At 41.1% G+C, this 72,089-nt stretch overlaps 1 pseudogene; it reads left to right on the top strand.

The window, feature by feature from the left end:
* The first annotated feature begins 21,574 nt into the window (after window positions 1–21,574).
* On the top strand, window positions 21,575–22,076 carry LOC147463515 (chlorophyll a-b binding protein CP24 10A, chloroplastic-like; annotated as a pseudogene).
* Window positions 22,077–72,089: the final 50,013 nt, after the last annotated feature.

The raw sequence follows: 72,089 nt of genomic DNA on the forward strand, positions 1-72,089 counted from the left end.
CATTGTGCAGGGCATTGATGTACGTCTTGGTTCTGAGGATGTAGGCGATGTTGAGGATGTTGCAAGTCTTGCTGCAAGGATTGCTGCTGTTAGAGTTGTTTTGCCTACGACAGAACAAGCTCGTTGGGATGTTAAGGATGCACAGGCTCATGCATTGATTGCGTTGTCTGTGAAGCGCACCATTGTTCCTCACATCCGTTCAACAAAATCTGCAAAACAAGCTTGGGATATTCTAGCAAGTCTTATGCAAGCCGCAATGAGGCTAAAATTGCTTTGCTGCGTAAAGAGCTGGAGTCGAAGATTATGCATGAGGAAGATGATATGGACACTTTCCTTGCTAGTGTCAAGGATATCAATGAGCAACTTATTTCTGTAGGTGAAGTCATTTTAGACAGTTCCCTTGTGCAGACTGTTCTTGATGCCTTACCAGATTCCTACCAGACTTTTGCTAGTACTTAGAGACTGATGACCCAAGGAAATCCTGAAGTTGTCAAGTTTGATGCATTATGCACATTGCTGTCACAAAAGTCACTTTCTAGAAAAAACAGGACTAGGCAGCGTGCATTTGAACAGGCTTTTATTGCTTCTCAAAGAAAGGGTGGTAACAGTAATGCAGCCACTTCTTATGGTTCTGCTGCGGCGAGTGGCAAAAATTATGTTCCTAATGCTTCTGCTGACAGCACTTCGTCTGGCAATTCTGGTGATAAGGGCAAAGAAGATGCGTTGCCATTATTGTAAAGCTAATGATCACTTGATCAAGTCGTGAAGTTGAAGGCCAAAGAGGCTAAGAAGAAAGAGGGTGGTTCCACTGCAAATGCTGGTCCCACTACAAATGCAGCCATTGTTGAGTCTTCTGTGAAAGGAGACTGTGATGCTGATGTTGATGCAGAATGGGCTTTTAGCGCAGACTGCACTTACAATCCTGCTGTCCATGATGCATGCTTGTCAGTTGCTGTAGATTCACATGTGTGGTATTTCGACAGTGGTGCTACAAAGCACATTACCTCACAACGTGGATTGTTTACCTCTCTCGAGTCCGTCCCTCATGGGAATTCAGTCACTTGTGCCAACAATGCCTCTTATCCAGTTCAGGGAGTTGGAAAGATTGTGCTTAGTGCTGCTAATGGCAGTTCTTTCACACTTGTTGATGCACTTTATGTACCTGGGATCAAGAAGAATCTCTTGTCTGTATCCGCACTTGCTAGACTTGGACTTGTAGTCAAATTTGTGGATGATAGATGTACAGTTCATGATCTCAATTTTGGTGATGAAATTGTTGCATTTGGGCTTTTGTGCCGTGGGCTGTATAAGCTCACTTTGTATGACAAGTGTGGACAAAATTTTCAAATGCTGTTGCAGATTCAAGGGCTATTTCAGATGCAAAACTTTGGCATGCACGTTTTGGTCATCTGAATTTTGCCAGTTTGCTACGTTTGCAAAAATCTGATATGGTTGCTTCTTTGCCACCTCTTGAAGCACCTGTCAAACATGTTTGTGAAGGCTGTATTTTGGGTAAGATGCAGCGTTCTAAGTTTCCAAAGGATGGTTCAGTTCATGCCACATGCAGGTTGCAGCTTGTGCATAGTGATGTTTGTGGGCCCATGCAAACTCCGTCCTTGGGCAATTACTTGTACTTCGTGACTTTCATTGATGATTACTCCAGGCATGCATGGGTATTTCCGTTTAAAGCGAAGTCCGAAGTTTTTATGTGCTTTAAACAATTTCTGGCTATGGCTGAAAATGTCTCGAAATGTACTATGGGCACCCTCCGTTCCGATCAAGGGGGGGAGTATATGTCTCATGAATTTAATGCATTTCTGGCTAGTTGTGGGATAAAACACCAATGTACAGTGCCTTATACACCTCAACAAAATGGTGTTGCTGAGAGGAAAAACAGGTCACTGACGGAAATGGCACGATGTATGGTCAAAAGTCAAGCTTTGCCGCATTCTTTTTGGATTGAGGCCATCATGTGTGCCACTTATGTACTTAACAGGTGTCCTACGAAAGCCTTGCAAACTATTACTCCATATGAAGCATGGCATGATAGAAAGCTTTCTATTGAGCACATGCGTGTTTTTGGCTGTTTGGCATATGCTTTGGTGCCACAAGTGCAGTGCAAACAATTGGATGATAAGGCTGTCAAATGTATTTTTGTTGGTTATAGTGCTGAAAGCAAAGGTTACAGGTTGTATCATTCGCAAACAAAACGTATTCTGGTTTCACGGGATGTAGTGTTTGTGGAAAATTTTGTTCAGACCTTGCTGTCATGTACTAGAGACCGTAATATAAGCTCACAAGACATTTATGACACTTTGTTGCCTCTTTTCAGTGGTGGAAATACGAATGTAAGCTCCAATGCGGAAAATGTACAGCCTATGGGGGTTTCTGAAAATGTTTTAGATCAGCCTATTACTGATGTAGATGTACATGATGTACTTGATGAGGAAAGGGCTGAAAATGAGCAGGCTAGAGGTATGCCAAAATGGCTGGTGCACACTTTGCGTGACAGTAAATTGGATGCACCTTTGTCTAGTCGTACTCGTTCAGGCTCTCGCCATGCATCTTATGCATCAGATTGTTATGCTTTGGTTGTGTCTAACTTACATGATGTTGAGGAGCCTCTGCCTTTTGATGAAGCACAGAATTCAGAAAATTGGATGGCTGCCATGCAATCAGAATATGATGCACTCATAGAAAATGACACATGGACTTTATGTGATTTGCCTCCTGCAAAAAGGCCATTGGTACGAAGTGGGTTTACAAGTTGAAATGCAAGCCGTATGGTGAGATTGATCGCCATAAGGCTCGACTTGTTGCAAAGGGTTATGCACAACAAAAAGGCATAGATTATGAAGAGACTTTTGCTCCCACTTGTCGTATGACTACTGTGCGTTTTCTATGTGCATTGGCAGCTCATTTTGGTTGGGATGTACATCAATCAGACATTGTTACTGCTTTCTTGAATGGTGACATATTTGAGGAAGTTTATGTAACGCAGCCTCGTGGTTTTGTCATAAAAGGACAAGAGGACAAAGTGTGCAAATGTAACAAGGCTTTGTATGGGTTGAAGCAATCTCCTCGTGCTTGGTATGAGAAAGCTGACACTCATTTGGTCAAACAAGGCTTTCGTAACAGTCCAACAGAAAGCACATTGTATGTAAAGCGTGAGGGTGATGTACTTCTCATTGTGGTTCTTTATGTTGATGATTTGCTGATCATTGGACCAAATGAGAGACATATTGCTTAATTTAAGGCTGATTTGAGTGCTACTTTCAAGATGAAAGATTTGGGGCTGTTGCATCATTATTTGGGTATACAGTTTAAGCAGTGTGATGGTGGTATTGCCTTGTGTCAGAAAAGTTACATAGAGACATTGCTATGTAAGTTTGGACTTGAGGATTGCAAACCTATTGCCACTCCCATGGAAACAGGTTTGAAGTTGAGTCTACATGATTCTGGTGATCCTGCTGATGTCACTCTTTACCAAACTGCTGTTGGCTACCTCATTTATGTATGCAACACGAGGCCAGATATTCAGTTTGCAGTCTCACAGGTCAGCAGATTCATGCATAGCCCAGGGTCTAAGCATTGGCAGGCTGTCAAGAGGATTTTCCGCTACCTTAGTGGCACTTTACACCTTGGCTTGTTTTATCCCAAGGGGGGATCATTGCCGCCAGACTTACATGCTTTTTCGAACTCAGATTGGGCTGGTTGTTTTGACACACGAGTGTCCACAAGTGGTTTTTGTTTCATGCTTGGCAGTTCATGTATATCATGGTTGAGCGAGAAGCAACCTACTGTGGCCACTTCGAGTTGTGAGGATGAGTACAGGGCAGTCTTCACAGCTACGGTTGAGTGTGTATGGCTCAGACGCCTTATGGCTGATTTGGGTGTTGGACAGGACACCGCCAACACTTTCTACATTGACAGTCAGAGCACATTGGCAGTTGCGAGGAACCCAGTTTTTCATGCTCGCACAAAGCACATTGAGGTGCATTACCACTATATCAGGGAGAGGCTCTCAACAGGAGAGATCAGCTTGGCTTATGTGCCAACATAGGACAACCTTGCAGATCTTTTCACAAAGGCATTGTCTCGTGAGAAGCTTGAAGCTTTTTGCAAAGCTTTGGGCTTACTCCCCTTTGTGGACTGATTATGTCCTCAGGGCATGGCACTTCCCTTTAATCATGTGCCAGCTCTCGTTCACCGCATCACTCCAGGGGGGATTTGTTACCATATACATGTGGTAGTGATGTGTGTGAACACACTAGGACCGCCGGGGCATTTTTTCCCTCTTTAGGAGGTTTTCCCCCCCGAGCAAAGTATATACGCCCATCACTCTAGGGCTATCTATCTTTCCATTACACACTAAGTAACACACTCTCTATTGTGTGCCTTGAGCTTCCTTCGTCTTCTCCAAGCTGTGTGTGTTTCTCTGCAACCCTAATTCCAACAATAAAGCCTACCTGCACCTTCCTGCATGTAGCGATCATAGCAGCTTTATGTGCAACAAGACCCAGTGACCAGCTGAACAGTATGTCCAGCTTCAACTACCTTACTCAGCTCATTTTTGTAGGTGCAACTAGTTATGGCCAGCATTATGGCACTCGCAAGTGTAGCTCATGCAGATTCAACAACTCTGTGCCCTTGGCCATCCTTCAATGTTCATGGAAATGATATTCAGGAGGTCCCCATGCCTAATTCTCAAGATTCACACCAATTCTTTTCCATGGAATTTACCCGTGCAGTAGCAAGTTGGGTAGAACCGGAAAGGAGTACTAGAGACCTTTCAAACCTTGGTTACATTTCGTAGATAATCAAGCTGGAGGGTACTTTGGATGCTTGCCGACGTGATGAGCACTCTCAAAGATGAGATATTTCGTGTAGTCAACCCATGGCAGAGGTCTGTTCTAGTGCTACTGAAACAGAAGATATCAAATTTCAATCGATGATCAACTAGCCTAATTTGGAGTCGGATCACCAAAACTCATTGCCTTCGTAAGCCTATTCAACACATTTTTCTGCTGATGCTACGAGGCTGTTGGTGATGCAGACGGCAGAGGGCGAAGAAATGGAAAGAGTAAATGTTGAAGTGGACATGAGGGCAGAAAAGGTTAGCAAGATCGATCACACCAAAGCTTATGATGGTTGTCCTCAAGTAATTAAGCTAGCGGCTTCAGTGCTAGTTGCTTGTGCTTTTAGCAGAGTGTGTGAGGAGATTGATAGCTCAATGTTGAGGGAAAGGCATTGGGGAATATTGCCACTTGTGCAAGTCATGGTCTGATGAGCCGTTGGGTTCAGTTGCACTCCTCGTCCAGCTCTGTTAGCCTATTTGAAAATTTGATGAGGCAAGCATTTCGGAACGATTTGTAGACAAACAGAAACATCTCTCATGAACAATTCACCGCAAAATATGGTGTCCGCGGAAGTTGGTTAATGTGCATAGCTCCAAGGAGATACAACAACATTGCAGCAGAAGTCAGTCAATCATGCAGGTGCCTAAGCTGCCAACCAGGATCAAAAGAATAGTCAAAGAGCAGAAGTGAAAACTAATTCTTTTTTTCACACAAAGAGATTTGATGTTGGAGAATCCGAAGAACACGGACTACGGAGTAATGGCATTTCTGGAGGCATACCAATATGTCAGCACCTATTAGCCTTCACTAGCAGTTTGCTGCTGGCCATTCAACAACTGGGTGGGATAGCAAAAACTTTACAGACAATATGATCAATATTGCGGCCTATAAAGAGATTCTCTTGCTAAACTGTGTGCAGGCGGCAACGAATACGGGTACAGTTGAGATTAGCAACAACACTATACTGCAGTGTTGCTCTTCAGTAGTTGCATACGAAGCAGGCAATGCTGGTGGTGTGGATTTGAATGCACATCAGTTACTGCTTCGGAGCTCCCTTCTTGCCAAAAACCACGATTTGGTGGCGGATCCTATGAGCAAGGTCCATGTACGCAGGAGCTATCGGATCAAGTTCAAATGGCTACAGATGGCAGACAATAGTTTGGTATTGTAGCCAACATAAACCCTCATTTTCCCTTGGAGGAAAGCTACTCCATGGCGGGCAGTGAAAGTCTTTTCACATCTTCTCAAAGGTCTTTTTTGCAGCACGCGATCGTGGAGGTAGAATTTCCATACAGCAGTTGTTGTATGCCAAACAGGCTAAGTGCAATTATTGCCAACATCGACTTAACATTCCATAGCATAGGGTACGCTGTTGTTAATATATTGTTTGAGTGCGAAACCAATTTCAACATCAAGAGGGACAAAATTTTTCTACTGTTGAATGCATTTTGTAACCTCAAGATTCAAAAATTAGTTATACACTCAATATATCATATATGCTGGGTGCCAAGCGCCCTCTTATGTAAATACATTCCTCATGATACTGCATCTTATCTCGATTTCTTGTAGATATGAGTCATCTTTCTTTGCATCTCTTATTGGCTTAGCATATAAGATCCATTACATCGACAAAAGTTCGAGGAGGGTTGTCTGGATAGAGGGGTTGGCTAGGGTGCTGCGGATTGGAGGCCGCCAGGGCTTGAGAAGGAGAATTGGCCGCATGGGGTGGTGGCGGTGACGTCGATTGGATTGAACATATGGAATCTATTTGTATGTTAAAAAGGGCTAGATTTCTTGTAGGCTTCATATCACCACCTCAATTGCATCATTAATAGAACTACGAGTACCTCTATTGTAAGCACTGGATTCTGCATCTTTTGGGGGGATCACACCTTGACAGCCTTCGAGTTGCATCTTTTGACTAGAGATATTAGTTTCTAATGGATGACCGTTGCGCCCTTTGCACGCGGAAAGTGGTTATTGGAGGTCCAAAATTGATGGATCTAAAGTTGTTTTGTGCTCATATACTGCTCAAAGCACGGGACTCACGCGCGTTCAGAAGTAGACGCTCAATGCAGAAAGAAAATCTATTGCTCTTGAAAGTGAGATCGTTGTCAAAGGCATCAATATATCTTTTAGAATTGTTGGTGAGGAGCTTGAGTATACCGTCTCTATGGCCACAAAAACACACTCATTACACCCTCACCTTTGGGCGGTGCTGAAAAGAATTTCTACTTGATTGAGACCCTGATTAAAACCCCTTGAAAATAACATACGTCAAATGGACTGAAAAATTCGACATCGTGTTTCCTTGAACTGCAGGTTAATGTGTTGAGAAGTATAACGTGGGGCATTTACAAGTTCTAGTTGTTCATAGCTTGCCACAATGCCTAGTAGGTAGCTGAATGCAAGGTAGTATGGACTTCATAACCGCTACATATGACAATATCCCCGCCACTTTTTGGCTCTAGTTTGAGGGTGAATGGTATCGAGCGGAACACCACCCGTACTAATGTCCATGAGCATCACGTAATAGTAGTTTGCCAGATGTGCGCTTAGGTTATTGATGAACAGACTGAATATAGTGCCTTCCGCTATGGGGACACCAACCTCAAGAAGCCCATTATCATGTGTAGTTAGGAAGCACAATACATAATGCGGATAATTCAACAAGGAGGCAAGAAGACATAATTGCTGACCAAAGCTGCTTACGAGAGAGAGAGAGAGAGAGAGAGAGAGAGAGAGAGAGAGTAATATTGATAAGAGGACATAGAACATAAAGTTACATCTTCGTGTTTTTTGTATGGCAGGGAGGACATATATTCACAACACTTCATGTTCAAATTGCATAAGCGCGACTCCAGCTTGACAACACTGCAAGGTCCATAATCTGCATCCATATTTTCATGCGCATGCGTTTGCTTGGTGCAACACATAAACGCTACAGGGTAGGGCACGGCTTCTGTTTCTTATAATTTTTTGGAGAGACCACAGTGCCATCTCTCCACCATACTTTTGTATGGCACCTCTGTATGACGTGCAATATATACTTTACACTTTCAGTCTGTGATGTTTCATTGCAGGATGAAATGTTTAACTATTTACATTGTTTTTTTGTAGCTTGGCTCAAATATCAGCCTGTAGATTGGACAATCAAAAAGTAACAGTACAACATTGTAGGTCAATAAAGCACCTCATTTATTGTTGCAGTTCATTCATGCTTTAAATCTATTTGCTTGTTTTATAAATTTTCACATTACTTCCTTTGCTTCAGTTTATTTGGATCTCGTCTTTAGAACTATACACTCGATGTCGATCAACATCTGCATATGTTAGTTACACACAAAACTCTTTGCATACGGTTGCTAGCCAATGCATATGATGTATTACAATAGTGAATACACAAGTAGTGAATGCAAGTGGTTTATCGTAGTAGTGAGTTTTCCTTGTGCATCTTTACTTTAGCTCTAAATAATTGATACCATGCTAGGTGTCCAAATAATTGATGCCATACTATATATGTCCTCGTTTCTCTCGTACTAGGTGTCACTATGAAGTTCTCAAGACCTAAAAGATTATAGTCCAAGCGTCAATAAGCTAGGGAGCAAACTGCAGCCAACTTGAAACTAGCTTATCATCCATATGTTAGGTCGTGGTTTGAAATTACTGCATTGTATAAAGATTGGAGCATGCCATGTGACATCTTTGCTCACAATCTAGAAATACGGTCCTACTACATAGTGGCATACCTCACATATATAGCAAAAAATGAGGTCGATAGACAAATGAAATAGACACTTCTGCTGCCCTCACTTTTGTATTATTGTTGGGCGCTTTGGCATCGGAGTGGCAGCAACAAGACATAGCAGCATTAATGCATTCTACAGCCCAATACCACTTCAAGATACCAATCATGACTCAACAATATCCCCTCTCTGTTTATGAGACCGATGAGCGATATTTGGATATAAAAGTGTTGGGGTATAAAGCCCAATGTGGTCGCCCAGGTAAGTGGGCGGGCCGCCAGGTATGTACACATATTCTTTTGTAAAAACCTAATAAGAACTCACTATGCTCTACACATTACAGTAGAGCGAGTTCACCATATCGTCGTGCTCTTCTTCTCGCACACTCTCTCTCGCGTCGCACTTCCGCTCGTACTCCTTCAACTGTTATCAGAGCTCAGATCGAGGCTCGGGGCAGCACTGCAGGAGGCTAGAGTCACCAGCTCAGATTGGAGTGAAATTTGACAGGCAAAGACACGGCCCCAAATCTAGTGGGCAAGCCCGTAGGGCTTGGTGTGCTCAGAATTTCATTCTGAGGTCATCTCGGTTACCGTTCGGCTTCGACAAATTTCTGTGCAGGCCATTTTCGACTACGTGGTCTCGACGGGTGCAGATCCGACTCTGCAAATTTGGGGTTTTCGGCCTACGACTGCAGGTGCTGAGGATATCGACACTCCCAGAGTGTTGATTTGTGGCTGTCTACACATCGAAGGACGGCTCACAGTTCTTGGAGGCGTGTCACATACGACACGGGCGCATCTACACACAGTCAGTAGGCGACATCCACTAGTTCATCAGGTAGCTTGTGTTTGCTTTTTGATATTCTAGATTTCATCCTGACATTGCAGGTACTTCCACATGGGATGTATTGTCAGAGATGATGTATGTCTGTTGAGGGTTTGCTGGCTGTGAGTCACGCAGCAAACAACCGCCGCAGCGGTTACAGCATACAGTGCGAAATTTGTGGATGTATGACTTTGTGGGAAGTCTATGTACTGTCAGATTTACTGCAGCCTTTGTTGAGGGTCGAGTGAGGTTTTATTGAGCTGGGGGATTCTCGAATGTTGAGATGCTTTCGGTGATACAGGTCTTGGAGCGATCCCTCGAGCACCCTTAGATAGGCAGCTAGGATGTATTGACTGTGAGTTAGACAGTTGGGATTGCATCTTTGCTTTACTGCCGTTGAGGCATTGTCGCAGTCTACGCTTACAGGACAGTGACAGGACAGTCAGAGACAGGACAGGTGCAGGACAGGTTTACCCACAGCTTACAGTGTCAGAGAGTCAGTGTTTTTGAGCCGTTTTTTGGTCTGTTTTTGAGTACACCAGAGCCATTTTACAAAGGAGACTCTGCCGAAATTTATGCAGAATCTGAAGCTTTCTTGGTTCATTTGACAAGTTGATATTGGTTCAGAGGTCAGTTTACAGGGGAAACTCTGCCGAATTTTTCCCAGGAAAGTAAACTACTGTGAAGCGTAGCTATGGCTGGATCACAGGACATTGCTCTTTACAATATCAAGAAGTTGGATGGAACCAATTTCCCATTGTGGAAGCAGCAGATTTGGCACGTGTTGGTACAAAAGAAGCAGATAAAACCTATAAAGCTCAAGGGGATAAAACCAGAAGATATGGACGAAGATGAATGGAGCGAAATGGATGAATTGGCACTTTCTACCATTATGCTGACTTTGCCAGAAAGCGTTTACTTCAATGTAGCAGACGAGATGTCGGCTTATCAAGCATGGTTAAAGCTGAGTGATCTTTATGAGAAGCAGAGTGTAGCTTCACAGGTATACTGGCTTAAGAAGCTTGTTGACTTGAAGATGAAAGAAGGGACACCTATGTCCAATCATCTGAATGAATTCAACACAATCTATAGTCAGTTGTCAGCTCAAGGTGTCAAGTTTGATGAACCTGTTAGAGCTATGTTCCTGTTGATCACATTGCCGGAAAGTTGGGACACTTTTCGCACAGCTTTGAGTAATTCTGCACCTCCAGATGGTTTGAACATAGCAAGTGTAGAAGGAAGTCTACTTACTGAAGAAACCAATAGAAAGACAAAGGACAAAGGCAAAGGAACAGCCTTAGTTGTTAGGGGAAGGACCAAAGAAAAGTACAAAGGTGGAAAGAGGAATCAGTCTCGTAGCAAGTCCCGCAGTGCTAAAGGCAAGAGTGACATAGAATGCTACCATTGTGGCAAGAAGGGTCACATGAAAAGAGACTGCAGAGAATGGAAAGCAGAAAAAGGCAAAGAGAAAGCTGAAGACCATGGTGAGAAGAACAAGTCCTCGGTGAAGATTCAAGAAATAAATGTGACAAACACTGTTGCAGAGGATGACAGTCTAGTGTCAGGAGACATCTACTTCTTGAAGAATACAATGGATTGAGCTCTTCTTACAACATCTGATGGAAATGCACTGAGTGACTGGATTATAGACTCAGGGGCATCACTTCATGTGTCTCCAAACAAGGAGTGGTTTACTTCTTATGTGACCACTAAAGATCATGTTCGGCTAGGCAATGGGCAGACATGTGAGATCTTAGGTGTTGGAGATGTTCAATTGAAGTTTCAGAATGGCTCTTCTTTCACGCTGAAGAATGTGAGACATGTTCCCGCAATTACAAAGAGCTTGATCAGCACAGGTTTACTTGATGATGCTGGCTACGTCACCACTTTTGGACAGAACATGTGGAAGATATCCAAGGGTTCTATGACAGTAGCACATGGAGTAAAGTCTGGAGGACTTTACATGATTTATGTATCAAATGTCTCTAAAACAGTAATCAATGTAACCAAGCAGCCGAACGTTTCTTTGTGGCATAGCCGGTTAGGACATATGTCCAAGAAGGGAATGGAAATCTTGTCTCGTTCTGGTTATTTGCCTAGCTTTTCATTTAATGATTTTGAATTCTATGAACATTGTCTGTATGGTAAGCAAACACAGCAGCCACATAAGCATAGAAGCAGTAGAAGAGATACACAGTTGGCACTTGTTCATAGTGATTTGTGTGGACCTATGCCTAACCTATCTCTAGGGGGAGCTTCTTACTTTATGACATTTATAGATGATTACTCGAGGAAAGTATGGGTTTACTTTCTCAAGCACAAGGATGAAGCGTTTAGTGTTTTCAAAACGTTTGTGAAACTTGTGGAGAATCAGAGTGGCAAGAAGCTTAAATGCTTACGCACTGACAATGGTGGAGAGTATGTTTCAAAGGCCTTTCAGGACTTTTGTGAGTCAAAAGGTATAAAACGTGAACTTACTGCTCCTTACAATCCTTCTCAAAATGGTGTTGCTGAGAGGATGAATAGGATCATACAAGGGAAGGTCAGAAGTATGTTGTCTAATGCACAGCTGCCAAATGGGTTTTGGGCTGAAGCTGTATCAATAGCTGTTCATCTTGTAAATAGATCTCCTAGCAAGGTTTTGCAGAAGGATTCAGTGCTAGAGATGGTATGGTCAGGCAAAATGCCCTCATACAAGCATCTCAGAGTCTTTGGCTGTGAGGCATATACTCACGTTCCAAAGGAATTTAGGAACAAACTTGAGCCAAAGAGTAGAAAGTGCATCTTTCTAGGCTATGGTAATTCTGGTGAGATGGGGTACAGACTTTGGGATCCCGAATCCAGAAAGGTTGTCCGCAGCAATGATGTTCACTTTAATGAATCCAAATATCATTCTAAACCAGAGAGGGTTGAGGAGATTAGAAGAGTTGTCTTCCAAGAAGATGGACCTGCACGTGCAAGACAAAATGTCAGGGCTCAAGAGGATCAAGGACAGGATAGAGCGGAACCACAGGTTGTGGCTGAGCCTGAGCCACCTATTGTGCGTAGATCTGGACGTGTCACGCGACCTCCTTATAGGTTTGTTCCATCTATGAACTATGTCATGTTGACTGATTGCAATGAGCCTTCATGTTACAAGGAAGCAGTGCAAATGAAGGACTCCGGGAATTGGCAATTGGCCATGCAGTCAGAGATGACAGCTCTGCATAAAAACCAGACATGGAAGCTAGTTAAATTACCACGGGGCAAAAAGGCTCTAGCCTGTAAATAGGTTTACAGGTATAAGATCACCGCTCATGATAGTCAGCCAAAGTACAAAGCAAGGCTTGTTGCCAAGGGCTTTAATCAAGAACAAGGCATTGACTTTGATGAAGTCTTCTCTCCGGTGGTCAAAATGACTACATTGAGATGCTTTCTTGCATTGGTTGCCATATTAGATTTGGTGTTGCACCAAATGGATGTCAAGACAGCGTTCTTGCATGGTGATTTAGATGTGGAAATTTACATGCAGCAGCCAGAAGGGTTTGTTGAGAAAGGCAAGGAAGATTGGGTATGCCAGTTGTTAAAGAGTCTTTATGGCTTAAAACAATCACCGAGGGCATGGTACCATAAATTCCACAAGTTTATGCTTTCTCAAGGCTACAAACGTAGTGAGTTCGATCACTGTCTATATACAAAGAAGGCTAAGGATGGTAGTTGGCTGATCCTTATTTTGTATGTGGATGACATGTTGATTGCTGGCAAGCACTTGGAAGAAATTTCAGCTTTGAAGTCAAAGATGGAGATGGAAAAATCATTTGACATGAAAGACATGGGTGAGGCAAGTCATATACTTGGTATGCGCATTGAGAGAGACAGATCAAAGAAGTTGATTTGGTTATCTCAAACAGAGTATATTGACAAGGTCTTGCAACGTTTCAATATCGAGAAGGGAAAGGAACTGAGTGTTCCATTGCCACCATATGTGAAACTTAGCAAACAAGATTGTCCTGTGTCTGAGGAAGAACAGGCTGAAATGGATCAGATTCCATATGCATCTGCAGTGGGTAATTTGATGTATGCAATGATTGCTACTCGCCCAGACATTGCATTTGCAGTGGGAGTAGTAAGTCGATACATGTCAAACCCAGGCAAGAAACATTGGGAGGCAGTGAAAGGAATATTGAGATACCTGAAAGCTACAAAGAGTATGCGTATATGCTATGGGAGTCAGGAGCTAAGTGTAAAGGGTTTTACAGACTCAGATTATGCAGGTGACTTAGACAGCCGAAGGTCTACGTCAGGGTATGTCTTTACATTGGCTGGTGGAGCAGTATCATGGCGTTCTAGATTACAAGATTGTGTTACTCAGTCTACTACAGAGGTTGAATATGTTGTAGCATCAGAGGTATGCAAAGAATCAATTTGGCTTAATCGACTAGTAACAGATTTGGGAATCAAAGAAGAGATGCCTGTGTTATATTGTTATAGTCAAAGTGCTATACAATTGGCTCGCAATCCAGTTTATCACTCAAAGACAAAGCATGTGGATGTGAAGTATCATTTCATCAGGGAAATGCTCGAGGATAAGCAACTTCAGCTTGTCAAAGTTCACACCACAGAAAATCCTGCTGATCTACTTACAAAAGGACTTCCCTCAGAGAGCTTTGCGCATTTTTGCAGGCAGTTAGGTGTAGGGTAGTACATCACTTCTCTACATCTATTGTATATTAGCTTGTATAGTAGCTTCTCTCACACTTAAAGTACCACATTGGACTATAAGTGGGAGGTTGTTGGGGTATAAAGCCCAATGTGGTCGCCCAGGTAAGTGGGCGGGCCGCCAGGTATGTACACATATTCTTTTGTAAAAACCTAATAAGAACTCACTATGCTCTACACATTACAATAGAGCGAGTTCACCATATCGTCGTGCTCTTCTTCTCGCACACTCTCTCTCGCGTCGCACTTCCGCTCATACTCCTTCAAAAAGAGGTAGATATTATAATTATAGAGACGAGCTATCCATGTTAACCCAAAAGACTTTTGACCTTATGTCAACGTAACAAGCCGTACATTGGTAGATCCCTTCAACATTAAATGTGTTCTCTTGCTCGGTGATCTTGCCCAACTACCCTCAGTTTGTAATTACACACGGGAGCTTTGTAACACATGCCATATCACAAGCTTGGTCCACTGGCTACATGTAAATTTGTACAAGATGTCATGCTTTGTAAGACACGCAACGAACCTTGAATTTCTTCAGTTCTTGATCATTATTCTTGAAAAAAACTAGTCCTAGATGAGATCAATTGTATCTTGGGTGCATGTATTATAGATGAAGCGCATGTACATGACTCCATCAACAACTCTACTACGATAATCTGTACTCACAAATAAGACGTCCAATACTATAACAACCTTGCCTTGAATAAGTTGTACAATCAAGCTGACACTACGAAAGTTGAAATGAAGACAAACATGGGTAACATAAATGTCCTTCAACAATGGATCCTAGATGCTAAGTTCAATGAGCTGGATTTGATCGCAATTGACATGCACTGCATGATCACTGAAAACATCGACTTGACAAGCGGTGCAGCAAATGGTGCAATATGCATTGTCGATGCCATAACATAGAACACAGAAGGTGAAGTTACATGTAGCACTGTTCTCATTTATTGAACGGGAATGACTACAAAAGAAGAAAGGTAAAATACAAATAACTACAAAAGAAGAAAGACAAAACACACTCGATATTCACCTTCAAAAACGCGAACCGACATTCTGCGCCACCAACCATTCAATAATAAATTTCTTTTTGAAATGCTTTCCATTTGCAAGAATCTACATGTAGCATGTATACTAGAAAAAACATTCATCCGTAGAAATAGTAGTACAACCTTATAATCTCAATTGTAATCATCCCTATAATATTAATAATTGATTCCAAATTAGTCATGCTCTTGTTCCCTTCAATGCTAGATGTTAAATGTCAATTTGCATATGTCCTGCTATATTCTATAGATTTCATATAGCAAGGCCCACCAAGCAAGACTAGTTTGCTTAAGTTTTCCAAAACGCCAGTAAATTCTATTAGATTTTTCAAAATACCATGCATTAAACTTGCAAGATACTATTTTTGGCAACTCCTTAAATTTCTATAGACCAAAGTGTGACTATACCGCGTACTTGATTTTTTTCGACCTTGTCGTTTTGTTTCAAAAAACCATTCCTTTCATCATGTTCTTGTTCTGTTGTGACAATGCCACCAAGGGCCTTCTTCCCATGGTGTTTTGTATATGTATTCCATCTTTATGCATTTACAGACAGCGTTTGGGAAAAGTGTGCCTCAGCTTAGCCTTGAACCGGTTAAAAAATCAAAACATCTTTAGCTTAGCCTCAACTTAGCCTTGAGCCTGTTTGTATATGTATTCCATCTTTATGCATTTACAGACAGTGTTCGAGAAAAGTGTACCTCACCTTAGCCTTGAGCCGGCTGAAAAATCAAAACAATCGGTTGAAGGGAGAGGGAGAAGGAGAAAATCCGCTTGGAAAATTTAAGAAAATAGAGTTAAATTGCAAAAAATGCTACATATTTCAAAAAATTTCTTTGAATCTACCCTAGAGGGAATTTTCTATGTTTGTTTACAAAGCAAAGTCTCCCCTAAGGCAAGCTAGGCTAAGGCTTTCCAATCAACAATAAAATAAAACGAGCGAAGCCAAGTTTCGAGCAAATATGAGCAGCACCCTTGACAAATTGATACGAGTGCAACGTATATTGAAGAAAATAATCACGGCATGCTGGATTCAACCAGCACCTCAACACAAAAGGGTCGTACGTCTAAAATTACATGTTGAGGCCCTAACAAAATCCCAAGTCACACAAGTACATATAAAGTACTTAATTATAAATGAGTCAAAAACACCAAAAAAGGTTAGATTTAACTTCCAACAAGTTATAAGGCCACTCAGGAACCTACCAAGTGAATGAATATCTTGCTAAGCATATTCCAAAACTCGATTTGAGCATGTCTATTCTCCATTGTAAACTTAAATATAGCCAAAGTTAAAAGCTCTCAAATGTAAGGATCATAAACATGGGCTGACATAATTGGCCATCCTTTCACTCGATGCACATGCTCAAAATGCACCCACATAGCTCGCATGTTTCCTCCAAGACGCATATAATTAACCAAGTCCACCCCACATCCAGGGCCCATTGTAGACATCTTGAAAACATGAGGCTATTGGCCAACACCCAGTTGACCATGGAAAAGAACACTATGCAGGTAGGAATATCAACTCTTACACTTGAATTCTAATATTGACTCAAGATCGATAGATTTAATACCGTTTGCTTTTTTGACGAGTTTCTAGGCTATGTTGCACTCGATGCCAGCTAGACTCGTGGAGTAACAGTATCAAGAAAATCAAGAAAATCCTTTTCTCCCAAGGGAGTGTTTGCAGAACAGCTAAGACCCATCAAATTGTTGTTCCATACTATACATGCTTGAGTTATCACATTGTGATGGTATCTCAAAAGCAATGCTCCTTCATCTCTCAATGTTTATCTCCCATCTCGCTTTGTGTCTACCCATTGCTCCGTCTCTCATCGGGTCTCTTCATTCTTCTTAGCTTTAAATTTTCTAGCCCGTCAACCTTAGATCACCTTCCCATAAACCTGTGAAAAACCTAGCCCATGACAAGGTCCACTCAGAAATAAAGGGCTGCCCAACCAAGTGGACGTACTCTCATAGGCACCGATGCCATTTGTCTCTATCGGCGGTGACTGGCTATGATAGAGCAAACGATGTGGACATGAATTCAATTGGAAAAAAACCTTGGGTTTGCTGCTTGCATTCAAATGCCAGCTCCACTCAGTTGAGGCAAGCAAGAGCACCTTCCCATAGGATTTCCAAAAGGCCTCTGAGCGAAACTTCACTGCAAATTGCAATTCCCATAGGGTAGTCGTGCACTTGCAAGCAGCCATTGTTCTGGTGGGTGGTTGAACCACCCCCCACATTGGCTGCCACACCTCTTGATCGGGTGCAGAAAGTGGCCTTCACCCCTAAATTAATGGTGGCCTTCACAAGTGTGAGCAAACAAGAGCTGGCGCCACCTATTTTGTCTCAACTGCTGGAATAAATAAATTAATCTAGCCTCATGCCTCGTGATATCAAAAGACATGAGCACTCCTTCAGATCAAACGTTCATGCATTTGATTTAAAGCACCCCTATGTAACTGAAATCAATCAATCATAACCTTCTACACCCTATCTCTGTGCATCTCTCTCTCTCTCTCTCTCTCTCTCTCTCTCTCTCTCTCTCTTTCTCTCTCTCCTTCTCCGTGTATCTCTCTCTCTCACACACACAATATAATAATAACAATGTCTCCGTTTTGGGATAGAGGACACCCTTCTGGGTATTCATATGGTATCAAAGCATGTTTATTGAGGCCACAAAGATAAAGTTGAATGGTATTTGCGTACTAAATTCGGGGCCTAATGTAGCAGACCAAAGAGTTGTTTAGGTTAGTGAGGGTTGTGCACATGGTATAGAGGTGGCAAGAGAGGGTGGAGAACGAAACGGTGGGCAGTTGTCATGCGGGATAATTGTCTTCACCTACTTTCCCAGTACTTGACATTTATTTGCATGCCCAAATCATCTCAGCCCCGCTAAGACCGTAGCAACTCAGCTTAGCTCAAATGAATCTTTGCTCGTCCCCTCTCTACGTTGTGAAGCTCACTTGTAGACTAGGATGTCGACTTTGAGCCATGCTTTACATATTGGTGATTGGAGAAATGAGCATCAAATGGCAGGTGGTCAAATGGGGCAAAACAAAAGTTTTTTTTTGGAATTTTTTAGAGAATTTTGTGGAGGCCTTGGAGGTCCAAGGCTTGCAGGGATGCCACGTGGCATAGGGGTAAGACCCATATGCAAGGTTCGGTAGCAGAGGAAAATGGTATTTAGGGCGGAGTGTGAGCGCATTTGGAGTGTAATTTGGAGAGTGGGATCTTGACGAGCTCCCTCTCTATGGCAATATGAGTAAGCGCTGCTCTCATGGTGCTGTTCAACGACGTTGGGTGGTGGATGTGGCCGATTTTAGGTGGTGCTGTTCAACGACGTTGGGTGGTGCGTTCCCACTCGAAGATCGATGGAGGATATGTGATGTAGTGATGATGTGGCCTGTTGTGGGGGATTGTTCCCACGCTCACAAAGGGCCAACACTTTTTAGTTGGAGAGAGGGGGTTCCCCTAGGCCTTGTCACGGCGCCGTGACAACACCAAGGCAGGCCTAAGAGGTATTTCACATGCAGAGTGAGAGAGAAAGAGGAATGTGCTTGGTTGGCGGGTCTAAGGGTGGTTCACATGCAAGAAAGCTTGCCGAGGGGTTGACAACATGCAAAATATACCAAATATAGGGCATGTCGGTGAAATGCAATTCGAGTGCTAAAATGGGTTGAAGTGGACTGCACCAGCAGAGAAAGGAAAATTTTTCTTTTTTTGTGCTGACATCTCCTATAAGAAGGATTTCCTTGATTTGTGAAGGGCTTTTTTTCCGCAGTTGTGCGGGGAGGCCATTGGAGGCTGCTGAGCCATGGAGTTTATGGGGAGCCAGGAGGGCTACCAGGGTTTGTGATGTTGAGCTCGTCGACGTGTGTGTCGGCTTGGAGCAACGTGGTATATGGTGTTGTTTTGAGCATATTGAAGCCATGATTGGCATGTATTTGTGTTGATTCCTCTTTCCCCCTTCTCTTCTTTTCTTGTGTGCGTGCGTTTTTGGGCGTGTGTTGGCAGGTGTGCCCACCCGAGATCGAGTTGTGCAAAGAGGGATAGAGAGAGGTGTTGTGCGTTGGAAGGCTATGATTTAAGTAGTGCAGAATGATTGGGCTTGTTTGCAATGTTGAAATGAGTGTGTGTGTGTGTGAGCGTGTGTGCGCGCACCTATGTGTCAAGTTGTGTGCAAAGGGTTGTTTTCTTGGAAATTGGGTTGTGTTTGAAGGTGAAATCTAGTGGATTGGGGTGCTGTGTATATCCTGGGTTATAGAGAGGTAATAGTTTTTCTCCATGTGTGTATCCCTTTCCCCCTTTCCATTGTGATCCAAGAACATTGCTTGTACAAAAAAGGCAAGTGTTCTACAAGGAGGGTCCACTTGGTTTTAGTGGACTACCAACCATTGCAGATAGGGATCTAGAACCGCTAGTAGTGTTGAAGCATTCCTCAGAGAGAGTTATGGGGGTGAGAATTAAGTGGGAAGAATTTACTCTCTCACTATGCTTAACATATACAACCCCTACAATGCTAAGGGACAAGACAATGTAGGTTGATATCAGACATATGTCTATGGAAGGAGATTGGTGCATCATAGGATAGAAATGACAAGATGGGCTTGTCCAACCTATTGGTAGGATCTAAGAAAACTAAATGGAGAGGTCTGTGTGACAAATGGACAATAACTAAGTTATGCATCATTTCTCATGAGGTAAATCTCCTAGTTTAACATACACTAGCCTCCAGTATGTCAACATAGCCTCTTGTTTGGATAGGTGCTACCTCTCTCACCGAGCAAAGTGGCTTTCACCTTTTTTGGAGCGGAGTGTATATATACCACCTAGAGTATGTTGGACCATTTCCTCATTAAGCTAAGAATTACAAGGGCTAAGGAGGAAGAGTGTTATTGAGAAGGGAAAAAGAAAAAACTTGGCGTGAGGGAGAATCTTTTCAAGAACCTGCTCTTTAGGTTCCTGTCTAAGTTAGCAGCACTATACTGTGTAGCTTGAAAATTAAATACACAATGCCTAAGGTAAATAAAGAAAGCCATAAACCCATAAATGCAAGAGTAAGTAGGAGAGCTCTCAAAAGAAAATAAAAAAAAATTAGCAATGCTTTAGAGGAGGACCATAGGAGGTGGCTTGAAGTAAATGTTGTGCTTGTTGATAAGAAATTCAAAGAGATTTAAAAGACCAGATTGGTGGCTAGAGCCCTTGCCCTTCAAACCTAAGACTACCAAACTAATCTCACTTTTACAGAGATCTAAAGGTCAAAAGAAGAAGGGACATAATTGAAAAAATCACAAAAGATATGGGGGATGTTGTCCGAGACAAGAATGATATGGTCAAGCTTATGCTCAACCACCCTATCCAAATTACAAGCCAACTAGAAGTCTACTTTCAATGGTGAAGTGGGCGAGAACAATGTTGCTTAGCAATTTAAAGAGAATCATGTTTCCAAGAGAAGTTCAAGCCTTGGAAAGGCTCCTATCAACTGATGAATGTTGGGTTGACTTGAAAAAAATGGGGAAGGAAAAGTACCCTCAAGGTGGGATAGACTGACAGTAGAATTTTTCAAAGCGTTAGGATCTTTGTCTGGGTGACCATATCGGAACCAAGACTAAAATGTCAATTATGGGAAAAAGCAAGTGACTTGCCTAGGGCATGGAGGCACGCCAAGAGGTTAATCTCTCATCTAAACATGGTACACTCCACTTTGATGCTCAAAGTGCATTCTATCTACCGGAATCTTGGATTTTATCAACTAATCCTCTCACACAACCACATGCAAATCTATAAGCAAATCAACTCCAATTGACTCCAAACTCAATAGACAACTTCCTGAGACTCGTAATCAAACCCAAGAGAAAAACACAAATTTCTCAAGCACACTAGATGGAGGTCATCTTTTCAGATTTGAGACTTGCCTACTAGGGTTTGATAAGTTTCAAATCTTATATAATTGATAGAATCTTAGTACAACACTCAGATAGTGAGATATGTCACTTGGAAGATAGGAATCTCAAACTCCAAGCGAGTTTTCTCGAGCAATCCCTAAACCGAGCAAAACACGACAAAAAAATATACATCAAAAATCACATAGCAGTGAGGGTGTTTTCATTACTTTTAAGCATCATAATGAGAGGGTCACACACACACACACACACACACACACACACACACACACACACACACACACACACACACACACACACACACACACAAATGTTTGTGTGAGTTCAAGTGCAGAGAGAGAGAGAGAGAGAGAGAGAGAGAGAGAGAGAGAGAGAGAGAGAGAGAGAGAGAGAGAGAGAGAGAGAGAGAGAGAGAGGAGTTTTCTCGCATGTGAAAGAGTGAGGAAAGGTAGTTGGCAAGCTTGTTTTTGTGTAGAGCTATGGTGGCCATTGCAGCAAGCTCTTCATCCCCATCTCTTCTTTGCAATGGTTACCCTACAATCGTCCTCTTCATCAGCATCCTTGTCCTTGAAGTCCTGCCCCTCACTCTCCTTCACCCCTTCCAATGGCTTTTGCCTTATTTGCATGATCTCCAAGAAGGTCTCTCTGCCTGGTCCTCCGAAAAGATGTCATGGCTTTTTGGGATGAGGGGAGGTGGCAACCTTGTCAATCTTGAATGGCTTGATGGATTGCTTTTCAATGACTATGGCTTTAATCCCCTTCAACTTGTAAAGGATACAACTACCACCGAAGGTGGAAATCTTTGTGGGACAAGTATGGAGCATAGTCCCCTAGTTCCAAGTTGGAGCTCAACCTAGAGCAGTTGCTCCATTCTCTTTTGGAAAGTTTTTGGGTACTCAACTATTGTTGATGCGATGGTTTGAGAGCCCGAGATGGGTTGACTTCTTTGACACTAGTACCCAATCTTTGCTCGGGTTTTAGTTTGCGCGAAAAATCTAGCTCGGGCTATGGTAAGACTCCTTGAAAGGTCATAGAAGTCATTTCTTGATTCTTGTAAAGTGCTTGCAATGTAGGTATCCACACGTAGAGCTTGATGAGACAAACACAATGGTGCCCTCAAAATATTGATGCGACAACCGTGCAGTGTAGTGCAAAGAAATGAATTCACATTAGAGAGAAGATAACACATGACGTACAGAAGAACCTTATCTGCTCATTCATTTCATAATAACACTGATGTCAAAAAATTTACAAAAGTGCCTTTTATACCCTGGCTCCTGGTTTTATGATCTATGATACAAAGGCTGGATTTTTTTGCATCATAGTAGAACTTATATCTCAGGCTTCAAAATTATGTCATGATAGCAAATACGGGTTTTGGAAACAATATTACAATAAATTGGGATTACAAAAGTGATGAGATTGCTTGTGGTATGCCTTGGGGGGGGGGGGGGGGGGGGGGGAGGGGATTGGGGTAGGTGCGTGGGGGTCATTTGATATTTATGTGACTATCATGTGAGTGCAGCAGAAGGGGTTATTAAATTTTATTTTTTCTCACAATTTTACATACAGAAGGGCACCATAAAATGGAATTGAATTTTTTTTAAACAGATTGAATAGGAAAAGGGTGTATCTATTTGTCAAAAATTCACAGATAAGGATTTTTAGAAATAACCTTTAAATGCACATGATATATGCAATTTATACATAGTGAACCCCCCCCGGGCCGAGTGGTATGCACTTGGTCTTCATTGTCATTGGAATCTTCCAACACTCCCCCTCCCCCCCCTTATTTTATGTCGTCCTCGACATGAGTCAAAATCAAGGCTGTTGGTGAATGAAGGATCGCCTTTAAGAGTATCACTTTGCTTGCTCTTGTAATCCTTCTTGATACTCTCTTGCTAGCTCTCTGTCTTGCGGGGCAAAGGGTTTCATTATGTCTGTTTGGTGAAGTTCCATTGCCTGATAACTTACAAACCTTGCCGGATGTAGTTGACTTCTGGACCAAAGAGAGGGGTGTTCAACGTGAAAAATCTTGTATAAGAAGCTTCTTCAAAATTGGTCATGAAGTAGGATGGCATGAACAGGAGATGTGCAAAGAAGCTATGTATTATTTTCTCATCTGGCTGCTTACTGAGATCGTAGACTAAACCCTTGTTTCCTTCCAAAAATAATAACCATGGAGTTTTTAAAATCCAAGGTTTATGATACATTGTGATGCACGCAAACATCATTTTGCGGATTTTCCTTAGCATCTAACAAGACGAATCAAGAATTCATTCATAAAACCATCATTTTGCAGATTTGCCTTAGCATCTGACAAGGCAAATCAGGAAGTCTTTCATACTACTTGACTGTTGTTGTAAAAGTGTTGAGCATGTATTTCTCATCTAATCTTTCTTTATCTTTGGGCCCTAGAAGTGTCGGGTAATTCAACCAGTTGTGCTGTCGTTTTGGTAGTGCTTCATGCTTGCTAAATCCATGTCCGCACACAGGGCACTGGGCAAAAAGTTAACATATTTTTCAAGGGAAGTGGACACCCTCATCATATGAATCCTCCACCCCCGATGCTTCTCAAGCCATGCCATTCTCCACTTTGGTTGTTGCTCATTTGGTTGAGCTTCTAGCATTTCTTGTTCAAACATTCAGATATCTTATTAGAGAAAGAGGGAGTGAACCAGTGTACCAATCCTCATTGATTGTTGCTGGTTTGAGGAAAAATTGCAGATTGACAAAATGGAGGATTCTGATCTCCCATTATTCCAGTGACTTATTCCAATTCTCTTCCTTTGTACTTGTAATATTTTCTTTCATTTCATCTATGACCTATTTTGTTAAGCGGTGTACTTTTTTTTCTGGGGTTTCAAGCTCATTGCTAGCCTCTTCTCTCGTCTCTTGAGTTGTACTTTCTTCAAGAAGGGTAGCCTGTTGTTTCCCTTTATCTTGACCTTTATAAGATGAAATATTTATCACTTTCGAATATGAATTTGTTTAATGTGTTCATTGTTGTCCCTGTTGAGCATTAGGCTCTCTCTGTGTATCTCCTTGCTTGCCTTGGTCATCGTCATCATGATTGTCCGTGTAGTACACTCCGACTACCGACTATCGATCTTGGCTTGTAATGCAGCTACCAATGCTTTCAATGCTTACCGGTGTGCTTTGTTGGTAGGCCCATGTATAATCTGTAGCTATCGCGTGGTTTAGTGTGGTGTAGCGACCTGGTCTTTTGTCATTGATGTGGAAAATTGCATGAACATGCTGGTGGGACAACTCTACTTCTTGACATTTCATGTTGGCAAATGTTGCAGTTGCACCCTTTTTTGTGAAGACTTTTAATCCCATTTCTTTCTTCTCTTTCATTGTGGCACCTCTGTTATAACTATAATGCTTCGAAGAGCAATCAAGGTAAATGTGACCTTCACTTGGAGATTGTCATTGTTTAGTGTTGAAATATCACTTATACCCTCCTCCATAACGCTATTTTAGAGCTCATGAGCTCTCTAAATGTCAATCTCGCATGGAGGTAGCTGGAAGCAGTTCAGAAGATCCATCTTTTCTAGTGCTTCTTCTCTAGGCAGTTTCATTGCCAGATTATAAGCCTCTCAAGGTATCGTAGGCAATATAGCTATGTTGCTCTCAGCATCTCTATAGACTGCTTTGTAAACCATGGCTCCTTTAAGCTCGAGTCTTTCTTTTCCAATATATGTGGATGCTTCCTTCAGAGAGTCCTTGAGGATGGTGAAATCTGGAATTGTTCCAGCCTCTTTTTGCTACTCCATTTCTTCTTGTTGCCCTTGGCATTAGACTTCATAGCTCTTGTGAACAATTGTGGCATTTCAAAGATCGGTTAGAGCCAAAAGTGAGGGATTTTCCCTTTCCAGGCATCTAATAAGCTTGTTAGTGGATAACCTTGTGCAAAATACATGTATAAACCACGCAGGATCTCAACACTTGACAAATTTATATTTTCATGCAAAACAAAGAAAAAATCGTGTTTTTTTCTCAGAATTATGATCAAGAGAGTTTTCTGGAATTATGAAAGCATGGGCTTGATGAATACAATAATTTTAGGCTCTGGAATTGGTATGATAAGATTTGGGTGGGGGGTTTTGTTGTGGTCAAGATTTTTGGCATCTATTTGAGGCTCTTAGCATCCTATGTGATGTAGATGTGACTTTTTCCTACTTTGGCCACATAGGGATGATTTATGGGATCATACCAACATTTTTTTAAGGTCAAATCCTTTTTGGGTTGCTGGGTACATTCTGTGGAGAAAAATTACGATTTTATTTCCTTTTGCCACATTTGGCCTCTGAACTCTGTCAAACTTGGTAGGCTCATTTCTCTTGGTGTTTAGAGGTTACCTATCCATGAAATTGATCTATTGGGAAAGGTATAAGTCAGTTTCAATCCTTTGACCAAGTAGAAAATTGATGGGGATGAGGTGTATAGCTCCAAAGGGTGTCAAACCTTTTGGGTAGGGTTTGATGGCTTAGTGTATCACTTGGGTAGCTTCAAAACCAACTTTTGATGTATACTAGCTCTACAGGTGGAAAAATCATGATATTCCCCTCGACTTTCACATTTGACTTCTAAATGAAGTGATACTTGGTTAGCCTCTTGTACTTACACTTTAATTTGGACTACTTAAACTAGCGTGGGACTAGTTTTAGGCTCTGATTTCGTGGAAATTCCATCATGTGGAATGCATGGACTCCCTTTTCTCGGGGTTTCTTTGTAGAGCTAGTTTTTACCCTAGATTGGATGTAGATGACACTTACATAGCTTTACTTACTCAGTAATGCAGAGATATGAGAAAAAAATTGTGATATTTTCCCTATTTAGCATTAAAACAAACATTTTAAACATGCATTGATTCAAACATAGTTATACATCCTTTTGAAACATTTCTAAGGTGCCACTTCATTAATCATGTAGTCACATTGAGCATAGGGCCATTGTGTCTACTGAAAGAACCCTTTGACTCTGATAACCAATCACCACCCTTGTGTGGCACAATGTGCCATTGTCGTCTTGGTTGGAGTGGTCTTTAGAAGCTCTATGTAAGATCTTTCCTCATTCTGACCCCCTTTTACTGGTTTACATAGAAATGACCGTTTCTTGAGCTATGAGAGTTTTTTTAATGTTGTACCCTCTTGAACACTGCCACTACTAAAGCTCCTTCACACAAATTCATTCTTTGGTGTTTTGAAGCCACTGGTCAAAATTGGCATCATTCTAACATCCTGGGAAAAATTTAATTATTTTCTTGCACCGGATTTCCATTGTTCCCAAACAAAAGTTAGAGGTTAGGGGCATGTTAGTAGGCTCAAGGGTGACCCACCCCTAGAATTTTGTCATCAGTAGGTGCTCTGACCCGATGCAAGAATCATTTTTGTCTGTGAGCTTGCCTAGCCCTTCTCGGGTATTCTATCTATTGGTTTTGACATGCATTGGCGTCAAATGACAGTGTATCAGGTAGGGAACATACCTCTCATGTCTGATGTCGAAGCTCGAAGCGTGGGAAATGTGGGACTCGTGAGAAAATCCACTCCAAAGTAGCTCTCTCTCTCTCTCTCTCTCTCTCTCTCTTATCCACACACACATACACACATAAAAACTCACAAGCAGAAAATGAGACTTTTATTGGGGCTAGACTATACATACCCTGGTCTCTCAAGTTAGTTTTTGTCTAAACCTCGTAGTTAGTCCCCTCATGTGTTCGATGACCACCGTTAAAATCAGACATTGTATGAATCCGTCCATTTAGCCAAATTAAGCCTTTTTGGCTTAAAAGCAATTTTTGCAACTTATCCAAATTTGGCCATATCTTGGTCATTCTTGCTCGAATTGTCTTTTGAAAATCTTTGTCTCTTCATGGAGTTCATGTGCCTGTATTTGATTTTTTCAATAACTTTCTTGCTTTTTTTGGCATTTATTGCTTAGAAAATCAAGAAAAATAACAAAAAATAGGAAAAAATATCAACATTGACTTAAAAATTCTAAAAAATAGCTAGATAATAGAGAAAGTTGACTCTAAAAAAAAGTCCTTTTTTGAAATTGCTCGACGAATTGTACCAATTTTTATTATTAATTTTATAAAAAAGTGTTATTATATACATATTTACACACACCTAAGGGCTCAGTTTTGGCATTTGTCCCTTACTCTTAAATCTCTTCATCTTCTAGGGAAAAAAAATCAAAAATTGTGTCAAAAACAAGAAATCAAACGCAAATTATTACACAAAAGTCAATAAAACAATGCCCTTCTCTCTTTGATTTCTAGGTTTGCATTCATAATGCCTCCCCCCCTCCTAGTCGGAGTACTCTTGGATGAAAGTGTGTCATCAGTAGGGTTATGTTATGTATGGCCATTAAAACAGTTCATTATGCAAGGTAGTGTAAGAGGCCCTACCTATGCATACTCAATCAATGTAAGGGGCCCTATATATGCATACTCAATTTTAAGAAATTTGCTTAAGGGAATTCGATGGCAAGGTTCACTTGTTCGGTTGTTAATGAACATATACCATGTAGTAAGCGTTGTATCTCACTAGCTCCTTGATGAATGGTCAAAAAGTTGCATCTTGTTGCTGTCTAGATTTGTTGTTGAGGTTTAGGTTGCCATACCTTTGTAGTGGGTGTTGACTTAGAAGAGTATTGTGGTGGTTGCAAAACATCTTGGTGGTTTGTGGCTTTCATCAATTCTTGCTGCTTTGGAATTCACTACTATTTTGTTGATTGCGGCCTGGCCTTGGGCTTCTATATCCACAGTCTTGTGTATCTAAGTGTTTGTGGGTTTGGAATTTGTGTAGGCCGCCTGACATTCTGAGTTGCAGAAGTTATGGAGAAAGTCTTGTGTATCTATGTGTTTGTGGGCTTGGAAATTGTGTAGGCAACCTTATAGTCGACCTTTGGGAATCCACGTGAAGTTTCCTAAATTTGGGGGTTCCTTTAGGTATCCAAATGTAATGTGTAGAGGGGGGTTTGGATTTCTTTGGCTTAATCTAAGCACTTGTTTGTTTTGGTATCCACATTTGCTTTGTTTTTTTGTTTTGAATTGTTTGGGTGGTTTTCGAGACTCGCTTGGTGTTAGGTTTTTGTGTTTCCAAAACAGGTGATGGGTCAGTCATGACTTGTAGTAAAGGGAGCTTGGACCATTGTATATATGATTTGTATCTGTGTTGCCATGGTGTACCAAGTATTAGCTGATTATCAGGGGTAGTTGGTGGTAGTACAAAGAAATTATGGGGACATGCGTATCCATTGACATGTATCATGAGTTCCACATAACGTGTAGCAATATTGATAGTCCCATTGAATCCTGGAAATGTTCTTTTCAATAGTTCTAGTACCAAATCTGGAATGTTTTGGTACATATCTCAATTAATTGTATTCAAATGTGCACTGTAGTCGACCAATGCATGAATAGGTAACATGTTGGCTCCTAGTTTTGCAAAAATATATGGGTCCACATTTTTCTCATCTTCCTCAATGCTTATAATCTGATGAATGCGCACAATTTTATGTGTCTCAAATTGCTCTTTTCTTTGTTTTCTCTTTGCTGCCTGCTCTCAAGCTTCTTCTTGTGCCTGTTGAATCTCAAGATTTTGCTTCTCTTTTCTGTTTCAAGCGGCATGTGCCCTTTCTATCATGTCCTCAGTGAGTGGAAAGTGATATCTTTTTAGCATGCACCCACTAATCCAATTTGGCATTTCTTGTCCATCCAATGTATCAATCTTAATGGCCCCACTCGGTGATATAGAATGAATCACAAATGGTTACTCGCTTTTCTAATTTCTTTGTTTATTGCTTGAGAGTGTAGACAAGCACATAATCTCCTGGTACAAAGTCCTTGGACTTTACATTCTTGTTATGAAACTCTTTCATGCGTTGTTTTTGGGTGTATATTGTGGCTACTTCCTTCAATCTAATTTTATCCAACTTCTCTATGTCATCCAGATGGTCGAACCATTCATGTCCAGCCCAATCAAGTTTATTTCCTATGAATAAGGTTGGAATCAAAAAGTCAATGGATAAAATTGCATTAAGTACAAACACCATGTTGTAAGGTATAGTCCCTACAATATTCCTGTATGCAACTCTATTGGCCTAAATAGAAGAGTGCAACTTTTGATCCCAATCCAATCTATTGCTGTTCACAATTTTGGTTAGAACTGTGCACATGAATTTGTTGGTACTCTCAGCTTGACCATTAGCTTTTGTGGGTGATACGGAGCTAATTTTCTATGTATGACCAGGAACTCATCAAGTAAATACTGAATGACTTTGTTAGAAAAATGTATCCCTCGATCGTTGATAATCTTGATGGGAAAACTAAACTGTGTGAAAACATTTCTATACAAGAATTGTATTGTAATGCATGCATTATTCTTTTGAGTGGCTTTGGCCTTGACCCACTAGATAAAATAGTATGTAGCAAGTATAATATAATCTACATGAGTTCTATAAGTGGCGGTGCTATGGGACCCACAAAATCTAGACCCACTTGGCATATGCTCGTGCTCCTATCATTGGTCTCATAGGCATTTTATTCTTCTTGAGTGGAATTTTTGTTCTTTGGCATTCATCACATGGCTTCACTAATGCTTCAGCATCCAAGAAGAGTATAGGCCACAAAATTTTGGTAAACATTATAGCCTTCGCCATTTTTAAAGCAAAAAATGACATCCCACTTTCCCTGAATGTGCTTCTTGCAAGATTGGCAAGTATCTACTTTTTGATACACAAAGTCTGAGTTGATTATATTTGTAAAGCTTGCATGGCTGGTTGACAATCAATTTATATGACTATGCTTCACTTTGATAGCTCTTATCCTAGTTTTGGGAAGAGAACCTTGTTCAAACAATCCACAATATACTTACTCCAATGTGGTGCTATGTTTACCTGAAATAGTATAGCATAGTCCTTAGGGATTGTGCTTGTGCATGATTTGTAATTCTTAACGTGCATGTGTGCATCAAATATCATGCTAGGCTAGAAAACTCCCATTCTCTTCAAATTTTGGTAGGTTTTAATTTTTCCATGATAAATAAAGTCCATTGTCACATGTGCTTCTCTCAGGTACAAATGAATATCAAACGCTTTGATACACAATTGCAAGATGCCATCCTAACCCCTATGGTTTATGAGTCCATTGAGTAGTTGAAAAGGACTGCATTACTCGATCAATTGTTTGTCAGCTATTCCCTTTTGTTCTATCAACAACCAATAGTCAAAATTGGAATTATAATCTCGATCTATCTAGGTATCATTTCTAGGTTAAAGAGATATGCATCTGGAAATTCATCTTCAAATCCTTCTGGATGCTCTATGTTTAGTAGCCTAGAAAGGCAATCAACCCATTGATAGGTTGTCCCCTTCTTTATCACAACTCTGAAAGAAAACTCAAGCAAGATGATGAACCAGATCACTAGTCGACCCGTGTTGCATGGCTTGTTGACCAAATACCATAGTGATTGATGATCCACAAAGAAAATAAATTGATTGGCTACTAGGAGATAATCCTACATTTCTTTACAGCATAAACCATTCCCAATCCTTCCCTTTTCGTAGTTGTGTAATTCCATTTAGCATTGTTCAGGTGATGGCTAGCATAGCATATGGAAAATTCCATAGTCCCTTTGCCAGGTTGTGCTAGGATGCATCCAATGGCAAAAGTAGAGGCATCCACATGGACATGAAAGATCTTGCTCCAATCTGGTGCTTTAAGGATTAGTGTTTGGATACCACTGCTTGCTTCAATATCTAAAATGATTTCTCACACTCTTTTGTCCAATCAAAGGTCACAATCAAACCATAAAGAGGCTTGGCAATGAGTGCATACATGTAGATAAACTTTCTATAGTAACCACAATGTCCCATGAATAAATGAATCTCTCTTACTATCTTTGGACGTGGCATGCCCACAATTGCCTTGATTTTATCCATACCTTTTGGATATTCTAGTGGCGGATACAATATGACCCAAATTTTGCCATGTCTAACCATGAAAACACGTTTTTTTTGGATCAATCTGATAGGTGCGACATTTTTCAAACACTTTTTGTAGATGCTCTATATGGTCTTGCTTAACATTCAGTGCACACATAGATCATCTATATAGATTTCCAAAAATATAAGCAAGTGTTCTCTAAAAGCATGAGTCATGAGTCTTTGGAAGGTGGTTGGTGCATTCGTCAACCCAAAAGGCATCACTCGATATGAGAAAATACCACACTCAGTAGCAAAGGTTGTTTTGTGTTGATCTTTCGGTTTCATAGACAATTGATTATAACCTAAAAATCCATCAAAAAATCTATAAGCGTGCTTCCGTGGCTACTCTTTCCAAGACATGGTCTGCATTCAGTTTTTTTAGATTGATGCACACTCTTAACTTTCCGTTCTTCTTAGGCACCACTACAATTGGGTACACCCAATCTGTGTGTTCAATTTTGTAAATAAATTCAACTTCTTTAGCTTATCGATCTACTCTTTGATTTTCTTTGTGAAAGCTTCATTGTCAGTGTAAGGGCATTGTCTGCTTGGCTTAGCATTAGGCTTTAAAGGAATTGTAGGTTGTGAGAGATATGACAAAATCAACACCCTTCAAGGCCTTATAAGACTAGGCGACACATCCTTATACTCCTTGAGCGTCTAAATCAATAGGTCTTCCTCATCTGAAAATAGATATGTAGCAATATAACCAGGTTTGGGTTCTTCTTTTAGCTCTGCTAGATCTATTTTTTTAGCATCCTTAGGTCTATCATAAGATTTTCCTGGTTCAACCTTCTCCCAAATTGGCTGTTCAATAATGTTTTTGTGATTCTAAATAGTGTACCTCTTGTAATGAAAAGGTACACTTATTCCGTCCTTTTTTTCTCTTTCCCCTTTTTGTTTTCACTCTCCATTTTCGTCAACCACACCTCTTTTAGTGTCCATTTCAGTTAATTATATGTCTTTTTGTGTTCAACCTTTGTCCATCTAGGCTCACTAGCAGCGTCCACTTTCTTTGATGCGTCCTTATGAGATTTTGTCGTTTGTCCTTTTTTATCTCAATCTATTGGGCTAAGAAGATGTTGAGGGTTTTCCAGGTACTTTGTCTTTTATGCAATCAAGGCACCTACTAATCTCAAGTAAGATTGTTTCCTGTCAAGGCTTCTCACCCACCTTTTTGTGCGGTTGTTCTTGTAACGTGTTGTCTCCTAGGTTTTTGATTTGGGAAATCAAATAACTTTTTAAATTTCATTTCAGGATCACTTTGATGACCTTTTTTTTCATAATCTGCACTAAGTTCTAAGTATTCCTAAGTATCAAGGGTGTTATAGTAACATGATTCATTACCTAGCTCCCTATGTGGCTCGAATAATTTTCCATGGTAAGATCTCGAATAGAAATCTCTTCCTAGATACGCAATCATTGCATTTCATTCTCTAATTCTTGCATCACTTCATTATTCCAGGTTGTCTCTTGATTCCCTCTTTCTAGATTCATCTTGATCATATAAAAAGGAACCAAGTCTAGGCCACTTTCATCGTAAAACTTGGTAGGTGTGATCTCATTGACACACACATCTAAGGTGGCCAAAATTTGAGCATTCCAAGGATTCTATTCTTGCTTCAGAAAAAGGCTCGGAGTATATAGTTGGAATATTCAAATTATCTCTCTCGCTTGCGCTCGTCTTTGACATAATTGTCACAGTTTGAAGCTCCACACATCCACAAGTACCTCAGACTCTGTAGCAATCATTGAATCAAAGTCTTCTATGGTTTTCTTCGTACATCTCTGTAGTTGTGGTGGGCACTAATTGATACGGGTAGTGATGTCCATGTGGCACAAGTAGATATAATCATAACCCTAGTCTTGAACCATCTTTAACTAGTGCATGAACTGATTTCCTAGAATAATATCATGGTTATTCTCAGTACCAAAAGCTACTATCACAAATCTATGTTCATATTCAATTCCACAAGAAGTCATTACCACTTGTTCCACGATACCAATAAGATTTGCAATATAGCCATCAACTAGTTGCAAATTCATACTTGTTCTTCTAAGGTAGGTTTTCTCCATTTCTCTCAAATCATTTTAGTAGAAATGGCAACCACCACTCCATTGTCTAGGATTGCAATGGTTTCTACTCCTTGGTACTCTAAGGGAAATGTGGTGTTCCCTTCTTCGCCTTCGTAGTAATCACCAACTTTGTTTATGTACCTAGTCCTGAGTTAGCCAACCCTTGTGTCCAACCACCTTTTTGGGATAACGACCCAGGTGGCACCCAAAATTACAATCATATCTTCGAGCAATCCCTATTATGGTAAATAATACCTTTTCTATAACAATGGATAAAGCTAGTGCTTGTATGTATGCTTTAGGCCATAAAATTAAACACTGAAGTTAAATCTTTAACCTCAAGGATAGTTATTGTATGGTATCAATGTTAAAAATTGGGGCTAGGTTAATCCACATTGCATGTAGAGTATAACATCTCCACTCATTATGCTGAGTATGGCTTTAAAAAATTAATAATCTCTACTACTTATAATGGAGGGAGCGATTTCGGCTCCCCCTCTCTGCCACGCGTCAAAATATCCTTTAAACTCAAATGCCATTATGTAACTTCAAATTTCCAAGATGTTTCGATAACATATCTTGGCTAACTGTAGCATCTTCATTAATTGGAAATTCACCTCCAGCATTTCCCCCTATTTTCATGTATGCCTCCATTTCTCTATCATCGATCTCCTCGTCGGAGTTGTCAACATTAGCTACAAAACCAGACGATGCTCCTTCCTACACTGCTTTTCCTTTTACTGGTTTTTAAGATTTTTTGAATGTCGCAATAGTCAGAATGGCATAGCATTAACTAGTCTGCTCTTGGATAGAGACGCACTAACATATGGAGACATTTCTTGTGATTCTTTCCTTGTTGTATTGGTAACTCGCTAATAAACAAACAATACAGTAGTGATCATTCAACAAATAAACTTACAGTATACATTTAACAATTTATACTCAAAGAGAAGCCAAGTCAAAGCCTTTATCAAGATGAATCCAAAAATACCAGATCGCTTTTAGGCCATGCAATAAGACTTTTTTTTGCCTTCTTCAAGGTAGTCAATTCTTTGTTCATGGAAGGAACATGAGGGAGAGGAGCATCCTTGCCATCACATACTTCTAAAACTGCAATGGAGAAGCAACCAGATGGAAATCTTCTCCCATGAAGCTTAGCCAAGTTCGAAGTCTTGTCTATTGTACAAATACTCTGACCGTGCGCCCTTGGTGGAAGCCTTTGGATTTGGTGAGCCTCTGAATAATCATAGAAGCAGAAGGAATCTCCCTACAGGAGTTCATCCCCCCTCAATATCACCCCCATTGGTGTCTACTTCTTCGACCAGAACAAAGCTCTCCTTTGTGTCTAGCGAACTCCCTTCACAAAGCTTCCTCAAGACGCGATACAACAAAAACAATGTTGATTTCAAGCTTTATGAATTACCTGATCATGATATCTATCTGCTGGATTTCCATCTCCCCTCACTACCTCCTCCCTCCCTCCTCGGCCTTACTCACACCCTCTGCCCCCATCTACCCCCTATCCCCTCGACCCTACCCTCCCCCTCACACTCACTCGCCCCCTACCCACCCCTCGCCCCCCCTTACCTACCCCCTACCTACCCCTGGTCCCCCCCTTACCCACCCTTGTCCCCCCCTAGCCTAGGCCTCGCCCCCCTACCCACCCCTCGTCCCCCGCCTACCCACCCGTACCTAGACCTCACTCCCCTACCCACCCCTCGTCCCCCCCTTCCCACCCTTCGCCCCTATCTAGCCTAACCTCCCCCCTCCCCAACCCTCCCAGCCTCAGCCCTGATCACCCCCCATCCGCTGATCCACCCCTTAGCAAGCTGCATAATGGTCCCTCCTATTGCTCAATCTGACTTCCCTGCACTTCAGAAGCCTTTTGGGTTGGGTTGCTGAAGAGCCTTTTGGTTGTTTCCTTGTGGCTTTTCAAGCATTCACCTGGTTGCCATCCATTCCTATTAATGCTTTTTGTTCTGCCATCACGATGGAGCTTAACCTTATTTGTGATGTTACTCGAGCTTCTGGTCATCCCTCTTTTCGAGAAGAGTGCTGTTGTAGAAGGTGTTGCAAGGTTCATCTGCAAGCATGGACCAGTTCATTTTCCTCTCACTATGGTTATGGAGGATAAAGATGTGCTGGATCCAAACCGAGCATATGTCTTTGCTGTGAAGCCTCATTCTGTTTTGCCACTGCTCTTGGGAGATATCGGAGCTACCACCGAACAAGAAAATGAAGTCTAACAAAAAGAACACCAAAGTACAGTCCCTTTGGTGTGGCTACTACCAGATTGAGTTTGAGACTCCCAAGATAGCGATCCAAATCATTGTTAGAGTTCAGGCATCTCTCTAGATTTGTTTAGTCAGTCCCAGTTGTATTCTTTTCTTGGGCTGGTTCCACTCCTCCATCTCTCGGTTTAGGATTTCAACTGTGTTTTTTATTCCCATTTTCTCAAGACATTTTCCAACATCTTTCCGCATACGTGGTCTAACTTTTAGCAATTTGGTCATTGTTAGCATATATCTCACTAGTGTTGCAACCCCAAATAATCTATGATGGGTTTGAAGGTTCCTTGCTTTGTAAGGACACAATTAAAACTTCGAACATATTCCTTGGCATCTGCAAAGAGTGTTAGCCACCATATACCTACCGTTAAGATTGCTCTTGCGGTGGTCTCACTAGAAAAGTGACCTCCAGCTAATCTAGCATGTGCTTGTTCTATAATGGGAATATATTTGTTTTCATTTGCACAGATACACAATTGTTGATTGTTACCTCTCGGATAGAATTGGTTTTCAATAAGAGCATAGTCTCTTGCTTCAGTTTCAATTGATCTTTGACGGCGTTTACTCATATCCTTAGGAAATGTTCAGCTCAGTTTCACTTCAACAATGTGAGTTGAACCCCATTCCTGATTCTCGTCTCTAGCCTTTCTAACTATGTCCCAAAGTTCTTTGGGCCAATCATCTTTGACCTCTCTCTGGTACATTAGGCAGTATCTCGTAAAGAGGTTTATTTGTAGTATTCTCTACCACTTTGAATTGTCAAGTCTTTTTGACATGTGTCTACTTCTTCTCCCCTTTGATGACATTTCAACTCTTTTTCCTTGCCTCGTTCATTGGTTTTTTCCTGCCCATTTTTGGCCGTAACTAAAATTTCATGACCCCTTTCTTATTCATGCTCTTCTTTCCTTCATTGGGGTCCTTAAGGTCTACAAATGGTTGAGGTATTATCCTATCTTGGATGGGCATAGCTGGTGGAGGATCCATGAGGGCTTGAGCCATCTCAATAACCTTTTTGCAGATCTCCAACCAAAGCTTTTCCCATTTTGCATTAGGATAAGTCAACCATCTATGTTCCATTGTCTAGTGGTTGTCTAGTTTGGCTTTGTATGCCTTCAAAATGGCTTTCAATAGCTCAAATTTCTTGTCGACTAGCACCGAACCTCCAAAACTAGCTTCCTTTGGCTTTTTTTCACTCGATTTTTGTTCAGTCTTAGGTATTTCCTCTAGTATGACACTAGACTTGGGTGTTGTTGGTTGTTGTGATTGCTCTCGAGCTTGTGACTTCTCAGCTGTAATTGTCCTTAACTTATGATACTGGACTCTCGTTCTATCTTGTGTGGATTTTCTGACTCATTTTGCACCAACAGATTTGTGAGAGTCGCTCCCCTCTTTCTCATTTGTGGATTTTTGTTTTGCTTGCACTCTCATCACCGCTTTCAATGGTATTTTTGTCTCCTCTAAGTCTGACCCACTTGAAGATGTTATAACCTCCACAATGTTCATCATCACTTTTTGTTTTTACTCTGGGTTCTGAGGGCAATCTGGGTATAAGTGTTCGATTCCACATCCTCCACAATATCCTCCCTCACCTTCCTTCATGTTAGGAGTATTAACTACAACATTCGATTGGTCCTCAGGGTAGCCTCTAGCTAAATAATCTCCATCACATCTGAAACAATTCCCAGGGTTCTTTGTTATTTAATTTGTTGAGCATATGGTCTTTGGGGGTATGCTTTCAGTTTAGTTGCACCCTGATTAGCTATGAACATTAGTGTTCCCTAACTTAGGGTAAACCCTTCACTTTGATTTACATTTCCCAACATCAACTTCGAAGCTCTAGAGGATGACACAACACTCTCCTGCTCATAGGATTCAATGATCCTTGATGGATAAGGATCACTTGGATGGTAGTGTCCGTGGTTTTCCTCCTGGTAATATGTTTGTACCGGTACTAGAACATTCTCTTCTTGGTGGTGATTTGGATACACATACCTTACTGCACCGTGATCTTCTCCAGGTAGTGGCAATTGATGGCCTAACACCGGCCTCGGCCTTTCTAGTACTCGTTCTGTGTTTACTGCTCCTAAGGTGTACCTCATTGGTGGTGGTGTTGGTTTGTTTTGTTGATACTAAGGATTTCTTGGCACGTTTTGTTGATACTGAGGGCTAGGTTGATAAGGCCTTTCCCTAACCGGATTGTAATAGCATTCCTTAATGGTATGGTTTGTTCACTTGTTCTCGATGACACACCACTTTTGCTTAGGATATGGTCGCGGAAACATAGTGCACTATTGTGTCGGATGGTCCCTTCCATAGGTGAAGCATCGCCTCAATGGTGGTACTCTCTGGTTCTGAATCCCAACTTCTGTTCCATTCTCCTCACAAGTTTCAATGCAAGATGCTCAATATTCATGGGTGTCTGTCGAATGGTCCCTTCCATAGGTTAAGCATCACCGCAATGGTGGTACTCTCTGGTTCTGAATCCCAACTTCTGTTACATTCTCCTCACGAGATTCTGTGCAAGATGCTCAATATTCATGGGTGTCTGTAGCTGTGGTGGAATTTTTTTTGTACTGATCCACTAGTTGCAAACCGAGAATCTGTTGAATTCACAACTACATACCCTATAGAATGTTTACTTGACATGTCATATGGGTTTGTGGGGGTGCCATATGACACCCCCACATTCACCCTCCTCTTTTGAACCTCAAACCCCTCAAAAGTCTAAGAAATAAATTGGTGTTTTGGCCTTTTATCCATTGAAATGAACTGCAAAGTTTTGATCGGACTCTGAACTCAATGCCAACATCTAAGCTACAGTTTTGGTTTGCAAACTACTTGATCCATTTATGGTTTTTTTTGGCATTTGTGATTTCCCAAAAACTAGAAACACATCTAAATGATGCTATTTTTACCAAGTTGGATTGGAGCTCGAAAACATTTGGCTGTGTTTCAAAATCAAATCCTACCCATTCAACATTTTTTTCAGCATAAATCTCTTTTGACTTATTTCTAGTCACATCTGACACACTCTAAACACTGTACCACATCAACTCTAGAAAAAACCTCATCCGATATGTCATTTTGTTATACATATTAACAAATCCTTTTGTCAACACCGATACCTAATCTCAACCATAACCCACATAAAACCCTTGTAAATGTAGTTTGATGTCTACTTTCCCTAGTGTGTCCACAAATTGGCACCAAAAAGGTAGGACTATCAGTTTTTGAAAAGTAGAGGAGGGGGCAGTGATGTAAGGTAGGAAAGGAAAGAAGCAGCAAGGGGGGGGGGGGGGGGGGGACCGAACATGTTTAAACATGTTTCACTCCATAGGAGCACATGAGTGATAGTTAGGCTAGGGGGATATCTAGCAGTAGTGAAGAAGTATTGAAAGGGCTACAATAAGGAAAGTCGGGTTTATATAGGATGAAAAGGGGTGTGGGAGGTAAAAGAGGAAGGAATTTTTTCTACTCAAATGAGTTGAAAGGAAACTTGTAAAGAAGTGCTTATTATCTATATATCTATTTAAAAAGGCTGGAGTGAAGATAGACGTGGCTCTATTTCCATGTAAGGCATGCAACCACGACCTCAATTTGGCAGGATCGCTGCCAAAGTGGCACGCAATAGCTTCCCTACCCTTCAATTGGGGTTGCCACCTCGGCAAGTTGGCATGCCTTCATTTAAAAAAAAAAAGACGCAAAGGGTGGAGACCCGTTGGAGCTAGCCCGTAGATGCTACCTCGCAGCCCAAGGGAGAAAGTCTCAAGACTAAGGGTCACTTCTCCCATGACAAAACCACTACCATGTTTCACATCGAGATTGTGGTAGAGATCAACAAGCATGATAGAGATCTATCCGGCCACTCCTCCCATCCCCTCCCATGACAAAACAAGTGCCATGTTTCAATTCATCGAGCTTGATGTCCAGGTCAAGTAGCATGTCTATTGTCTTTGTGCCCAGAAAGGCTACAAATAGATCATGTACAAAGTTGTAAGAGTCTTTCTATAGCCCCTCTACTTTGAAGCCTTGCCTCTTGCCCTTGTCAGCCATGTCGTATTATGGCGGTGCTGCCGAAGGTGTTTTCCACCACAAATTCCCATTTTCCCACTAGCCCTTGTGTCACGCTACTTATCGTAGAAGATCGCTGTCCCCCATTCACCGAGCTTGACCAGCTCTTCTAGAAGATGTTTGCATTGTAGTACATCATAAACATCATCAATGGGAATCAACAATACAGTTCCTACAACCCTTGGTTCCTCACTCTACTTATTGTGTCTCTCATGTCTGTGAAGTTCTTTGTTTGCAGTTACGAGGCATAGCCATAACGGCCTCTCATTCATTTTGGCAGAGATAAAGAGTCTATTGCATGGCTTGGAGAGAGAGAGAGAGAGAGAGAGAGAGAGAGAGAGAGAGAGAGAGAGAGAGAGAGAGAGAGGGGGGGGGAGGGAGCTTACTAGAAGGGTAGATATCAGGGTGTATATGTGTGTGTGCGTGAGACAGAGATAGACAAGGAGAGATAACTTCTTGGCCTGCGTTGAGAGAGAGAGAGAGGAGGAGGAGGAGGAGGAGGAGAAGGGAACTTTTTCCCAAAGAGGCCTCAAGATCTATCCAAAACTAAAGACCTCTTACTAAAGAGGGAATTGAGATAGCAATGAGGAAGTTGATGGTATACCAAAAAAAAGAAGGATAGCAATGAGAAAGCTATAGGAGCCTCTCATTCGTTTTGGGGGGGGGGGAGAGAGAGAGAGAGAGAGAGAGAGAGAGAGTCTATGACACTTGAGATTTGCATGTATTGAGGCAACCCCTTGCAGCAAGTAGTTTTCTCTCCTCTCAGTTTAGTTTGTCAAGTTTGTGTCGCCTCACACTATGGTAGGTTGCCAATAGACTCAAGGGGTCAACCAATTGCCATTGTCCATGTTACTAGTAGATTTACATTGCCCAGTGTCGAGTCTATTTCTACTTCCCCAACCCATGATAATTTGATGTCACGTCCAAAGTTGCATGGAAGGTTCAAATCCACCTCTATTCTATAATGGCAAAGAGGATGCACTTTGCACGCGTTAGCATATGCTAGCTCCAAGCAAGCTTGGTCTCCCTCTCACACTCAATGACATGGCCTCCGTGAGAATTTCACAAGAGTGAATGACGTGGCGATCCCACCTAGTGTGACTTGCTCCATGTTTGGAGCTTTAACTTTGAAGCCAAGTCTTTGAAAGTCTCTCTCTCTCTCTCTCTCACCCACACACACACACACACACACACACACACACACACACACACACACACACACACACACACACACACACACACACACACACACACACACACACACACACACACACACACACACACACACACACACACACATCTAGCTGGCAGGTTCTTGGCTAACCCTTGGCTGACAACTTCCCTTTTTGGTGTGCTAACCTAGAGCTGCTATTCTCTAGAAAAGTTTCACTCAGTCTCTAGAGAAGACCACAGGTTTTGAATCCACCTCATCAATAATACGACAGGAAGGCATCCCTGGTTGATCTTTGTATGAAGGTATCCTTGGTTGACCTCCTTCACCTTGGTACGGTTCATCATTCTAGCTTCACCTACCTAGCTTTCTGGTGGGTGGATAACAATAGGGAGACATAATTTTCTCACTCCTTACCATCGTTGGCATACATGCTTTAAATGTATTTTTAGTGGCTCTCTTCACACCTAATTTCATATGGGTGGTGTAGGAGCTTTTAAAGCTGGTGTAACACCTGCATGAACATTCCCTCGTCTATTGTCGGTTTACATGTGACGGGTACTTCTCCCTTTATCTGGTGCTTGCTCTCAAAAGCCTCCCCTCTACTCACATGCACTGGAATATCGCTACCTCACACACGTTCTCTTTGGCAGATAAGTATCAAGCCATCCCCAGGCAATCCTTATCCCCAGTCAACGAAGGTGGGTGCTTCATAATGGACCCTTTATTTTTTGTATTGAGGTTCATTTATATGAACCTGTTGGCTTTCTCTGCATACTCACAAACCCATTTGGGTCCCGTTCTGCCCTGTGAACGAACCTACGCATATGCGCGTGCACACACATCCACAATAACGGATCTCGCTCTCCCCACACACCTTATCTCCAATTGACATACACACCTTACCTGTTGGCATACACACCACATAAGTTGAGCAGCCGGCGGTACTCTCACCATTAAAAGATGAGAGGGGTCTCCTTTCCCTGCTCGCCATTCCTGATCTAGAACAAGTGATGATCCTCTCTCTCTTTCTCTCTCTCTCTCTCTCTCTCTCTCTCTCTCTCTCTCTCTCTCTCTCTCTCTCTCTCTCTCTCTCTCTCTCTCTCTCTCGCCCTCCGAGCAACGAGGGCTTGGTATGAACACTGCATACACTATCACTAAGTTTGGCTATCACTAATATGGCCAAGCAACTTTACATCTGCCCATGAAGCCATCTAACCATTTTAGCGGCATAACGTTTCTAACCACTTTACGTGGTAGGTCAACACACACACACACACACACACACACACACACACACACACACACACACACACACACACACACACACACACACACACACACACACACACACACACACACACACACACACACACACACACACACACACATGCAATGAAGTGTACAAAACTGCAGCTCGGCTCTCACCATATCTCTCTCGTGCTCACAGGCAACAAGATAGCGCATTCTCTATCTCTCCCTTGCTCTATTGAGTATGCACACACTCACATTGGCTGGAGATCTGCTGCTGCGTGGTGAAGGCACCCCTGGCTCGCTGATATTGGTAATCCGTTTTTTGCCTTAACACACACACACACACACACACACACACACACACACACACACACACACACACACACACACACACACACACACACACACACACACACACACACACACACACACACACACACACACACACACACACACTCGTGGAGACCCTTTCTCTGACGTTGGTATACTGCTATGCCGTGCCCACAAGGATGGTATGTAGATCCTACATAAAAACGCACTAACAAGCTGTTTCTTCTCCTTCATAGGACGGGTTTCACAAATGGCAACCTGGTGTATGCTTGTTCCCTCGTATACTTTGCCCTCACAGATTCTGACTTGCATTATTGACGTCTTTATCTGCCCTCGCTTGGTCGTGGCTTTTACAAGATAATACACGTGCATGGGCACGCAAGCGCGCGCGCACACACACACACACACACACACACACACACACACACACACACACACACACACACACACTCTGACTCTAGAGTGAATACAAGCCTCAAGATGCTAGGCATGCTTGTCATACTCAATCTTAGTCTTACTCTATTTCTGGCATAAACCATACATGCAATTGTGCTCACATTCGTCTGCAACATGGTAGCTAATCGTTGTTCCTCGGACCACTCATGATGATACAACAGATACATGAAGCTGCATTCGATGGCCATAAAGCATAATCTCGACCTCATCAAGCTAAATGGGGCTAGCAGATTCTCGAGATACTTTACTTACGATCTAATTGATTGTTCTATCGGCAACAATGGGACAGGTAGGTGCCCTTGCACCTACTCAGTAAAACCTTGGTTAATTTTGAGATTTTAAAGCAGGAATTGAATTAGACTTAGTAACATTTCTTTCTAATAAGTTGTATTGGGAAACGACGAATAGGATAAGTGGTTAGCAGTTAAACTGTAACACACTAAGCTAAATTGAGAAGAAAATTTAGTTCCACTCAGTATAGAAGGGTTTGCTTTTTTGATTCAGATGAACTCCTCAACTCAAATCAGTTTTTTAATTATCTTTTTGATATGTAATCGACCATGTATTCATATAAGGATATTGGGTGTTTTGACCTTGAGTAATACAGGTAGCTAAAATCTACTGAAAAGTGTTGACACAATTGATTAAGCACAGGAGTGTTGGCAAAGTTTCTTTCTACTTTTGAATTGTTGCTAAGAGCCTTAAAACCTCATGTGAGGGTCTCGAAAGAGATGGCAACGATTGATTTTTTGAAAATTTATCCGTGGAACGAAGGAGATGCTACCCAAATTTTTGCTTTTTAAGAGAGCATTAATACTAGAAGCTTTAAGGGTGCAACATGCTGTTACCTTTCCTTGTTTGTGGGAAATAATTGCAGAATAATAGTTTATAAAGTGAACACATCTTTTGTTTTGACATAATGGTTTACATTCTTGTGGATCAAGATTTCATGGACTTTGAGCTGTAAATAACATTTTTCTTGGGACTGGATTTTCAAAGATTTTTAAGGAGAAAAAGGGTTGGATTAAATCAAGTAGGTACACATGGATAATTGATTCACATTGTGCTTCATTTGGGTGAAATATGGATATTTGTAGCTCTTGCTGATATGTAGATACATGGAGTTTTCAATCCTTTTTGATAGATAGTTTACATTAGATATTGTAGATGAATGCCTAATGAAATGGATATGTTGGATTTACAAACCCAATCAAGGTAAGTATACATTGGTGAGTTCAAAACCATAAGCTATTTTTTGAGACTTTCCTTTGCTAGCAAATATTGGGTAAAAAAAAAAATAAAGAGTCGATATTTTCCATTATCTCTAAAAAAGCCTTGATCCTCCTGTGAGGGTCTCGGATGAGATGGCATTGGACTGGACTTTTGAAAATTGATTCATTATTACAAAGGAGATGTTGTCTGATATTGTCTGGAATTAAATGATATAAACATTATTGTAAATAAATAGCTCAGTACTTAAACTTTATAATTGATCTATGATATTGTGTTAGTTTTTGTTGTAATTTTTGACACTGTCTTCCCAAGTAATGCCAGTTCTAATATGCTTGTGTTTCTTGGATGGTGACAGGTAAGAGATTCTTTCCTTGGGATTACAATGAAAACTGTAGCAGTAACAGAAGATCGTCAAATGTAATAGCAAATGTACCAGCAGGATCCTGCTACATGCATCTGTCTACATGTAGATGTAGTGGAAGCTCATCCCAAAGGATGGACACATAAGATACAACACTAAGATATTATAGTGTAATGAGCAAAGATCAAATTTTTGATCTAAATGATTGTATTATCCATTAGATACGGAATGTTATATTGGTGTATATGAAATGATTTATGACATCTTGTTTTAAAATATTGGTATTTAATATATTATCTAATGCAATTGTCTAAGTATGGTTCAAGTATGAGGGAATTTTTCATACTTAAACACACACACACACACACACACACACACACACACACACACACACACACACACACACACACACACACACACACACACACACACGCACACACACACACTATCATAAAGCAGAGAGCTTGAGAGAGGACTTAATGATCCTATCACTGGATGTTACTTAGGTGGGGCTCATCTGCTTTAGCCATTGGAGACTGTAGTTTATGTAACATTCTTTGCCCCATACCCAATTTTGGTGCTCAATAGGAATAGTAGCCCAATACGGACTCTCTCTTTGCTCTCTCACTCTCTCAATAAGTAACATCATATCACTGGATGTTACTTAGTTGGTCCTCATATGCTTTAGCCATTGGAGACTGTAGTTTATGTAATATTCTTTGCCCCATACCCAATTTTGGTGCTCAATAGGAATAGCAGCCCAATACGGACTCTCTCTTTGCTCTCTCACTCTCTATCTTGGCCTGTGATAGTTTTGTATATTTGACTATAACATAAATTTTTCCACCTGCATGCCACCTTTGATCTTTCTCTCTCTTTTTCCCCGGCCACTCTACGGATGGGAAGATAGGTTACATCCATCTCCCTTTCAGCTGGCTTTGGTCAGGTTTTCTACCAAATGGGCAAGAAGGGATGGGGCTCATTCTTTGAGTGCAAACTAAGGGATTAAGAGAGAGTTGGTGGGCCTCGAGAGGTCCTAAATTGGTAAAGAAAACTTCATCAATCTCATGAGACGGTCGGTGAATGTTCACCAACATTATCTCATCTACATGTTGATGGTGGTCATGATGATGCAAGGCATACACCATTCAAGAAGATCCAAATTTGGCAGAAGGTGACACCACACACTAAAAGGAATCGGGAACCTATCCTCACAAAGGTGTTGTACATTGCAAAGGACAAGGTTCCCACTCTCAGGCACAAAGTGGAAGTGTGGTCCACTTCATAATTGTAGTTATTTTCATGTTTTCTTAATATTGAGCGTTTACACAAGCGCCCAAAAGGTTGACCATTGGAGGAGAACATGGCATGAGGATCCAACATAGCCAAGTTGTGCAAGAATTCAACAGAGATTCTTGATGAAGGGGTAAGGGGTGTAGCATCATCAACATGTGTTGCATTGGGGATTGTGCAAGAAAGCCTATCGTGTGCAGGGATACAAGGGCAAACAAAGCCTACAACACACAACAAGGGGGCAAGATAAGGGTGGTCAAGCCATTAGATGAGAGCAAAGTGTGAGGCTACATTATGCATGCACAAGGCATCAACAAATCACATTATGCAACGTGACAACTGTGCAGTAGAGTGGGCGTCTCAACATGCATGGTGGAGATGGAAGAATGAGATATTATCATGGATTGCCTACATGCACCACTGATGGGTAGAGGATGCCAACACTTTGGTATAGTAGGGCAAGAAACTCAATTGATTACAATAGCATATGGAAAATGGAAATGGGAGGGTAGAGGAGGTGTTACATGTGTAAGGACTGTAAGCAGCTTGACTGACTATGATGCCATATGAGAAATGGCAGTGGGAGGGTAGGGGATGTGCTACACCGGTGGCGTTGTAAAGGGTGGTCAAAGGTGAACATATGATGAGGGCTTTGTTGAGAGAAAGACCGGTTAAGGGGTGCTTTGGTTGTTGTAGTGAGATAGAGGTTGTAAAGGGCATAAATGGGGTCTTGAAGCAAATGAGGCGGCGCATAAGCAAGACGACACAGATTCAAGGAAAAATTAAGTATCACACAATGAGGGGGGCCAATATTGTCTGTAGAGAGCTAATGTGAATTTACTTCTCTATTATAATGACAATGCAAGTGAGTTTAAATCCCTTCTCAACCTCACATAGTGCCACATGCAAGAAGTAGCTCTCAAATTGAGACGAGATATTGAGTTTCCATTTGGGCGAATAGGGTCCATCCATTCAAACCAATAAGGATTTCCTCAGCTTGGGTAGGCTTTTCCAAGCTGATGAAGCTTTGTGATACCTACATGCTATTATCTTGCTCACCTTGATTGTCAATCTTAAAACTCTCTCTCTCTCTCTCTCTCTCTCTCTCTCTCTCTCTCTCTCTCTCTCTCTCTCTCTCTCTCTCTCATACTAGAGGTGTTGTGAGGCTTAGGAGGCTATATTTTTTTATTGTCAATTATGGCTAGAGCCTAAAGAAATAAATTTTAAAGAAAATTTTAAAATTTTGCAAGTGGGATTACATTAAACATAGGTTTTTTTTCATAAAATCTAATATCTAACCAACCCAAATGATTTTCTTATATTAAACTGGTCATTTAATGTGGGAAAATAAACAAGAACAAGGGTTAGAATATATAGAAATGTGCTTATGGATCTGTCTCAACATGGGGCCGAGGCTAAAGGGGTCCAAATGAGAGATTGTTTGTTAAAGAGCAATGCTACCTAATGGAGCTTAAAGACCTTAGGGTTATCTCTATTAAAGACCTCCAAAAGTTAGTGTTAAAAAGTATTTTGACCTTACACAAGCTAGAGCTGACCTTGAGATGGGAATCCTACCCAAGCATGAGGTGCTTATCATGCTTGCTAACTAAGGTGCTTAAGGTGCTTATCATGCTTGCTAACTAAGGTGCTTAAGGTGCTTGTGGGAACCTTGCCCAAGCTTGAGGTGCTTCTCATGCTTAAATGACTAAGGTGCTTGAAGTGTTCAATTGAAACATGATCTCTCAAGAGATATAAATGATTTTCATGCTTAAATGACTAAGGTTCTTGAAGTGTTCAATTAAAACATGATCTCTTAAGAAGCGTAAAAGACACATGTCAAGATCCTTCCCATTTGGCCCTCATGATGTGCTTGAATCCTGTTGGATAGGCTTTAAAGGGGTTCAATGAGAATTTAGATGCACAAAAATAAATAGTTTAAGCTCTTTCTCTCAAAGAAGAAAAAGAGAACACCTGTCCAAATGGAGAGAGAGAGAGAGAGAGAGAGAGAGAGAGAGAGAGAGAGAGAGAGAGAGAGAGAGAGAGAGAGAGAGAGAGAGAGAGAGAGAGAGAGGCAGAGAGGGAGAGGTGGACCAAGCATGAGAGGGGGTATACTCTCCCCCACACACACACACACTCTCTCTCTCTCTCTCTCTCTCTCTCTCATTGTGTGAAGTGCAAAGTGAAAGAGCTCCATCTCCTTCTCCAAGCTTGTTGAGAAGTAGAGAGCCTACACCAACACTCTTGGCTATGGAATGCAAATCCAACCAAGAGCCATGCTTCAATGCTTAAACTTGCCATCTTATTCATCTTCATTACTATGCTATTATGCTATGGTAAGCAAGAAGAGTGATGATAAGTGAGGAACTATTTCTTTCTCCTATGAATGATTCTTCTTCCTCTTCCCTACCCTCATTCCCCGCTAGCTCTCTCCACCTTCAAAAGTGTTTGAGGCCTTGGGACTGAGGATTAGGATAGTTATTTCTTTTTGCAAATTTTATGTTATGCTCGTGATGATGCATGAAGATTTCCATATTCATTGCATCACCTAGGTCACAAGTAACACAAAGGTTGTATTGTACCAAGTCTCTCTTGATGGGAGAATCTATAATACGAATGGCTTTTGGAGGGGGGGGCGACTCCAAGTAAATCCGGTCCTCAACTATTGTCATGTTCTCTAATACTCTCTCTTGCAAAATTATTGTTCATGCCAAGTTAATTAAGTTTTATGTTTATGTTGCTACCATCAATCAAGTTCACCCTCTATGTTCTCAAAGTAATCTCACAAAAATGCTCACTCTAATTCTCTTAATTCCGCTATTCTCAAAGTTCATAGGCCATTTCCATTTCATTGGTATCAGAGCATTTGGTTTCACTTTTCTTGCTTAATAATAGAGGTACTTAAGTAGCCTATTAATGGTTGATTTTGTTAATTATATTAGGGTAAGTGGAACAAGGATCTATTTTTGATTTTGTTGAGCCCACTATGTGGGATATGGTGCACACCTCGAGAGGTTTGGTCTTAATAATGGGTCTTTTTATACTTGCCTACGATTTTACCATTATTGAGCCATAAGAAGTATGAAAGAAGCTAGCCCTTGATAATTCTTCAATATTAGACCCACTCCACTACTCTCTATAATTAACCAATTCGAGCAGTGGGTGTAGATACTTAAGTGTTGATTTTCAAAGGCTAAGAGGAGTAGCAACTAAGGTTTTGAATTGCCAAAGAATACACTAAGTAAACACATAAGTATAATTAGCATGGCTGACAATAACCAAGAGAGTAGAATCAACATTGATAACTTTGATTTTGCACATGAAGTTGCTAATGATGATGCCCCCATTTTGTCAATTAGCTTGTTAGTAGGTTGCATCAAGCTATGAGCAACCTTGCTTTTCAAGCCGAAGCTACTCAACAACTTTGTGCTTATGGGATTTTCCTTCCTCTCCAAGAGGAGAGAGAGCTTAGGAGACCTCTTAATGAGACCCCCATAAGAATATTCTCTCCCATACGAGAGGAGGAATCCAAAGAATAAGAAAGTAATGAATCCCTAAGTTCTTGTGAAGACGTGACTTCACAAAGAAAGCGGTCTAGATGATTGCCAACTCCTCCCAAGAGGAAACGGTCAACACAAGTCCTTCTCCTCATCACTCCGAAAGGGAAGAGAGGAAACAAAGGAAGAAAAGATCAAGAAAGAAGTCACCCTCTTTTCCTTCTTCTTCACCTTCCTCCTCTTTCAACGAAAGCTATGGCTATTCTCCTAGAGAATACAAGAGGCAAGGACATCGCAAATCATACCCTGTATGGAGAAGGTCACAAAAGCTCAAGAATTTCAAAGAGGGAGGAAAGAGTATCTCTTTTCTCACCTATGATGGCACCTTTGGTGCCACCGACAAACTATTGGCTTTCATCCAGCAATTTGATGCGGCCTTTGGAGACGAGGGCTTCATGGAGTCCTCAAGCTACTCCATGTAGCTACTATGCACTTCCACAAATCGGCTCGTCAATGGTGGACTAGCCTTCGTGGCAACGGTGAAACCCCAAAGACATGGAAAACTCTACGACTTTCCATCATGAAGCAATTCCTTGCAAGCGATGCAAAGGAAAAAGTACTTACCGAATGGCACAGTTTGAAGCTTCTCTCCCATGAGTATTCAAAAATATGTGGACAAGTTTTGGTATTTACATCTCAAGGCTACTGTCTTTCAAAAAGTAGACTTGGTCGAGCAAAAGCAATAATTTTGTGCGGGATTACTTGAAGAGATGGCCGAGTACGTCAACTCCCAACGACCTGGTTCTATCATCAAAGTAATCCATCACACTATGGTTGCTTCGCACATCAATTTCCAACAAGGGGCTAGAAGGTATGTCAATGTATGTGCCCAAAATGTACCGCACATGACCGCATTGGGAGTGTCGAGCATGCCTCGTGTACCTTCATGTGGGAATGCACTCTTAGTAGAGGAGATCTCAAAAGGTGTAACTAAAGGGGCATCGGGGACTCAAAGGGTGTTCTTATTTTCCTATAAAAGGGAGGAGTCCTCCTTGTACGCATCATCAGGTGTTCAATCATTAACAGAGAACATGTCTTGGGATGTCTGGTTATCAATTCTCTCTCTCTATCTCTCTCTCTTGCTGTCTTTATCTCTCTGTCGTTCTTCTTTATCAACAACATTAAGGGTGTGTGGATGATGCTCTTAACACTTGGCGACCACGCGCGGAACGAACTCCCCTTTGTTGACGAAGGAGGTGTTTCCAACTACAGACATCAGAATTCTAAACCAGATGTTGGCAAGCAGGAAGGCGATGGGGGTCTCATTCACATTCAGAGAATTGCAGGGATCTCTATCAATCACAAATGGGAAGTTGTGGTCTGCACAGCGAGGAGGCGCTTGGAGTTATTGGGAAGTTTGGACCATGCTACTGGAGTTGCTATGCGGAGATCGAAATGGCGGTACACAGTGCAATGAGGTGCTGTAGCCTGTAGGGCAAGAATGCAAAATTCTACTGGCAGTTATCTCCAAATGTGGGGCACTGCGATATTGTCAAAAGTTTGCAGAGGAGTACTCGCTATGGGCAGCAGTGCGGGGTCAGTTAGCAAAGCTTTGTGCGGAGTTTGGAATGTGGCAGCTTATGCAATACTGCGGCTTCATGTGGACAGGGTTTATGAAGTGCCTGTGGTGCCAATTTCTAGGGCAAGGCCGCAAACGGGCGAGGGGACTTAGGGAATCTAGAGATTGCACAGGATGCGGTCATTGCAGAGCTTTGCGGGGTTTCCAGTTTTCCGCTTTGTCTGTGGTGTCAGGGCTACAATTCAGGAGGTCTGCAGTGCGATGCGGTACTTCTGTTTCTTTATGCGGTACCTATGGAGATTGGATTGGATGCGGTGCAAGCCTGATGCGGTGCAAGTGGCTGCCTGTGTAGTGGCAGATCAACAGGATAAATCATCAAAATAATTCATAGTTCCCTTTTTACACAAAAACTTAACTATTAAGCAGGGATTCACATAGTTCTAGATGCGGCAATTACATAAGCATTTTGCTTTGTGACTAAAACATGTGCGCATGTCGATGGCAAAATGTGGAACAAGGCGGCAAGGGGTTCGCGGCCAATTACGGGAAAAATTTCACCGAATCCGAGATGTGGGTAGATGAAGATGGTTGGTCCAGGAGCAAAGAGCCAAAGAGCCACGAAGCAGCCTCGACGATCATTCTTGCGTCACACTTCTAGAATTCCAAACAAACCAATCAAGGGATGCACTTGTGGGTTCGCACAGTCCACCGTGCGTGCCAGGTGTATGTGCCCAAAATGTACCGCACATGACCGCATTGGGAGTGTCGAGCATGCCTCGTGTACCTTCATGTGGGAATGCACTCTTAGTAGAGGGGATCTCAAAAGGTGTAACTAAAGGGGCATCGGGGATTCAAAGGGTGTTCTTATTTTCCTATAAAAGGGAGGAGTTCTCCTTGTACGCATCATCGGGTGTTCAATCATTAACAGAGAACATGTCTTGGGATGTTTGGTTATCACTTCTCTCTCTCTTGCTGTCTTTATCTCTCTGTAGTTCTTCTTTATCAACAACATTAAGGGTGTGTGGATGATGCTCTTAGCAGTCAAGCCCATGAAAAACAAAGACAAAAGAGATGCAAAGGAAAAACCAATGCCCAAAATTCTTCCCAAGGCAATTCCAATAACAACAACAACAACAATCGGGCCAAGTAGAATGGAGTTTACAAAGGTAAAAAAAAATTCTCTCCTGAAGAGCTTAGAGCTTTTCACAAGGACCATAAGTGTTTGAAGTGTGGGGAGCAAGGACATGGCTATCATTCTTGTCCCAAGAATAATGATCGCAGTGAGACTCCTAGATCTTCCACCATCGAAGCTCCAAAAGAGGATGCTCATTGCAAAGGATCCCCTCTCTCCTATGCTTGGGGAAAGGTAAGGGAACATGATGCCTTACTTGTTTGACCCTGGCTCTACGCATCACAACTTCATATGAACAGAGTTGGCCACCAAGTTTGGCATTCAAGATTTTGAGATGGAGATATTGTAACTGTTGACACAGCTTTCAAGGGACATCAAGCCTCCATTACTCCCTTGATTGGGAAGTTGAGGCTTCATGTCCAAATCTATGTCGACAAAGAAGAAATTTTCATCTCTCGTTTCCAACATGAGGATGCTATGCTAGGGGCACCATGGTTCAACCGCATGGCTGCCAACATGAAGTTCCCTGAAAGGAGAATCTACTTCACCTATAGGGGAAAGAGCATGTATATAGATGCTAATGAGTATGATCATACTATACCACTTGTAAATTCACCGGCTTTTGATAAGTCAATGAAAAGCTTGGTTTTTGCGTACATGATTTTTGTCAAAGAATCCACTAATGACTCTAACGATCTATCAAATGAAAATGATAGGAAACAAGAAGAGTTAGGCTTGTCTACTTTTCTAAATGGATTCCAAGATGCTTTTATCGATGATATCAGGCTTATGAACCTACCTCCAAAATGAGGGGATAATGACTATCAAATCGAGCTCCTACCAGGAAGCTCACCGCCTAACAAGACTCCTTATCGAGTTTCTCAAGCTCAACAAGAGGAGATCATGAGGCAAGTACAAGAATTGGTAGACAAAGGGATGGTGAGGCCTAGCTCCTCTCCCTTTTGTTCTCCAGTCCTTTTAGTGCAAAAGAAAGATGGTACATAACGTATATGTGTGGACTATCGAGCACTAAACCATATCACTATCAAAAACAAATTTCTCATACCTCGGGTAGAAGATCTATTTGATAAGCTACAAGGCTCTACCTATTTCAGAAGGATTGACCTTAAAAGTGTCTATCATCAAATAAGAATAGTGGATGAAGATATCCTCAAGATCGTGTTCATACAACATTTAGTCTTTATGAATATCTAGTCATGCATTTTGGCTTGACCAATGCACAAGCCACATTCAATCGTTTGATGAAGAAAATATTTAGACCCTATCACAAGTTTAGTGGATTGGTCTTTGATGATATCATCATCTACTCCAAGTCCTTGGAGGAACACAAGCAACATCTCCAAATGATTTTTCAAGCATTGAGGGAGAACAAACTTTTTTCTCAACCAAAAGAGAAGTAATTTTTTTCATCAATAAATTCAATACTTAGGTCATACTATCTCTCAAAATGGTATCTGTATGGATCCATTGAAGTTAGAGGTAATAAAAGCATGGCCTAATCCAAGGAATCTACATGAGCTAAGAAGCTTTATTGGTATGTGTGCATACTATAGAAGCTTCATAGCAAAATTTTCTCAAAGAGCAGGACCATTATATGACTTAACAAAGAAGAACGTTAAGTATTCATGGACTGTTAAGGAGCAAAATGATTTTGACAAGCTCAAAGAGAAGCTTACCTCCCAACTAGTCCTCATGATTTTGGGTCTCTCAAAGCCATTTGAGGTCCAATGTGATGCTTGTGGTGATTGCCTTGGAACAGTCTTGCTTCAAGAAGGGCATACCATAGCATACGAGAGCCGAAGGCTCAATTCCAATGAACGGGTCTTGGGCATTTACGAAAAAGAGCTTTTAGCTGTTCTACATGTCCTAGAATATGGAAGCACTATCTTTTGGGGACTCCATTTATTTTGCAAACGGACCACCAAAGTCTCAAGTACTTCATGACGCAAACCAAGATTTCCGACAAACAAATGAGGTGGGTAAATTTTCTTTCGCAATTCTATTTTCATATTGCTCACGTTGCTTGTAAGCACAATCAAGTGGTCGATGCATTGTCACGGCGACCAAAAGTTAATGCGGTGTCTATAGCAACTCACAATGATCTATCATAGATGAGTATGCTACTAACCTTGACTTTAAAGATGTAATGTTAGCCCTTTCTTTGGTGAAGAAAGAGGAACCATTCACCTTGTAGGATGGTTATCTTCTCCATGGAAATAGGCTATGTGTTACTCACTCCCTTCGTGAGAAAGTAATGTATGAATCCCATGCTCCTCCCTATGCGGGGCATAGAGGCATTCAATCTACTCTTTGAAGAGTAGAGACGTACTTCTATTGGCCTACCATGAAAGTGGACATAAAGAGTATGTTTCAAAATGTGTGGTATGCCAAAAGACTAAGTATGATAGAGGGAAGAAACCTGGATTACTCTTGCCATTGCCAATCCCTAATTCACCATGGGAGAGTATATCCATGGATTTTATCTTTGGATTACCCAAGTCTATCCATGGGAATACGTGAATATGGACAATAGTCGACAGGTTTAGCAAGCAAGCACACTTTATTCCTGTCAAAAAGACTATTAAGGCACACCAAATTGCAACTCTCTTCATATCTCAGATTTTCAAAAACCACATATTACCAACATCCATCGTGTCAGAGAGAGATCCTAGAATGACCAGTAATTTTTGGAAAGGTCTCTTTGAAAATCTAGGTACAATATTGAATTTCTCTTCAGTCTATAACCCATAAATGGATGGCCAAAGTGAGATAGCCAATCTTACGATACTCGATCTATTAAAGACTTATGTTATAGAAGTAGATCAATGCTCACAATGGGAGAAGTACTTACCCCTTATAGAGTATACATACAATAATATTGCCCATACTACTATCGAAAAATCACCTTTTGAGATCATAGAGGGAAAACCTAAAAGTCCCTTGCTACTTAAAGTACATGGAAAGATCTTCACTGCTAATGAGTATAGCCGTGACCTACAAGAATCTTTTCAAAAGGTAAGGAGGCTATATCCATCTCTCAACAAAGGCAAAAAGTTGATTTTGACAAGCACAAAATGGCCTTAACATTCAAAGAAAATGATTGGGTCTTACTTAGGTTTCCCAAGACTCGATTGAGGCAAACGACGAGAAAAAATCCTACAGGCCATCAAAAGTATTATGCTAAACTAGCAAAAAGATACTATGGTCCTTTTCAAATCTTGAAGCCAATCAATGACATGGCTTATCAACTCAAGTTGCCCAACCATTGGCTCATACATAATGCTTTTCATGTGAGGCTACTTAAACTCTATGAAGGACTCCATTCATTTTACAAACAAACCACCAAAGTCTCAAGTACTTCATACGTAAACCAAGCTTTCCAACAAACAAATGAGGTGGGCAAATTTTCTTTCATAATTTAAATTTCATATTGCTCACATTACTGGCAAGCACAATCAAGTGGTAGATGCACTTTCACAATGGCCAAGGATAAATGTGCTATCTATAGAAACTCACAATGATCTATCTTTTATGATAGATGAGTATGCTACTGACCAAAGACTTGAAGAAGGTAATTACAGCCTTTACATTAGGGAAGAAAAAGGAACCATTCACCTTGAGGATGGTTATCTTCCAAACGGCAATAGGCTATGTGTTACTCACCCATACAATAAGAAATGTATGTATGAATCCCTTGCTTCTCCTTATGTAGGGCAAAGAGGGATTCCATAATCTACTCTTCGAGGAGTAGAAATGTATTTCTATTGGTCTACCATGAAAAGTAAACATACAAGAGTATGTTTCAAAATGCGTGGTATACCAAAAATTGAAATTTTATCGAGGGAAGCAACTTGGATTGTTCCAGTCGACAGGCTTAGCAAGAAAACACACTCTATGCTTGTCAAAAAGACTATTAAGGCACATCAAATGGCAACCCTCTTTAGATCTCAAATTCTTAAGTATCATAGCTTGCCAACATCCATAGTGTGGGACAAAGATCCTAGAATGACCAATAATTTCTAGAAGGGTCTCTTTGAGAATCTAGGAAGTAGATTAAATTCTTTCGGTCTATCATCCACAAATGGATGACCAAAGCAAAATAACTAATCTAACGATTCTTGAATCTACTAAAAGCCTATGTCATTGAAGTAGATCAACGTTCTCAATGAGAGAGCTACCTACCTCTTATAGAGTATGCGTACAATGACATTGTACATACTTCTATGGGGAAAGAACCTTTCGGGGTTAAAGAGGGAAGATCCAAAAGTCCCTTACTACTTAAAGTACATGGTAAGATCTTCGTTTGCTGATGAATATAGCCGAGACTTACAAGAATCTTATCCAAAGATTAAAAAGGTTATATCCATCTCATAGAAAAGACAAAAAGGGTTGTTGCTAATAAGCACAGAAGAGCCTTAGCCTTTAAGAAAATGATTGGATCTTGCTAAAGTTTCTTAAGGCTCATTTAAGGCATACTAAGTGCAAGAATCCTACGGGCCACCAAGAGTATTATGCTAAACTAGCAAAAAGATACTATGGTCCTTTATTTTGATATTCTTAAGCCAAAAAATGAGATGGCTTAATAGTTAAAGTTTCCCAACCATTGGCTCATTCACAATGCTAACTATGTGAGCCTACTCAAGCCTTACAAAGGAGAGCCACCAAAAGAACCAATAATGGAGGACCCGTCAGAGATCCAAGATCAAGAAGAGGTTTTGCAACCCAAATTGATTCTTCGACACAAAGACAAGGTACTAAAAAATGGTAACGTTATCCAATGATATCTTGTTAAGTTTAAAAATTATCCTTTTAAAGATGCTAGATGGATGCAAGGAACCTAGCTTAAGGATAATATTGAACCTTGTATTTAATGCTTACAATGCTACACTAGAATAAGCAAATGAAAATGCATTTCAAATTAACAATGTTTTGTCTTATAAGACTCATTCTTTTACTTTTATTGTGCACAAAATCTAAGAAGTGTGCATGCTTAGGATCATGATGTTTGTGATGACGACCTCTCCCAAACACCAAGTGAAACTTGTCACTCTACTTTTGAAGTATGATATGGACAAAAGAGCAGACATGCTTGCGGCAGCTAAGTCCCCCGAGCACCAAATGAATTATCATCCATTCGAGAATGATGCCGTATGGTAAAAAGGGATCCTTTACCCGCTAAGAAACATGGAGTAATGATTAGGCTTTATCTTCTCTACCTCATAGTCGAAGATGACTATGATTTCAAGAGAGAGGTAATGTCATAAAATTTAATATCTAATTTTACCAAATGATTTTGTCATATTAAATTGATTATTTAATATGGTAAGATAAAAGGAGAACAAGAGTTAGGTTATAGATATGTGCTTCTAGACGTATCTCAACAGGGTCCAAAAGGAGATGGTCTACCAAAGAGCAATGTGCAAGAAGTGCTTCTAGGTTTACCTTAGCAAGGGACCAAGAGGAGAGATGGTTACATCTCAATAGGGGTCCAAAAGAAGGTAGTCTATCAAAGAGCAACGTGCATCTAATGGAGCTTAAAAGACCTTAGGGTTAGCTTCATTAAAGACATTCAAAAGTTAGTGTTAAAAAGTCCTTTGACCTTAGGCTGGCCTTGAGGTGGGAACCCTACCCAAGCATGAGGTGCTTGTTGTGCTTGCTAACTAAAGTGCTTAAGGTGGTTGTGGGAACCTTGCCCAAAGCTTGAGGTTATTTTTATGCTTAAATGACTAAGTGCTTGAAGTGTTTAATTCAAACCAAATGACTTAAGAAGCATAAAAGACACATGTTAAGATTTCTCCCATTTGGGCCCTCATGATGTGCTTGAATCCTATTGGATAGGCTTTGAAGAGATCCAATGAGAATTTAGATGCATAAAAATAAATAATTAAGTTCTTTCTCTCAAAGAGGAAAAAGAGGACAAATGTCCAAATGATATAATTAAATAATGAGAGAGAGAGAGAGAGGTGGACCAAGAAAGAGAGGGGGGGTATACTCTCCCACACAAACACACATACTCTCTCATTGTGTGGAGTGCAATGTACAAGAGCTCCATCTCCTTCTCCAAGCTTGTTGAGAAGTGGAGATCCTACACCAACACTATTGGCTATGGAATTCAAGTCCAACCAAGAGCCATGCTTCAATGCTTAAGCTTGCCATCTTCTTCATCTTCATTACTTTGCTGTTATGCTATGCTAAGCAAGAAGAGTGATGATAAGTGAGGAACTATTTCTTTTTCTTATGGATGATTCTTCTTCCTCTTCCCTACCCTCATTCCCCGCTAGCTCTCTCCACCTTCGAAGGTGTTTGAGGCCTTGGGACTGAGGCTTGGGATAGTTAATGATTTTTACAAAGTTTATGTTATGCTCGTGAGGCATGAAGCTTTCCATATTCGTTGCATCACCAAGGTCACAAGGAGCACAAAGATTGTACTGTACCAAGTCTCTCTTGATGGGAGAATTTATAATACAAACGCCTTTTGGAGGAGGGACCGACTCCAACTATTGTAAATGGTCTATTGTAAATCCGGTCGTCAACTATTGTCATGTTCTCTAAAACTCTCTCTCTTGCAAAATTATTGTTCATGCCAAGTTAATTAAGTAGTATTTTTATGTTGCTACCATCAATTAAGTTCACCCTCTATGTTCTCAAAGTGATCTCACAAAAATGCTCACTTTAATTCTCTTAATTCCGCTATTCTCAAAGTGCATAGGCCATTTCCATTACAAACCACCTTGACCCCTTTCGTATCGTCAGCATTGTATTGACACACAATGGTTTTTTTGCGAAGAATAATTATTGAATATAACCTATAGATGTTCTAATTTTATAGGAGACACATTTCCAGTTGTGTATCAATGGTACACCTCAAGCAATTGAGGTACTTGAAGGGTCTCACATTTTGCTGACAGCACTATGCTGATGACAATGAGTTTTTTTGTATGCTACTTTTATGTGTATTTCTAGCTTCATTCGTATGAGAAAGTGGTAGGGATAGATAGAACATTTTGTAAGTTTGCCAAATAGAAAAAACTAAAAAATTACACCCATGTCAACTGTGTTTTCTTAGAGAAGCATGCGTTAAACCTCTCCTTGTGTTAATACCAAGGGACCTCACAGATCTATTTAAGGAAAAAAAGACAATTTGTATCAAATGTTTGCAAGCATAAGTGAAAAATTGCAATTTAATTATATATATTTGACACCAATGTACGATAACAAAAAAGAAAGATGTACACATTAACCTTCTCCCTCCCTCTCTCTCTCTCTCTCCCTCTCTCTCTCTCTCTCTCACACACACACACACACACACACACACACACACACACACACACACACACACACACACACACACACACACACACACACACACACACACACACACACACGTGTCAAAGATGGAGTGAGACAAACCGTCATTTGAGCATGGCTAAACAAATGTCCATTGTCATAATAACTCATAACTAATTCTCCTAAATGATTTTCACATTTTAAACTGATCATTTAATATGGGGAAGTGCCAGGGGAGAAAAATCTAGAATATTGGTTAAGCTGGCAGATCGGCCACAATAGGGATCCAAAGGGGGGGCCATCTGCAAAAGAGCAATGTGAAACAATGGGCTTAAAAGACCCTAAGGTTCAGCCCATTGAGACTTCCAAAATGCTAAGGTTTCAAAACTCAAAGATTGTGTCCAAAGCTCAAACATAGGGGAAATTGGATGCTTTGTGTGTGTCCCAAAAAGTCTTCATAATTCTTACATAGGAAAGAGCGAGCCTTGCAAGTAGGGGATGAGAGAGAGAAACACACACACACACACACACACACACACACACACACACACACACACACACACACACACACACACACACACACACACACACACACACACAAGCTCCCTTTACACAAAGGGAATGAGGGACACATGTCAGCTCCCTAGCCCAGATGCCCACAAGGTGTACTCAAATCCTATTGGATGGCCATGGAGGTGGACCAATGAGAATTAGGCTAGAGTAAATCTAGTTTAATTAATTTAAAGACACTTAATAAAAGAAACAATAAGAATTAAACTCTCTAGAAGACTATTGGACAGTCTCCCAAGGGGTCCAATGAGCATTCAGCAGCCCAATGGCTTGCTTGATTCCTACTGGCCAGGAGGCAAAGGGGTCCAATGAGAGTTTAGTTGCATTTATTAATTACCTAAAGCTCTCACAAAAGGGGAAAGGGGGACACATGTCAGAATGCTATCACTTATGCTTCTTAATACTCATTGGCTAAGCCTGGAAAGGGCCAATAAGGTTGCAGCATGAGAAAATAGCAAGAGGGGTCGACCAAGAGAGAGAGGGGGCTGATTTTCTCAAGGCATTATCCACACACACTCACACAAACTCATGTATGAAGAAAGAAGATTCTCTCTCTCTCCTTCTCAAGCTTTAATGGAAAGCTTATCACCTACTCCAAGCTTGTGAGAAGGGAGTCCTACACCAACAACTCTTGGCTTTGTGATGAAAATCCAACCAAGAGCCAAGCTTCAATGCATGCTCGTCTCCTCTACCATGCTAATTACTAAGATAAGCTATGATAATATGAGTGATTATGTGAGGAGATGTACACCTTTCTCGTAAGACTACTCCTTCTTTCTACTCTCAGACCCCGCTATCTCTCACCATCTTCGAAGGTATGTGAGGTCTTGGGTCTGAGACCGTGAGAGAATTGATGTTGTGTTTAATAAGTGTTTTGATTAGTGCTTGAAGTTTCCATCTTCATTGCACTAGCTAGTATTGAAGGAACACAAAGAATTGTATTGTAAAATGTCTCTCTTGATGGAAGAAACCATAATACAAATCCTTTTGGACGGGGGACGGGCTCCATGAAAATCTGGTCCTCAATTGTTATCAATAGCTAAATTTCTCTCTCTTTTGAAGCATTGTTCATGCTATCTAACTAGGTGTTATAATTTTTATTGCTCTCTCCACCCAAGCACTCTTGTTATTAGGAATCTATTCTAACGAAATGATCACTATGCTCATGCTATTTTCCGCTACACACAAGTTACTAGACCATTAAATGTTACATTGGTATCAGAGCACAATGTTTCTCTTTTCTTGCTCAAGAAGGGAGGTCCTCAAGCTAGCTATAAATGGTTCGTATTATTAATTTCATGTGAGTAAGTAGAATAGCAATTTTTTAGCCTTGCAGTGCACCTGCCTTCCTGCAGATAACGGGGCATCACTGTCAAGAGCTATGGTCTTAATAGTGGAGTCCTACGGGGCTTGCCTACGGCTTAAACACTATTGAGCTATTAGAAGCTTGACAGGAGCCGGTGTTGTTTTGCTGTTGAATGACCCTCTCTTATATTCCTTGCAATTAATGGTATTCGAGCCACGGGTATAGTAGATTGAGTGCTTTTTCTAAAGGGGTAAAGAGGAGTACCAACTAGGACTTGAAGTGCCAAAGTACACCTAAAAGTTAATAGAATGGCTGACAATAGTAAAGAGAGTGAAATTAACGCTGATAACTTTGATTTTGCTAATGAGCAGGCTACTAATGATGCCCCTATGCTTGTTAACTATCTTGTTTCTAGGCTTCAACAAGCCATGGGCAATCCATCCCTCCAAAGTGAAGTGCAACGGCAACTTTGTGCTCATGGGATTCTCCAAGCTCCCTAGTATGACAAGAGAGTACTTAGGAAGCCTCCTTGCCAGACTTCCAAAAGAGGCCTCTCTCCGATTCGGGAAGAAGAAGAGGATCCATACGAAGGGCTCAAAAATTTGCTTCTTGATGATGCATCTCCTTCCCAAAGGAGAATTCAAGAGCCTCCACCGAAGGAACGAGAAAGAAGTGAGTCTCCTGCCACCTCGGTGAAGATGGCTCCACGAAAATGGCAGGCTAAACGCTCTCCATCACCTCCAAAATAGAGAAGACAATCGCATGCTTCACCACACCATAATTCAAAGAGGGATGAAAAAAAGCAAGAGAAGAAAAAGGAGAGAAAGAGAACACCCACTTCTCCATCTTTTTCATCCTCTTCCTCTTATGAAAGTGGTGGTGAAGACAAAGAAGATCAAGGCAAGAAAAAGGCGAGAAAGAGGTCACCCTCTTCTCCATCTTCTTCAAATTCTTCATCCTCTGAAGAAAGTGATGGTGCAACCTTTGAACCATAAAAAAGAAGAGGCCATAGGAAATCCTATGCCGTGTGGAAGAGGTCGTCCAAGCTCAAGAAGTTTAAAGAGGGAGGGAAGAGAATCTCTTTCCTTACCTACAAGGGCACCTTTGGTGCTACAGACAAAGTCTTGGCCTTTATCCAAAAATTTGATGCGGAGTTTGGAGATGAGGGCTTCACGGAGTCCTCTAAGCTAGACCATGTAGATATGCACTTTCAAAAGTCCGCCAGGAAATGGTGGTCTAGCGCTACTATGGGCCAATGAAGAAGCTCCACAAAAATGGAAAGCTTTAAGAGCTTCCATTATGAATCAGTTTTTGGCCACCGATGCCAAAGACAAAGTACTCACCGAATGGTGAAGCTTGAAGCTCTCTCCCTACGAATCCATTCACAAAGATGAAGACAAGTTTGGGACTTACAACTCAAAGCCACTTCTTCAAAAAGTTGGATTTTGGAGAGCAAAAGCAACAATTTTGTGCGGGCTTAACTGAAGAAATGGCAGAGTATGTCAACTCCTAAAGGCCACACACCATATCGGCGGTTATACACCATACCATGGTGGCTTCTCAAATCAATTTCCAAATAGAGGCTAAAAGAAATTCTAAGCCCACGGAAAACAAGGGTAACAATGAGCCTAAGGGGAAGGTCAATGTCCAAAAGCCTCCTAAGGGCAATTCCAACAAAGCTAAGGAGAAGGGAGTTTACAAAGTAAAAAACAAACTCTCTCTTGAAGATCTTGAGCATTATCGCAAGGATAACCGTTGTTTCAAGTGTGGCGAGCAAGGGCATGCATACCGCCCTTGTCCCCAAAAGAACACCCACCATGAGCTTCCTAGAGCTACCTTGGTTGAAACCCAAGAGGAGGAAACTCACCACAAAGGATCTCCTCTATGCCATGCTTGGGGAAAGGTAAGAGAACATGATGCTTTTATTCTCTTTGACCCTGGTTCTACTCACAATTTAAGCTATGTGGACAAAGAGGACTTCTTTATCTCTCCTCTCAAGCACGAGGATGTAATCCTAAGGGCACCATGGTTTGATCGCATGCTTGCCAATGTTAAATTCCCTGAAAGAAGAATCTACTTTAGGTTCAGGGAAAAAGATATGTACATAGATGCCAAGCAAATGGGTAACACCATACCCATTGTACATACACAAGCTTTCAATAAGTCAATAAAGAGCTCTCTTCCGTGTACATGATTTTTGTTAAAGATTCTCAAAATGAACTTAATGTTTTAACAAAAGAAAATAAACACACTCACAAGGAATTAGAGTTATCAACTTTCTCAAGGGGTTTTAAGATGTCTTTATTGACGACATCCCTTGTGAGCTACCTCCTAAACGTGGCAATGATGACAATGCAATTGAACTTCTTCCAAGAAGTTCACCGCCTAATAAACCTCCTTATAGAGTTTCTCAAGCTTAACAAGAGGAGATTATGCGGCAAGTGCATGAGTTAGTTGAGAAGGGCATGGTTAGTCCTAGCTCATCTCCATTTTGTTCTCCTGTGCTATTAGTGCAAAAGAAAGACGGCACATATTGTATGTGTGTTGACTATAGAGCACTAAATAGGATCACTATCAAGAATAAGTTTCCCATTCCGCTGGTAGAAGACCTATTTGATAAGCTACAAGAGTCCACCTACTTCAGTAGGATTGACCTAAAAAGTGGCTATCATCAAATAAGGATAGTTGATCAAGACATTGTAAAGACCGCATTTCGCACTACGTTTGGTCTTACAAATACATTGTCATGCCTTTTGGCTTGACCAATGCACCAGCCACATTCAACCGCTTGATGGAGAAGCTATTCAAGCCTCACTGAACCTTTACTGGAGTGTTCTTTGATGATATCATCATCTACTCTAATTCATTAGACGAACACAAGCAACACCTCCAGGTAATATTTCAAGTTCTAAGAAAGAATAAACTTTATGTTAATCGAAAAAAAAGTGAATTTTTCTTACAAGAGATTCAATATTAGGTCACATTATCTCTCAAGATGGCATCCAAATGGATTCATCAAAATTAGAGGTAATAAAAGGATGGCTTAAACCAAGGAATCTTCATGAACTAAGGAGCTTTATAGGTATGTGTGCATACTATAGACACTTTATAGAAAAGTTCTCACTAATAGAAGGACCATTACATGACCTAGCAAAGAAAAACGTTAGGTATACATGGCCTGCCAAGGAGAACAATGCTTTTGAAAAGCTTATCTCTCAACCTATGCTTACACTGCCAGATCTCTCAAAGACATTTGAGGTCCAATGTGACGCTTGTGGTGATTGTCTTAAAGCTATTTTGCTCCAAAAAGGGCACACCATAGCCTATGAAAGTCGAAGGTTCGACCTTGTTGAGAAAGCTCTAGGCATATATGAAAAGGAACTTCTTGCAGTTCTACATGCCTTAGACTCATGGAAGCACTATTTATTGGGGACTCCTTTCATTCTGCGAACGGATCACCAAAGCCTTAAGTACTTCATGACGCAAACTGAGCTAGGTTCAGTAAACAAGCTCATTTTATACCTGTCAAAAAGAATATCAAAGCCCAACAAATGGCAACCCTCTTCGTACCATGGCTTGCCAATGTCCTTAGTGTCGGATAGAGATCCTAGAATGACCAGTAATTTTTGGAAGGGTCTCTTTGAGAATTTAGAAACAAGGCTAAACTTCTCTTCTGCCTATCACCCGCAAACGGATGGCCAAAGTGAAATAGATAACCTAACAACCCTTGATCTACTAAAAGCCTATGTAACGGAAGTAGATCAAAGATCCCAATGGGAGAAGTACTTACCCTTAGTGGAGTATGCCTACAATAATACTGTACATACTTCCATGAGAAAAGCACCTTTTGAGGTAATTGAGGGAAGATAAAAAAGTCCCCTGCTACTTAAGGTACAGGGGAAGATCTTCGCTGTAGATGAGTATAGCCGACACCTACAAGAATCTTTCCAAAAGATTAAGGATGCTATCTCTATCTCACAGCAAAGGCAAAAAGCTGCTGCTAACAAGCACAGAAGAGCCCAAGCCTTTAAAGAAAATGATTGGGTCTTACTCAAATTTCCCAAGGCTCGATTAAGGCACATGATGGGCAAGAATCCTACGAGACACCAAAAGTACTATGCTAAGTTAGCCTATCAACTGAAGTTGCCCAGCCATTGGCTCATACACAGTGATTTCCATGTGAGCGTACTAAAGCCTTACAAAGAAGAGCCACCTCAAGAACCAACTATTGAAGACCCACCGGAGATTGAGGACCAAGAAGAGGTGCTGCAGCCCGAGTCCATCCTCCGACATGAAGACAAGGTACTAAGAGGCGTAAGACTATCCGATGATATCTTATTAAGTTTAAGAATTATGCTTTTGAAGATGCTAGATGGATGCAAGGCATACAATGAAAGGATAACCTAAACCTTGTCAATGCTTACAATGCTTCCCAAGAGTAAGCAAATGTAAAAATGTTAAAAATGAACAAAGTTTTTGTCTTATAAGACTCTCTTTTTATTTATTGTGCACAAAAATGAAGTAGTATGTATGCTTAGATCAAGTTTGCGGAGACGACGTCTCCCGAACACCAAGTAGAGCTTGTCACTCTACTATGGAAGATTGATAGGACTAATGTGCAGACATGCTTGCAGTAGCTTAGGCTCTCAAGCACCAAATGGACTAGTCATCCATTTTGGAACGATGTCGTAGGGTAACATAGGGATCCTCTACCCGCTAGAAAAAGGACTAATGAATATGATTTATCTTCTATAGCCCAAAGTCAAGGACGACTATGATTTCAAGAGAGAGGTAATGCCATAATGATTAATATCTAATTCTCCTAAATGATTTTCTCATGTTAAAATGATCATTTAATATGGGGAAGTGCCAGGGGAGAAAAAGCAAAAATATTGGTTAAGCTGGTAGATCGGCCACAGTAGGGATCCAAAGGGGGCCCATCTGCAAAAGAGCAATGTGCAACAATGGGCTTAAAAGACCCTAAGGTTCAGCCCATTAAGACTTCCAAAATGATAAGGTTCCAAAATTCAAAGGTTGTGTCCAAAGGTCAAACACTACGGAAATTGGATGCTTTGTGTGTGTCCCAAAAAGTCTTCATAATCCCTACATAGGAGGGGGAGAGCCTTGCAAGTAGGGGATGAGAGAGAAACACACACACACACACACACACACACACACACACACACACACACACACACACACACACACACACACACACACACACACAAAAGCTCCCTTTACGCAAAGGGAATGAGGGACACATGCCAGCTCCCTAGCCCAGATGCCCACAAGGTGTACTCAAATCCTATTGGATGGCCATGGAGGTGGACCAATGAGAATTAGGATAGAGTAAATTTAGTTCAATTAATTTAAAAACACTTAATAAAAGAACCAATAAGAATAAGTTCTCTAGAAGACTATTGGACAGTCTCCCAAGGGGTCCAATGAGCATTCAGCAGCCCAATGGCTTGCCTGATTTCTATTGGCTAGGAGGCAAAGGAGTCCAATGAGAGTTTAGTTGCATTTATTAATTACCTAAAGCTCTCACAAAAGGGGAAAGGGGGACACATGTCAGAAGGCTATCACTTATGCTTCTTAATACTCATTGGTTAAGCCTGGAAAGGGCCAATAGGGTTGCAGCATGAGCAAATAGCAAGAGGGGTCGACCAAGAGAGAGAGGGGGCTGATTTTCTCAAGGCATTATCAACACACAGTCACACAAACTCATGTGTGAAGCAAGAAGACTCTCTCTCTCTCTCTCTCTCTCTCTCTCCTTCTCAAGCTTTAATTGAAAGCTTATCACCTACTCCAAGCTTGTGAGAAGGGAGGCCTACACCAACAACTCTTGGCTGTGATGCAAATCCAACCAAGAGCCAAGCTTCAATGCATGCTCATCTCCTCTACCATGCTAATTACTAAGCTAAGCTATGCTAATATGAGTGATTATGTGAGGAGATGTACATCTTTCTTGTAAGACTACTCCTTCTTCCTCTCAATCTACTCTCATACCCCGCTAGCTCTCACCATCTTCGAAGGTGTGTGAGGTCTTGGGTCTGAGACCGTGAGGGAATTGATGTTGTGTTTAATAAGTGTTTTGCTTAGTGCTTGAAGTTTCCATCTTCATTGCACTAGCTAGTATTGAAGGAACACAAAGAATTGTATTGTAAAATGTCTTTCTTGATGGGAGAAACCATAATACAAAGCCTTTTGGAGGGGGGACCTGCTCCATGAAAATCCGGTCCTCAATTGTTGTCAATAGATTAATTTCTCTCTCTTTTGAAGTATTATTCATGCTATCTAACTAGGTGTTATACTTTTTGTTGCTGTCTCCACCCAAGCACTCTTGTTATTCTCATTAGGAATCTATTCTAATGAAATGCTCACTATGTTCATGCTATTTTCCGCTACACACAAGTTACTAGACCATTAAATGTTACATCCATTGTGTGTGTGTCATGGGGAGATGTAAACACACACACACACATACACGCAAGCGTGCGCGCGCGCGCGCACACACACACACACACACACACACACACACACACACACACACACACACACACACACACACACACACACACACACACACACACACACACACACACACACGTAACAATGGTAAGAGCGAGCGAGACCCACTAATAGGTGGGTCATGAAAGCTTGTTGGTTTTAAATTAAAGGGTATTCTTTGGAGGAATCCCATGTACTACTTGGGGAGGGGGAGGGGACTATGGTTATGCCGGTAAGGTTGAGTGGGAAAATTACTAATTAATCGATTGGTAGGAAAGGTGTTGCTTAGTGCAAGATGTAGGTTAATACAAGGCTAGTCAAAACTAAGCTATCCAGGGATTGAGGATTCAAGAGTGGTTTAGCCATTGTAGGGTGAAAAATTATCTGTAATATATGAAATGTGTTGTTTATTTAAGGGGTCTCACCTCTTCTCTCTCTTCCCCTACCCTTAGGGCTCGCCCCCTCCCATCTAGGGATATGTGAAGACTGTATAGTCTTCACAAGAGTATCCAATTCTGCTAAGCTTGACCATTTGGACTTTACCTTTGAATTTTGGAACCTTAGCATTTTGGAAGTCTTAATGGGCTAAATCCTAAGGTCTTTGAAGCACCATTCATGCACATTTCTCTTTTGCAGATGGTCCCCCTTTGGATCCCTACTGTGACCAATCTGCTAGCCTTACCAATATTCTAGCTTTTTCTCCCCTGGTACTTCCACATATTAAATGATCAGTTTAACATGAGAAAATCAGTTAGGAGAATTAGATATTAGTTATTATAACATAATATGTTACATGCAACAAGCACACAAAAATGGAATTATCATTTGTAGTAGTGTTGCTCTCTCTCTCTCTCTCTCTGAGGCACTTAAGTCACCTGTTGTAGTTTTCTCACATTGTATGTTGAGCTAATCAATAACTCGCGATGCCTGAAGACTATGTATATGAAGGTGGTAACTAAGATTTCATCAAGAAGCTAAGAGAGAAAGGTTTGTTTGGAGTGATGCACGCTCACAATGTGAGGAAAGCAAGCTTGAATGTAACCAATAGATGAGTGATGAATAAGACAATGATGCTTAGACTCTTGAACTTACAAGATACATATTGTGCATACATGAATGGACTCTTCCTCAAAGCCCCATTCCCGCATCTTACATCAAAGAAAGTGGACGCTAAGCCGAATTGTTGCTATGTTATGGATTTCAAATGAGGAAATGGGCTCAAGTGTGTAATTGTACAAACGGTTTTCTCTATCTCGAAGAGCATGCTTTGTAATGGGGGTATGGTATAATTGGGGTGTGATGTAATGCAAAAAGTGCGATCCTCCAGATTTTCTCCATCTCGCGATACATTGGCAGTGTGGGAAAGCCTCAATCACTATAGGATCTAGCGATGCATAATGAAGCAAGTGTCCCATGTAGAGATCCACAAATTTGGGGATATGTCTACTTATATTCCATAGAATGCCAACCTGATGTCCATGCCATATCTGAGTCGTGGTAGCCTTGGTATAAACAACACACAACCCTATAGGGAAGCAATGGATTGACCGTGATCATGGAGCTAAATAGGGAGGATTTTGAGCATTATCCACACACGACACTAGTCCATAAAATCCGCATTAGGACAGAACCCCGTCATCCATTGCATAACATACATAAAATGGGAAGTGCCTCAAACCCCTCCTCTCATGACAAGCTCCTCCACCATTTGTTCATCAAACATGTAGCCACATAGAAAGCTTTGCCCACGGTTGTGAAATGATAGATCTCATTTTTGTTGTTGAGTGCTGCCCATTCTCACAATTCGTGGGGCATTATTCGTCTACCCATGTAGTATAAAACTACTAACTTAGCACAACATTCCTCTAAGCTTTGCAAGGCTATCTACGGATAGAATTCATCACATAGCCATTTGTTTCCTTGTGCTGACTAGCTAAAACAGGACTAGATAAAACGGCCTCATGCAGAATCTTCTCTGTTATAGAGAGAGCGCCAACAGAGGAAATCTTTAGAACTTTATTTGGCCCCTTGGATTAGCATAGCTACTAGTATTCGAGAAAGGTTTGCCTTAGTGTTGAGCCAGCAGAGGATCACACCCACATTTTTGCTCACACTCATCATTTTTGTAACCATTGATTGTAATAAATGTCTTTCCGACATTGATTTTGAATTGAGCCATTCATTAAGTAACGGGACTCAATTGAGTTTCCAGCTTGTAATCCCGAAGTAATTTCACTCGCTGATGTAATTAGTTAGAGATGTTCTCACCTCCAAGGCTGAGGTATATAAGCCAAAGTTTTTGTAACCTAAAGAGAATTCAGTTTTATTAATCAAAGGGAGTTTTTGGAGCGCCGTGACTGTGTCTGAGAGAGAGAGAGAGAGAGAGAGAGAGAGAGAGAGAGAGAGAGAGAGAGAGAGAGAGAGAGAGAGAGAGAGAGAGAGAGAGAGAGAGAGAGAGAGAGAGAGAGTCTTATCTACTTGCTACGCGAGCTACGGAGCCGCCATTGGAGAAGCGACACCGCCATTGTGTTAGCAACGGCGAGAGCTACGCACAGATACCAAGAGTACGCGCTATCGGCTTCTATGTGTGGTAAGTTCCTACGAGCTTCGGTGTGAGTTTTCTTCCAACTCGTGTGTCGGAATGGAGCGTGCAGCATATCTATAGAACCACAACGAGTAGAGCTATGCATTAGTACCATCGGGAACAAGTTTCGGTCACCTGTATTTTTCGGCCTGTCTTCATACGTGTTTACCGCACGGAGTGATTATAGGTTGATTTTGCAGTTCAAGTCTTTAGGGTGTTGTTCTTACCTAGTGTATAGACTTCCCCTTGAGTTTGAGATCGATTCAATGATTCTAGATCCTGTTTCGTATAGCATTCGTTTGTAGTACGGATTTCAGTCACTTGCATATTTTAGAACTTAGATTTGATTTCCTTAGTAGTGATTGTCATTAGAAGGTCGAGTAGGTGATTTGACACCCACCTAGTTGTTTCCATGCGCCTGCGGGTCAAGCTCCGTCCTCGTCTGAAAAATTCTGTTGTTGGTTGAGTTCTCGCTATTTAGCTTCCGCTAGCGGCGTAACCGCCTTAACATTTGGCGCCGCTGCCGGGGACGAGAGCCCTAAGTAGGTGACCTTAGACTAATCCTACGAGGTGAGTCGTATAAACTACTTTGTATACTTTAGTTAGAAAAGATCTAGGAGTGGTGGACTCAGAAGATCTCGAGAGATACTAGGAAGTGGGGTATTCCTGGGTCTTCCGTGTTGACAGTATTTTTAGATTAACTTAGATTTGTTTGTTGTTTTGTTGGTGTTGAGTAGTTGTTGATAGAAGAAGAATTTGCTAGTCCGTGAGTGGCAGCGGATCTCTTTAAAATCACAATTACCAAACCCATTTTATGATTAGGAATAGCTTAGGTAGGACTTCATTTGATCCTGATCTAGAGCTAGCAATCATTGGAGTATTTGCATGATATGGTTGATTGCATGTTAGATCACTAAACCGTCGAGTTAGTAGTGAAACTTGCAATAAACAAAAGTCAGAGAAATTTTCTGTGTATCTGGGAGTTGCTGAGCACTAGAGGAAGCTTTAGGAAGGATTTTGTGCCAAAAAATTGGAAATCTGCAACTTTAGACATCATACGTGTATGATGTCTAAATGACCAAACAGAGACCAAAACAGAAATTTTGACTTTACCAGAGTGTTCAAAAGGGGGGTTTTACCCTAATTTCAACTTAAAACAAGAGCATTAACACTCAAAGAAACCCAAAAAGACAAGTCGGAGCCCAAGAAACGCAAAGAACAGAAAATTTTGGATTCAGATCTTGTTTTTATATTCAAACCTGACAAAAACACTTGAAACTCAATTATAAACATTGGAGAAAGCTTAAAACCAAGAATAGTCAAAATCTGGGACAAAAGACATCATACGCGTATAATGTCTTTTAGCACATCCACTGCTTATTTTTGATATCTGACCTGACAAGATTGTTACAAACACTGTAGAAAGCATAAATATCAAGTCTTGACCCAAATTGATGAAAAAGACATCATACGCGTATGATGTCTTTTACCTAATTTTGGACATATTTTGCCAACACAGATCCATTGTAATAGCTATCTAGAGGTTATATTTCAAGTTTCATCCCATTTGGATCATAATTGACCCAAAACAAGTCAAAAGAGGAAAATTGCCAAGAAAAGCCTAAATTAGCCATAACTTGCTCAAACAGAGTTCAAACTGAATTTTGTGAGTGGAAAGAGCATAAGGGGGCTACTGAGAGTGAGCATAACCAAAATAGTCTAAATCTGTGAAAAAAGACATCATACGCGTATAATGTCTTTTTCAGCATAACTGCAACAAAATTCTCACTTGATGAAACAGAAGTTGTCCAACTGATAAGATTAAACAATTGACCAAGTATCAATCAGTTTGGATCAATTCTGACCACAAAAACTTGGGAAAACAAATTGCCGAGACGGAAAAGTTAAAGTCCTTTAGGGGAATTGATGAATTTGAGATCGGGCAGGAACCTCCAGAATAACCAACCAAAACAAGGGGAACA

Source organism: Adiantum capillus-veneris, chromosome 2, assembly GCF_014529385.1.
Source record: "Adiantum capillus-veneris isolate H3 chromosome 2, ASM1452938v2, whole genome shotgun sequence".
In the NCBI taxonomy this organism is placed as follows: domain Eukaryota; kingdom Viridiplantae; phylum Streptophyta; class Polypodiopsida; order Polypodiales; family Pteridaceae; genus Adiantum; species Adiantum capillus-veneris.